Here is a 69,488-nt window from a genome sequence, read left to right as displayed (position 1 = left end):
GTTTGCTCAAGAACAATTTACCATAGATTCTATGATTCTATTTTATAATATTCTTTCTTTTCATTCTTTTTTTATTATTTATTTTTATATTATATAAGTTTATGTATTTTTGTTATAAAAAATTTAGTATTTATAAAAAAAACCCTTATATTTTTCATATTTATAAATTTCCCCACGTTTCCGTTTTCTATATTTTTTTAAAAATGCGTTTCCACGTTTCCGTTTTCGCGTTTCTACATTTCTCCGTTTCCGTTTCCGTGCTACATAGACTTAGGTTATAGCATTCCACCTCAAGAGTCTATATACTCTGAATCCCCAATGAATGAAGAACTGACAAATCTTGCAGAAACATCTCATGCTGATAATACTACTTTGGGGGATTTACAAACAGAGGATGTTTGTGGAATGACTGAAAACCCGGCAATATTTTATCTAAATTTTTATCTTTTAAGTTGCTTTCTTTGATAGATAAAATGCTTTGCCCAATTGTATTAACCTGGTCGAACACTTTTGTTCTTTATTTTGGCTTTCTTAGAGTTCTGCTGGCAGGGGAAGAAAAGCATCTACTGCATCAAATTTGTCTCAGAGATCAAATGAATCTTCTCTGGTTGGTGAGGAGCATAAAGGTGGCAAATCATCAATGAATCACAGAAAGCGAGAAGCTACTCCCCAACCGGTTGATGAGCCTGATGATGAGACTCATGACAGCTTTACTGCTGAACCTCTAAGTATCAATGTGGATGAAGATGTAGGTATTGACGAACAGAGAGTGGAAAGCAAAGCTCAGAAGAAAAGAGCACCAAGAAAGTCAAAGAAACCTGTGACTGAAAATGAAAAACCAGTTCGAAAGTGCAAGAAATCCAATGAAGCATCAGATCAGTCAACCAAAGAACCTGCCAAGAAGTTCTATCATTCAACTCGTCGAAACAGAAGATGTGGTGATTGCAATTTCTGTCTATCATAGATTATGTCTTTTGGTTATTTTTTAACCAATTTTTTTTATATTCTATTTTCTGGCTTGTAGTGAGTAAGGAATTGCTTGAAACCCCAGAGGATGAAATTGACCCTCGAAAGGTGCCTCTGAAGGATCTTATTCTATTGGCAGAGTATAGGGAGCGGTTAGAGGTATAAGTTATGATGTTCTAGTTTTTTGTGTTTTAGGAGTAGAAGTTATTATATTCTGTTTTCATTGTATGGCTTTTCCGAAGTTTGTCATATTGTATTTGCTTATTCATTTATCTCCATGCATCTCTTCTTTGTTTAATAGAGTCTGTCCATTTGCAGAGTAAAGAGGCCAAAACATCAACAAGATCCTCGACCAATCAAAGGTACATGACTTTTTAACAGAAGTTATATGTACCTCAATAAAGTTTTTAATGTAATTAGTTTCTCATGTTAGGTCGGTCTTGCCTTATTCTATAGTCAGTTTTTATTATTAGATTGAGGAACCATTTCCCTTATCACTTCCATGAATGTACAAATTTTTTTACTAATACCTTGGGCAACATTGAAATATACAGAAACAAGCTTTATGGTGATTTATAGAAAAGGCATCTGAAGAACAATTATATACTTTGAATGTTTTCCTTACTGCGATATTCTTTTGTTTCCATCTTCTTGACATTCTTTGCTTTAGTTAAATATTTACTTGTCTTCTCTCTGTGTGTGTATGTGTCTGTACACATGAATTCATGATTTTCCATACTTCCTGTTCTCTAGATGTAGCCTTTTTCAGATCCATGAGTCTTTTTTATAAACTGTGTAGTTTTTCTTTACAGAAAAAAAAGATAGAAGAACAAATAATATTTAATATAGGGCTTTTGTATCAGTAGTGAGGTTGATGTGAAAGTTTTAAGTATAACTCATCTTGTGCTTCGATGTAAAGGTGTTCACCTAGGGTGAGGGCCTTAAAAACCCAGGATTCACCTAAATTGGCCAAACTTTTAATCACAGAGTATTCAACTTAGGATTCCCTCGAAAACCCATTTTTTAAAAGGCCTTCCTACTTTAGAAGTCCAATCTGCTAGATCGTTAATACATGCCACTTGTAAGAATCTATTACTTTCAGCCACAAATATCTGGACAATTGCTGCAACATATTTTATGGCATTTCTTTTGGGAAAATACTGTTTAGGTCATGTCTGCTAGTTTCCAGTTTTAACTCCCAATTATATTGTCTTTAGCAGTTGGTTGATTTTTTTTCTTCTTTCTGGTTACAAATGTTTTCTGTTTAGTGCTGAAAATCCTTTTAATGAGGATAATCTTAATGGAGAGGAGACCTTTGCTTCAGAACAAGGCTCGCCCCTAGTGATCGGTTACCCAACGGTTCCGGTCTACCTGGTTCTTTTGCTCACCCCCTAGTGATCTGAGTGGAATGTGGTTCAAATCTTTGCCATGAATAAAATTCATCAGTCAACACCAGCCCTGACAACATTTTTTACAATAACCATTCGTATATATATATTTTTTATTTCTTATTAGTTGAATTTACTTCTAGAAAGGGCAATCATGCATCATTTTGTACACATGGTGACTTAAATGCCCCAGCAACATCACTCCATAAAGGTGAATCATTCTTTGGAAGGCAGCTCTTGCATCCCACAAACCATATTTGCAGGAACTGCCACATCCATCATTTTCGGATATGACAGTTTTAGATCTGTTGTGTGAAGAATGCAGTGAGTTAGTGCTTTGATAGGCCTAGCAAGAATTAAATTTTGATTTAAGAGAACAAACTGCATCACAAAAATTGACATATTATTACTTACTTGCCATAATGTCTTTAAAACCTTCCTGCAAAAACATAATGTAAGGTGTTGTTATGTAAATGAAATGTGTATAATGAAAATCAAGAGTGAAGCTCTCTCAAGGAAAGGGAAAGAAGATTTATCTTCAACCACATGCAATAAATGACATAAAGTTTCAAAAAAAATAAGTATTTCCATTCCATTATTTCTTTCAAATTCTCCAAAACTTGCTTAAGACGAAAACCAGTGGGTAACCAGTCTAGGAAACAACAGACCTCATCACATAATGATCTTGGCTGAATTTTACAGAAAGTTTAACTAAGGAAGTCATCGAATAGATGAAGAACAATAACTCAAATGTAAAGCTCCTATCTTCCGGTATATATGAAAGGAAATGAATTTTTTTGCAAGGAAAAGCCTTTTACTTCTATCATACAGAAGTCAACATAAAACAAATCAGAGAGAAAGAAGGTACCAGAGATAACATTAGTTGAATGGTCCACCAATTTGATTAAGGTATAGTCTTATGGGCAACCTATTCAGTTGTTTTTACTACAAATGAAAATCATCAATTGTTGTATTCTTAGAAAATCAATACATTCTGTTTATTTATTCCTTTATAATCTATGTATAATCATCTAACTGCCAACTTAATTCTGTAGCAGGCAAAGTGTTACCATGATTTTCACAGAACAAATTTTTGAATCCAGTTTAGACTTGTATCAGATGGAGCCAAACAAAATGGTTTTTATAGCCAACTGATAATAAAGACATGAACAGTGAACTAAGCCTTATAAATAAACAAAGCACCATTCAGCCAGTGACTCACCTCATCTTTTGTCAGGCGAGGATTGTATTGTGTCTCCTCTCCCACTGTGCTGACCTAAGAACAAATAAGTATCATTAAAACAACAATTTCAGATGTGTAAGATAAAAATATATTGAATGTTTCCTCACTGTGAATCCTTTGTAATCATGAGCTGGATAGATTAATGTGTCCTTTGGCAATGTAAAGATCTGAACCATGAGTAGGAAATAAAAGAAGCATTAGCAATATGAAAATTTCTGCCTTTTTTTCAATCCCTTCTTCACTGCATAATATTAACAAACATAATCTCATGTTCCTACCTGTGAATGCACTGACTTGTAGAGCTGTGTTGAATTTCCTCCCTGCAAAAAAATAGTTGTATCAAATCTTTGCAGCATATCATTATAAAAAGATAAAAGAAAACAATAATCCATGAAATTATGTAAATGAAATATAATTTGAAGTTCTCTTTCATCATAGGACGTTAAAGAATCAAAGAAAACACTCAGCACAATTTTTAGTAATTCTTTTCAATCTGTCCATATTAGATAAAATTGTCAATACAGAAGAATATCACAAGGAAAACGATCAAAAGATGATATTCTTCAAATGATAAGGTAGAATAGATTAGTAGACGAAAAACAAATCTAGAACTTGAACATGTTGGAGGTCCCATATAGTGGGTACTTCGTAATATGGTTTTAAAAACCAAACCAGATTGGCTGGTTAAACCAATCGAATTGTCACCCATTAAACAACAAAAATAGTTTGCAGAACAACCGTTTTAGAACAGCTCAAACTACCTGATTTTTGGTTTGACCAAATAAAAAGCCGGGTCAAACATGGTTGCTGACATCAGCAAAATAAATTCTTTTTTTTTTCTAAATTCATTGCTAAGACTTAAAATCAAGACATGTGCCTTCAAGCTAAGTTTATTTATATGTTTAAGTATTTCAGATTATATGTTTAATGATTAATTATACAAAATTGTTTTGAATATCATGTTCAATATTTATTTAAGCAGTTAACTGTTCCAACTATCGATTGGATCGAACCGTCCCTCACTAGGTTGACGTCTAGTCTGGCTTTAAAAACACTGCTTCGAATTTAAAAAATGTGAAGACAACAATGTAAAACCCCATATCAACATGAAAGCAAAAGATTAGATATTGCTATATCGAATCATCCCTTTTTATACAGTAGTGCAATTTTACAAAAACAAACTACCTTATTGACATTAATAGAAAATGCTGTAGACTCAATTTCAAATAGGTTCACGAAAAAAACACTACTTCAGTTTTCATTGGTAAGCTAAGCACCATCTTGAAATCAGCCCCTCATGAAATGTTAGAACGACCCAGAACTCAGATAATAGAGGAGTCAATTCAGATATTAAAAAAGGGAAAAAAAATCAGCATCACTTATCAGGAAATGGCTATTTTTCTGATCAATTGTAGAGCATAATTTAAGAACCCTGTACCTGAAAATCAGTCCTCCCACATCCGCGTATGAGTAGGGCATCTCCTGTGAATGCCATTCTTGGTTGAGGCTGATCTGGCCCTTCTCCCGTAACATAGGTAACACAACCCAACGTATGTCCAGGAGTTGCACAAACCTGCATGTTTTCAATTAATTAGGTAGGTAACCCAAAGTAAAACCTTGATCTGTCAGCCATGATATCATATCCAATGACCTATAAATTTACATGTGAAATCAGTGTTCATAGATGTATTTTTATCAGAAAGTAGACTTGAAATACACTCCATTGCATAGATCCCATTTGTTAAAGGTCCACAATAAATTGCGGATCACTCTTTAGGTAAACTATGCAATTAAATATCTATAAGACACAACAAAAAGAATCACTTTGCAAAATAATATTTAATTATCAGAAACATTCTGAAGCAGGAGGTAGTCTAATTGTCAAAAATAGCATTCAATGTTTTCCATAATGCAACTTTCAACCATGCAGCCTCCTATACTTTCTCTTAGATATCATCTCGGTCACATATTTTTTCATTCACTCTAATTTGATCCTATTGAAAAGATATATTACAAAATAAGCACAAGTTTACCACTTGCTAAGGGCTAACCAACCATACAACAGAATCTTAGGCCAGTGTACTTAGACATATATAATGGAGAAAAGGTTCAAAACTTCATAGTGCCTTTACTTATCCTCACATTATGAAACATAAATCTCAACCTCAAACACTGCATCATATACTGAGAAAAACTTTTAGTTTAAAAGCCACTGTTCTTGGAGTTCTTTACACCAAAAGCAAATAAAATGCAGTTTCAACCTATTGCAGAAGCTTATTGATCCCTACCTCCAGAAATAGATCACCAAAATGGATTTTTTCCCCTGGTTCAACCAGAATATCAGCCTTTGACCCACTTGCTTTTGAAATAATAGATCTTACTCCTGGAAGCTTACTCTGCCAGAATCAAATACATTCCCAATCACCAAATGAGTAACAAGCAAGACATCACAAACTTGGAATCAATGCCACAAATGGATAATCTGATGAGAAACAAACCTTAATTAGCCCAGTTCCAGTGATATGATCAGCATGTACATGAGTGTTCATGGCATAAACAAGATTCACACCCAATTCCTTAATAAGAGACAAGTCTCGATCAACCGTCCTGTCAACGGGGTCGATCAACTACCAGTACACACATTCCAACAGCATATCAAAAACCGGGTTATGTTATGATAAAAATAAGAGAAAATTAAAAAAAAAAGAAAAAAAAATTACATGATCGAGTTTCTTATAGCAAAAAGGCACAATTCAACACAACTTCCCAAAACAAAAAGGAGTAAAATCCCAGTTACATTACAATAATTATAACAGAAAAACATTAGGTTTAACATTCTGATTTCACCTAGTTATCATTTTCTTTCCTATTTTGCAACGCTACATTCAAATAGTACTAATAAATTAACATTTCAATTACTAAATGCAGAACAAAATACTTTGAAATCCATCCCCATTGCTAACTGTAATCTCATTCCAACTTTTCAAATCCAGTCGATTCAAAAACAATTTTAAATTCCAAATATATTTAACATCCAAAAACGTGTTCTTTATCATGTTTAAAATGATGGAAACAAAGAGAACGATCTATTTATGTTCCTGAATTTTCCAAAAAACTGTGCCTAAACTGAAAAATGGAGAAGTGGAATTAGAATTTACTAACAAGAGCGGGTTTATCAGGGTGGGAGACATCGGCAAGAAGGTAAGTATAAGTGCAAGATTCTTTCTCAAACAATTGACGAAACAACAGCTTTGAAGAAGAAGACGACGTCGTATAAGAAGAACCCATTAACAACTGCGCCTTGAACTTGACGACTGGAGGAGAAAAGGAGGTGGGTTTGGGAGAAAAATTGGATTTGGAGAGGAAGTTGGGTGAAAGCAAGGTGGATTTAACAAGTCTCAAAGGAGGCATAGCTTAGAAGAAGGAAAAAGAAAACGATCAAGAGAAGAGTTGTCGTGATGCAATTAGTAATTTAATTAAAAACAAAGTGGCATTGAAGAGTTCGTCAGAGAAAGAAGGATAGTTCTTTATCATCTCCATCAAAATCTCCACCACTCAATTAGCCTCTTGTGTTTCTGATTCATCGATGAAAACGTAAACATTCTTAATTTACCAATGAGCTTGCATTGTTAATGTTAATAATTATACTAGAACTAGACAAAAACAACTTCATCATTTCAACTCCACTTGTTTACCCAATAATGGACGTTGAGAAGGGTAAGATTAGGGTTCTTCATTTTAACAATAAAAATAGGCCGAAGGGTTATTTTCCACTCAAGTTTTAAAGTAAATATAAATAAATATTTGTTAAATTTTAAAAACTTCGATACTTATTTATAAATCAGATTTTATTAAAATTTTTTTGTTATAATTAAGAGTAAAATCATTATTGTAATAATATTATTAAAAAATATAATTTTTTTTTAATTTTAAAAATTGATAATTTCACATATATTTAAATATTTTCAATTTTAAAAAATGTTTATTTTCTCTCACCTTTGGTTTTTTTCTCCTTTTCCGATCATCACCCTTCTCCGTTGACTCCTCATTTTTCCTCTATTTGGCCGGTCATCTCTCATTGTCAAAATAATTGGGCGACACAAAGGGTGCGACAAAGACACACCCTAGAGATCTCTTTGACAAGACGAAAAGGTCATCTCCTCATCAAGACATTAATGTATAAAGTTGTATATATAATATTACTTTTTAATTAAATGCATTGAATATTGTTAAGTTGTATGAGATTGCTTACTGTGTCTGTGGATGTTTGGCCATTACTTGCTTGATTCAATTGCGTACATCATAAATTAAAATCAACTAAAGACATGTTTTCATTTCTTTTTCTGACTTTTAACGATAAAATGATCTACAAATTTTATAATATGCTAGACTTTTCATAGCATATAATGTGTTTCATTTCCTTCAACTTTAATAGATATTATGGGAGGGTATTAAATAAAAATAGACTCATCAACCAAAAGATAAAAGGTGACAAATGAATTACGATATTTTCAATCTATTAATTCAATTGCATAAAATCCACAATTTACACACTACATATGCCTGTGTTATCTAAAATCATCTTTTTCACTTGTTTTAATTGTTGTTTGAATTATTTTGAGTTATTAAGTTCATTTCATTAGTTTTTTTATTTCAATTCTCCTCAATTTCATTACTTAAATAGTTTTGTCTTATAATATTCTAACAGTGCACATGTTAATTAATTGACAACCCTACAGTTTGCTCGAATTTCTCCAGCATTCCCTGTTAAAACATCAACTTTGCCCATTTTCACCATTGCAGCTGCAAGTTTTTTCTTCCAAAGGAAAGGGCTCATGGCATTTTGATTCACTTGCTGGGCTGTTGCTGGATTCGTGAGCAAAGCTTGGTCCGATGTGAACAAGCCTCGGTTGTTTAGAATATCAACATAGTACCCGGAATCCATGTCGTTCGGACTCGAAGGGTTCATTGGAACAACCAGATTAGGATCTGTGCTTCCTTGTGGACACTGTCTCTTCAACTGAGCTGCGTACATGGAGTTCAAACTTGGGTCCTCACTATTTGTTCCATTGAAATTGTATAATCTGTTGCTGAATGAAGAGCAGTGAGAGCGTCCGATAGTGTGTGCTCCTGCATATATGCATGGTTCAAAATTAATTGGTATTAGTTAAAGTTTCTCTCCAAAACATATACATTATAACTTTATCGATTAAAAATTATCATTCACAAAAGTTTCAAAAACAGAAAACCAAACACTCCGATGCAGACAATCACAACATCAATCTCAACAGCATTATAGATTCACATATTATGACGTTCTTGACATTTTTATAATCCTAAAACTTTCAATTCATTTTTGTATAACTATGCATAAATCCTGGATTGAATAATTTTATATTTGTTCATGTGAATGAAATCTAACTGAATTAGCCTATGACATTTCAACGTCAATGTTAATCTCAACAGAAAGCTAGACGGAAACTAAATTACAGTTTTCCTGTAGTGTTCTTACCTGAGAGTGTAACCATTTCTTCCTGTGTGAAGCCCTTTTTGGCAAAGTTTTGAGTGAGTTGATTTACGTTGAAGGAAGGTGAAGGTAGATTGGTTAATGTCTCGGAAGCAAGAGAAACTCTGCCATCTCTTCTTCCTGCAGGAACATCATAGCTAAACCCTCCAGCCTGCATATATAAAAATATTCATTAGTTTATTATTTTATCAACTAAACTATCTCCTGAGAGACGCTGGCTAATCAATGGCGTCTTCCTCTTACCATCTCCACACTGTCCCTTGCAGCAAACGCAACTATATCCGCACAAGAAACAACTCCTTTACATTGAGCTTCCAGTCTTGCCTTGGCATTATCAATAACGTCGAATCCTCGTAGACTAGGGTTATTGACGACGGAGTCTTTCTCTGCTACGTTTGAGGGAGTAGAATCCAAGAGCACAGAAGCATCACAACCCTATATATGTACGTATCACGAAGCCATCAATTGATCATCAACATATATTATTGATACTATAAAACTATATATACCTATTTTTGTGTTAACAAATAAATATTTAAATATTTAAATTAAAGATAAAGTAATACTCAATGATATAATCATATATGTATACTCATTTGTATATTCAAAAGTGTATACACATAACATTATTATGATACGATTACTCTTTAAATTTACTTACCCTAACAAAGCAGTCATGAAAATGCATTCTCACAAGACCAGCAGCCACTCCTTTATCCCTAGAGACTGCTTTTCTGACTTCATCTTTAACAATAAACTCAGCAAAGCTACATGAACTTTTGTAAAACCCCACTTGAAGCTGAGAATTAACACTTGATATAAACAAAATTACAGCAAAAATTAAACTAACTTGAACTTTTAACCACACTGGACTCATTTCTCTGCAAGGTTATTGTGATTGTGCATGTTTAGAACATCCATCTATAGAGCAATTTATATATGTATTTAGTGGAATATGAGAAGGTAGTAGCTGTTAACTGATGTGACACGCAAAAACGAAAAAAGACAAGACAAGTGGTGCTTTCGGTGATTATATTTTGTTAAATACTGAAGAGGGCCATTTCCGGAGTTTATGCTTCAACTGAGCTGTAAAATCCAATGGGAGTGGTTAGAGATTGGTATTAATGATTAAATTTTTGTTTCTATGTATATTGTCTGGGAAGGAAAACCATATTCAAAAAAGAGATTAGAAAAACATCCACTAGTTAGACTTCGGAGAGATGATTTGAATGACAAAAAATGAGGTTCTATATACAAAAGAATATGAATTTAAGCCTCTTTTAAAGACATATCAAAATCAAACTCTTGACTTACATGATTTAATAATCATAGGATCAATCATTGAATCTTGATAAGACAGTCCAGCTTGGGTGAGTTTACTTATTACCAAAAAAGAATCCACTATCTAGCTAATAAGTTAGATTAGCATTAAACCTGGATTTTGTTATCCCTTGAGCAGGTGCATGTGGGTCTACTTTTGATGTCACAATATGCCATCTACCAAATTATATATTACAGTTTTCACGCACAAGTCTGAGAAAGTCTTTGCTAATGGAGGCATATTTATATGTATGTATATGGATGATGGCTGCACCAGTTGAATCATTTAAAACGCTGGGGTCACACACTAATGTGAATTGTGCGCCTTTGACGCTGGATAAATTAGTTATTGATAAACAGACTTACAAAGTAATTTACAGTCATAAAACAAACAAGGGTAGTGGTACGATCTTTATGATGTTTCAAAGAATGCAGGATGGTCAAAAGCAATTCACTCTTCAAGCGAGTGCCAACTCTTAGATAAAAAAAACACAGAAGAAAATTGGGGTAAAGAAAGAAACTAAATGAAAGAGAAAAGAGCGAACGACAACTTAGCATAACAACTTTCCACTAATTAAAGATGATAATTCCAAACAAAATTAGATGAAACTCACTAATAATATTTACTCTCATCATGACAAAATGAATCATCTTTGTCTAACGAAATTATTGAGCCACATGTGTGGCTCTCCTAGTCCTCTTTGGGCTTTTGTTCATCTGCATTTTTTGGATTTCTTCATGAACCTCAGTATTAGGCTGCTTATCACTGTTCAGCTTTAGTTGATCTTCACTTGCCCTTCATCTTTTAAAGTTTGTTGCTTCCCATCAATTTGCTCCTCCAAGTGCATAAGCTTAGCCGTATCAAATAGAGTATTTGATATGTTTGCGTTATGATAATTAATTAGATAGTATATTAGTTTAAAAAACTAAATTTGGAAGAACTCATGTTATTAGGATTAACAGTATATAAAAAATATAAATGTGAAAATAAGGTTAAAAAAAAAAAAGCATATGAACTTGCAAGTTGTTCTTCTATTAATATGTCCAATATTAAAAATAATAGTGGATCGATCTTTTCAAGTTATTCTTCCTTAATTGCAACTTTATACGTTTGCCAAAGCAAAACCAAGTATATCATTATTTTTCTTTTACTTTTTCTTTTTCTTTTTTTAATTTTTACAAGCTTTATGTTATAATTAAATTGCCCACCCAAGATTTAGTGAAAAGACAAATTTTCACCTATTAACTTTAAAAAACCCAAACATTCACCTATCTATTAAAATTTACTGTTAGAATTAGAGGTAAAATTGTTATTTAGTAAAAATATTCAAAAAACTAAAGTTTTAGCATATTTCTCCTCCTTAATTTTAAAATCTAAAAATTTCATTCTACCAAAGATTTGAAAAATAACCATTTCCTCTTAGGGTTTATAATTTTTTTCCTTGCCACTTCTTTGGTGATCAGAGCTGACCAATCGAAGGTCTCCCATCTCTCTAGAGAGAATGAATCATCATTCAACTAGAGGTCGATCAACGATTCGTCGACACAAATCTATTTGGTCAATTTGTGCATCAACCGATGCACAGATCAGTTAGACCAAGATTATAAGTCTTTATCCAATTGAAGCACAGGTTGGTTGAACAGATCTGAATTGATGAATCGTCAGCCAACGGAAGATAATAAATCATCCATTAATGTAGTTATAACGGATGTTCATGGCAATTTCCGTTATAACAGTACAGTAACGAATGTTTATCCAGTTATTGTTGTTTATGTTCATGGCAGTACTCATACGTTATAATAGAACAATAATTGAATGGAAATTGTAAACTGTAACTCTGAAATCCTGCTAACTTTACCAAGACTTAACCAAGCTTTTAACTCTCTTGTAAGGTTTCATCCTGAAAGAGAAGAGAAGTTGTTCTAACAGCTAATTAATCCAAACGAAAACTAACTTCAATCATGGAGCTTTTTGGTAATCAAGAGAAAAACAGAAACTCATAAGAGCAGTTCCACCTGAGTTATTTTCACTAGACTATTTTCAATGAGGAAGCACCAACAGCAAATCCATGCATTTATTCAATGACACCAAGTGAAACTGAAGGAAACACCCCCAACAAGTCTGCATTAGAGAAAGAAGAGCATCTTGTTCCAAGCAAGGTTGATTCAGGGCGGCTTCAGTTCAGTGGTAGACCCTGCCTAAGTTGTGGTATTTGGTGCTACTCATACCCCTAGAAAATATATATATATATATATTTTATAAGTTCATTAATATTTTAACCGACATATAGACAAATGTCATTAACTCGTCCATTATTATAAATTTTAACAAGAGTTATTTCCAATCTCAGATGATATTGTGACAAACTGACATTTAGAATTATCATAAAATTTAATTTATATTCCTTTTGTTACCTTTGTTAGGTATACTTGCTACACCACCAAGGGTTTTTATCCATTGTCCTTAGTACGTGTAAAGCGTTAATCAATACAAATTTATGTCAATTTAATACTTTAATAAAATTATACATATTTATTTTAAATATATAAATAAATATATATATATATTTATATATATTATTAAGTGATTAAGTAATTTTAAATTAAAAATAAATATATATTTTTTATTTATTATATCATACTTATATAATTTTTATATTTTTTTTTATTTGATAATTAGGTGTGACATTATCAAAGTTGACCGTGATGTGTATTCATTATAGTGTGTCCCCAAGTGAGTGAATCTTTGAAATTAAGAGGCGGCTGATTGGTCATTTGAATGCAAATCTTTGCAAGAAACTTATTATTATTATTCTTATAAAAAATATTTGAATTGAAAGTTTAAATGGGGACAGAAGAAATTGATTGGAAAATGACAGTTGACCAGATTGGGTCCTTTAACATTCATGGACTTTATTGCAATTGAAGTCGGCATGTTCAGAGCAATCGATATGGATGGGACCTCACCAGGATAAATTAGGAGAACACGAACTTATCGAAATGGGACCTCTTTATAATCTTATTATAGTTTAGGAGCAATACTAAATTTATTAATATTTAAGAAATTATCAGCAGATACAATAAATCAATAGAGGCCAGAGGGAGCCTATTTTTCTGCTGTGTAATATTATATATATTTATTTTTTTAGAAATAAATAAATATATAAATATAATTAAATATTATTTTATTTTAAATTTAAAATTATTTAATTATATAATAATATATAAATATATATCTATATATATATATTCAAAATACATATGCACAATTTTATTATATCTAATTTATATTTAATTTGTTAGACAACATTTTGTAGGTTCAAATACATACTTTAATCGTGAACGGGAAAGTCAAAAAGTTGAATTATTAGTCCAAGAGTAATTCACTTGCCACCCAAAAGTTTGGAGCAAACACCTTTACATCCTTAGATTACATAAATAATACATTTTCACCCAAAACAAATTTTGTCAATAAAAATTTCTTTAAAACAGTGTCAAAAACTGAAATTACTATTTTATTGTCAAAATTATAATATAACATCAAATTAACAAAATTAAAATAGAAAACTTTTTAAATATTCAAATGATATAAAACACTCTTATTTAATTTTTATTTCACTTGTACTCTTTCTTCCTTTGAACTAACTAACTTTAATTTTCATTTTTACTTCTGGCAACCATCTTCGATATATCCATTTCTAGTTGATTCTCTCATCAATTCTTATCAACAAAACCTCTAATTTCTCAAATTAAATTTGATAGCGATCTCCCTCCACAATGCAACTCGTTTTTTCTCTAGTCTCTAGTGTACCTCTCTATAACACGATCTTGTCTTTCTTGATAGCCTTGGCATTGTGGCTCAATCATTAGCCATGGCGGTGGTGGTGATGATATCCAGTGGTAGTTAGGGTTTAGAGGCGTAAATGCAAATTTTTAAACATGTTAAAAGACTAAATTGTCATATTTTTAACATATATGTTTGACTTGCAAAAGGGTTTATTTTTTTAATTTTTAGAAATTTATGAATGATGAAGTTACATATTTGCTCTTATGCCATTATTTTTTTAATCAAGTTTGATTTTAAATAAGAAAATATGTTATTTATGTAATCTGTGGATAGAAAATGTTTTAGACCAAACCTTGGGTAGGAATAGATAATTTACTCTTTGTCCAATGCCTCCACCACTAACAACTCTCCTCAACCAAACACACACACACATCTATATATGGTCAAATAATGGTATTCACAAATTACTACACTTAATCGTAAACAAATAATAATAAAATTATATGTATCTATTTTTTATATATAATTTATATACATAAATTATGTATAATTATATGATTGATTGATTTTAAATTAAAAATAAAATAATATTCAATCATATAATTATACATAATTATATATAAAAAATAAATACATATAACATAGGTCGTCAAATAATAGTAAAGACTTGTGAAAAGATATTGTCTTTAGCTAACCGATAGACAGGTACAACTAATAAAATTAAATTAGTTAATTTTTTGAAAGGGAAATCAATGCAAATTTAAAAAAATAATAATTGGGGTGTCATTTTATAAGGTAAAAAACTAAATCGGCTAAAATTTTTGAAGTACTTTTTAAATATTCAAATAAGGTAAAATATTTTACATTCTTTTTCCTTTTATATGCATCCCTTCTTTTTTTTTTTTTTTGAGTCAACGAACCCTAGTTGCCATTTTCATTTCTGACAATCATCTCTAGTTTTGATTCAACTTCAAGATTCACTCTTAGTGCCTATACATCCATTACCGATTGATTCTCTTAATGATTTCATCGATTCTTGTTAATAAAATCTTTGATTACTCAAATTAAAAACTAATAACAATCTCCCTCCACAATACAATTCAATATCTCTTTTGGTTTTTGTCACACCTCTTTGCCTTTTTTAATAGTTTTGGCATGATGATTCAATCACCAATAACAATGATTGGTAACCGGTTTTTAGGATATAAATGTAAGTTTTCAAATTTATTAAAAATGTTAAACTTTTGTATTTAATATGTATAGGTTTATGTAAAGAGTTTATTTTTTTATTTTGCAAAATTTATTAATAGTGAAAATACTTGCTTGTTCTTATCTCGGTAATTTAAAAAAAAAAAAAAAAGCAAGTTTGATTTTTCAATAAAAAAATATTATTAATGTAGTTAGTCTACGTCAGAACAACTCCACTAAAAACTCTCTTAAATAAAATATATATATTTGGTCACACAAAGTTAATCACAAATTACTGCCTTTAATCATAATTAAATATTAGTGGAAAGACGTCGCCTTTGGCCAATACCCACATGCAACTAATCAAATTAATTTTTTGAAGGAGAAATCAATGCAAATTTAATTAAAATAATACTGGGGATAGGACGGCCATTTTATTAAGGTTAAATTTAATGTTCCACCCAAACTATGATGAGATAACTTTTCCATCCTTTGAAGTTTGAAATTTCTTTGCCCATCCGATATCTACTTTTTGGTTTTAGAGTAAATTACCATTTTATCCTTCTTGAATGATTGTCATTTGATGATTGAATTATTCCAAACTAATATAATAAAAAAATTATCCTAATATGATAAGAAATCTTAATCAATGTATCATTTCAAACAAAACTAAATTACGTTACAAACAAAATATTGATCATCCAGCAAAATATATTGAATCATCCTAACTATAACAAAAGCAATAATATCGAATATAAACAAAAAACCAAAGCCACCATACTTGTTGGAGAAAGGCAACCACATGTGGGAACAACCACTAGCAACTCATCAAGCCATTGAAGCCCTCACACACAATCAACTGATAACGACAAAATATCTAAAACGATCACAACCTAACATCTTTGATTCAATAAACCAAGCATCACAAGATACAAATCAAGCAACAAAGATCATCAATCAATCATCAAATAGTAATAATCCACAAAGAAATTTTGAAATCTCCATGGGTAGTTCATGTATGTGTAAGGGTAGGATGGATGGAGGATTGGTAGGGATATTAATTAAAATAGGCAACTGCATTTCCGTCTAAACCTTTTTCAGTAACAATTTTTACATTTTACCTTTTTAAGCAAACCATTATTTTCATTCTAAAAATACCCTTCGTCTAATTTCTCACTTTACCGTAGCATTTTCCCGATTATTTACTTTCCTTTCACGAAAAGCATTAAGATTAAACTATCATAATATTTATAAATTAAAAAACAGATTAATATTTTATAAAATAATTTATTCTTATATAAAATATAACGTTTTTCTTTAAATTATTTGTAATGAATAAAATTTATAAATTAAAAAATAGATTAATATTTTATAAAATAATTGATTGTTATATATCGAAAATGTTAAGTTCTTTTCTAAATTATCTGTAATGAATAAAATTTATAAATTGAAAAACATATTAATTTTTATAAAATAATTGATTCTTTTATATAGGAAACAATGCATATATAGAAAACGGTATGTTTTCCTTGAAATGGTGTGTTTTCTTGTGGAAAGGGGTGTGGGTGCGGGAATATGGAAACAGGTGCGGGAATTTCGAAAAGGGTGCGGCAATTGCGAAAAGGGTGCGACATTTTTTGAAAGGGTGCGACAGTTTTTGAAAAGGTGCGACAATTACAGAAAGGGTGCGACAATTTCTGAAAGGGTGCTACAGCTTCTGTAAGGGTGCGACAATTTCTGAAAGGGTGTGGGAATTACTGAAAGGGTGCGGTAGTTTCTGAAAAGGTATGAGTTTCTGAAAGGGTGCAACAATTACGGAAAGGGAGCGGCAACTTTTGAAATGGTGCAAAAAGGGTGCGACAATTTTTGAAAGGTGCGATAATTATGGAAAGGGTGCGATAGTTTCTGAAAAGTGTGACAATTACAAAAAGGGTGCGACAGTTTCTAAAAGGGTTCAGAAAGGGTGTGGTAGCTTCTGTAAGGGTACAGAAAAAGGGTGTAGTAACTTCTGTAAGGGTGCGAAAAGGGTGTGGTAGTTTTTGAAAGAGTGCGGCAACTGCAGAAAGGGTGCAGCAACTTCTAAAAGGGTGCGACAGTTTCTGAAAGTGTGTCACAATTGTAGAAAAGGTGCGACAACTTCTGAAAGGGTGCGAAGCTTTTGAAAGGGTGTGGGATTTGCTGAAAGGGTGTGGCAAGCATGGCAGGTGCGTGAAAGGGTGTGGCATTTTCTGAAAGGGTGCAGAAATTTCTGAAAGGGTGTGGCATTTTCTTAAAGGGTGCGACATTTGCTGAAATGGTGCGTGGAACTGTGCGACAACTCACTGCGTGGAATATATATTAATATATTATATATTAACACATATTATATTATATTATATTAATATATAATATTTATATAATATAACAAAGGGTGCCGAAATCTTGTAAAGGGGTGCGGATGCGGGTGTAGGAATTTGGTAAGGGGTGCGTGTGAATACGAGTGGGCGCGCACGCGCTGCCACTGCGTGCGGGTACGGGTGCGCGGTGGTGCGTAGGTATGGGTGTGCGCGCGCTGGTGCCCCCACACCCACACGCAGGTAGTGCCAGCGTACGTGCGGGCCCACACCCATACGCACACAGTGCCAGTGCACGTGCGGGCCTACACCAATGCACCGTCACGCACCCATACCCGCATCCCCATTCCCGCACGCAGCGCCAGCGCTTGCACGCCCGCTTGCATGCACACGCACCCTTTACCAAAGTCCCGCACCCTTTACCAAATTCCCGCACCCGCATCCGCACCCCTTTACAAGATTTCCGCACCCTTTGTTATATTATATAAATATTATATATTAATATGATATAATATAATATGTGTTAATATATAATATATTAATATATATTCCACGCAGTGAGTTGCCGCACAGTTCCACGCACCATTTCAGCAACTGTCGCACCCTTTCAGAAACTATCGCACTCTTTCAAAAGTTGTCGCACCCGTTCCCGCACCCGCACTCACGCAGTGTCAGAGTGCACGCCTGCACGCAGGCAGTACCAGTGCGCGTGCGCCCGCACGTCGCACCAGAGAGCCCGCCCTCACCCACGCACCAGCGTGCGTGCGCGCGCCCTCACCCGCACCCCTTACCGAATTCCCACACCTGCAAGCACCAGCGCACGCACACCCGCTCGCATGCACCCTCACCCCTTGCCAAATTCCCGCACCCGCATCCGGACCCCTTTCCAAATTTTCGCACTTTTTTTCAAATTTCTGCATCTCTTAATACACCCATTCCCTTCATGCACCCCTTACCAAATTTTCGCACCCGCATCCGCACCCTTTTCCAAATTTTCGCACCATTTCCACACCGTTTTTCAAATTTTCGCATCTCGTAACGCACCCATTCCCTTCCTGCACCCGTTACCAAATTCTAGCACCCGCATCTACACCCCTTTTCAAATTTCTGCACCCTTTGTTATATTATATATTAATATAATATAATATGTATTAATATATAATATATTAATATATATTATAATTCTCCCACACCCCCATTCCTGCACTTGCATCCGCACCCCTTTACAAGATTTCCGCTCCCTTTTTCAAATTTTTGCATCTCTTAACGCACCCATTCCCTTCCCGCATCCCTTTCCAAATTCCCGCATCTCTTCACGCAACCTGTTTGAGAAGAAAACGCACCGTTTTAAGAAAAATGTATATATCTATTATTTTTTATATATATGAATCAATTATTTTATAAAAAAATTAATCTGTTTTTCAATTTATAAATTTTATTCATTACAGATAATTTAATCTTAATGTTTTTCGTGAAAGGAAATCAATTAATCGGCGAAAAGCAATCATTGCGTTTGAGAAATTAGACAAGGCGTATTTTTGGATTGAAAATAACAATTTGCTTAAAAAAGTAAAACGTCAAAATTATTACCGAAAAATGTTTAGGCGGGAATGTTGTTGCCTATTTTAATTAATATCCCGGATTGGTAAGAACAAAATGGAAAGGCAAAAAAAAAAAAAAATTTATGTGTTAATATGAAAGCTCTATGGACATAAACAATCTTACTTTATTTTGAGTAAGAGAGTTATATGTGAATGGTCATTCCAAGATCTATTACTCTTTACTAAAAAGATAATTGAAAATAGCGAAAGAAGAAAACGGGGAGAGGACAATATTGTTAAATTAGAAGATGAATAGAAATAGGGAGAGGACAAAACAAATACATTCAATTTTTATTAAAAATCTCTTTTATAAGAAAATTTGGAAGTTTAGTTCCTTAATAAAAAAATTTAAGAGTTCAATTACTTCCATATAAAAGAAAAAGTTTAGTTATTTCAATAAAATAAATGTGATAATATAATAACTCTATAATAGACTAAACATGATAGCATAATAACTCTAGATGTTATTATTTCTCTCTCTCTTTCTCTAAATTACTCTTTTCCTAAATTCCCACATTTATCTTTCAAAAACCTAAATACTCATTTTTTGGTTAAAATTCATTCTTAAGGTTAAGGGTAAAAATGTTATTTAGCTAAAAATATTAAAAAAACACAAACTTGTCACATTTCCCCCTTAGTTTAAAAATCTAACAATTTCCTCTTACCCAAGATTTGAAAAGTGACAAATTCTCTCTGGGGTTTTGAAATTGTCATCCCTCCCGATCTCTCTCTTTCCATGATCAGCCATCTTTATCAGAGACGAAGACGATTTGGGATGAAAGGAGAGAGACCAAGGATGAAATGACTAAAGATAGTGAAGTTTGTCGTCTCTGATAATGGGTTCAAAATTTTAGGGGGGAATTTGTCACTTTTCAACTTTGGGTGAGGAGAAATTATTAGATTTTTAAATTTAAAAGGAAGGGAATGTGATAAGTTTTTGTTTTTTTAATATTTTTAACTAAATAACAATTTTATTTTTAATCCAAACAGTGAATTTTAATAAAATGGTAGATATTTGAGTTTTTGAAAGATAAAAAAGTGAAAACTTGAAAAAAGAGTAATAGTAGATGGAAATAAGTCTTTTGGCCTTTATGAAATTAAAATTAATTTGTTATAGAAATGCAAAAAGGTGCCTCCCACAAAATGCACAAACATATAGACTTCCCCGTTTATCCCCTCTAATATAATTGTTTCTTTTGAGACCAAAGGTCTTATTTTAATCTAAGTTTGATGTAGTCCCAAAGTTTCATCTATGAGATTTAAAAAACTTAAAATTTCATTTATAAACCAACTACCATTAAATTTTTTTATTATAAATAAGGGTAAAATTGTTATTTTATCAATAATATTGAAATATATATAATTTTATCTCGTTTCTCTCCTAAGTTTTGAAAACTCACATTTCACCCCTAATCTCAAACTTTAAAAAGTAATTTTTCCCCTCCAAATCTCTAGGGTTTGCTGCAAACTTTCAACAATAGTGACAATGATAGCAAATTGGTTTTGATATTGATTGACCTTCGATGTGCCTCCCTTTGCTATTGTTGATGAAGCTAGGTGAAGGCCGATGAAGCCCAAATGGTGACCAAGTGCAAAGATGAAGAGGTTTTGTCAAATCATCTTTGAACGATGAGAATCTCTCAATTCATCTTCAAATCTAAACCACCGTTAATGAATACCTATTCTTCGACCATGAAAGTGAGTTTTCAAAACTTGAGAAAAAAATGAGATTAAATTTATACATATTTTAATATTATTAATAAAATAATAATTTTATCCTTAATTTTAATAAAAAAATTTAATAATAATTAGTTTATAAATGAGATTTTAGATTTTTTAAATTTTATGAGTGAAATTTTAAGGATGGGAACTTGGGTGGGAAAAAGTTCTTTGGCCTTATTCTGATTTAGAAATAGTAAAAATAATCTTTTCATTTCTTAATTTTCCGCATACTGCCAACAACACGTTTCATTCAACAAAAAGTGAGACGCCCGCCGGAAATTAATTAAATAATTGAAGCAAAATAAATCCCCAGTAACGTCCTGTCTGCGGTACCGTTTCAAGCAAGTTAGAAGATATAAAATACTAAACTGAAGTGGCAGCTAAAGGTCTTGTGAACCACTCAACACTCAACTCATTAATATCCAAACCCTCTCTCTCTTCCTTTCTTGGCCATGTCAACTTTATAACTGTCCGAGTGTCACAAACAGAAACAGAAATGAAACTCTTTTGAGTTTGGTTAGATTAAGTTATAATTATTTTCTTCAAGTTAAAGATTTTGTTTGGTTTGTACAGGGAAATTTGAAGTTTTTAAGAATCTAAAGATGACAACTTTGTTGGAGGTTTCTATAATTCATCATGTGGGCATTGTATTCTTGTTTCTTTGGTTGCTTTCTTTGTTTAATCGATGTGGCCCTATAGCTTTTTTAATGTCTATAGTTTATCTTTTCTGGGTAAGTTTATGATTTAGTTTGATCTATTTGGGGTTTAACATCTTAAGTTTATGGTGATTTTTGAGGTAATTGTTTGTTTATCTCTGTGTTGTCATAGGTTCATGAGGAATACGTTGAAAAATTGAGGAGAAAATTAAAGTTTGAGGAGAGGAAGCGGTCCTATATGAGAAGGGTAATTAAACTTTCTTTTTTTGGTTTCGTAAGTTTTTGGAAATATATTTTAATTGAGTTTAATGGGTATTTGATTTATTTGAGAATTTGTTATTAGATTTTTGAGAAATGAAAAGTGGGGAAGAAACTGTAACAAAGTTAAATAGTTTTGTTGAATTCGGTAGAAAGGTGGTTTTGTTTTCTCCGATATTCTGATTAACAAGAAGATGTTATAATTAAGGATAAAGGTTCTCTTTAATTTTGACAGAGTAAAGGTATATTTGCTTTGCACTTTTTTGGTCTTGTTTATTCTCTTCTCTGCATACATATTTGAAGATAAAGATGGTTGTATGCTTTTTTTTTTTTTCAGATTCCTGGAACAAAGACTTTAACTTTAATATTTTGATGCTTTAACGCTATATTGGTTTCTCTTTACCTTCAGGTGCTTTCGGATTCTGAAACGGTGAGATGGCTGAATCATGCTATTGAAAATATATGGCCCATATGCATGGAACAGATTGCTTCACAGAAGATTCTGCTCCCAATTATACCTTGGTTTCTGGAGAAGTACAAGCCCTGGACTGCTGTATGAATCTCTTTACTTTCTGAATTGACAGTATCAAATTCTTTTTAGTTATAGTTCAGCTGTTGACTTGGTATGGTGACTGTGTAATGATGCTTTTTGATGGTGGAACAATTGGCACTGTAGTTGACTCAAAATTGCAGAAGTAAAGAATTCTTTATTGCATATTTCAGTGTTATTGAGGGATATGACATAGTTGTATGAGTACCAAACTTTTGTTGTACCATGTCCAGTACTAGGTCTGGTTGTCCGCATGCATGAACGTGTGAGGAAATTTGTAGATTTTCTAGGCTGATTAAGTGTAGATCCAATATATGAGTATATTGCTAATAACATATCCTATATGTGCAGAAAGAAGCTGTGGTTCAGCACCTATATTTGGGCAGAAACCCACCTATGTTTAATGAAATGAGGGTTCTTCGCCATTCTAATGACGATGACCACTTGGTATGTTAAAATAAATACTAAACTAGACATCTTGGAGCATGCTTTGTTTCTGTTGCAGCTCTTGCATTTTTAATTTTAAAAACATCAGGGAGATATCACTTTGTAATAATCACAGGTATTAGAGTTGGGTATGAACTTTCTCACGGCAGATGATATGAGTGCGATCATTGCTGTAAAACTGAGAAAAAGACTAGGATTTGGAATGTGGGCAAAGTTGCATGTGACAGGCATGCATGTTGAAGGGAAGGTACAGAGATGTATATTAATTGGATGGCATGCATTTATCTTTAAAAATAAATATTGGTCAGTTGACATTGGATTTTTTTACTTTTTACTGAAGAAGGATAAAGTTGTTTTGACTTTAAGCTATACCGATAATTCTCTTGTAGGTTTTGGTTGGGGTGAAGTTTCTTCGCCACTGGCCTTTTCTTGGCCGGTTGAGGTTATGCTTTTCTGAGCCTCCATATTTTCAGATGACTGTAAAACCTATCTTCACTCATGGACTTGATGTTACAGAACTTCCAGGAATTGCTGGATGGCTAGTAAGTTTAATTTACATTTGTAGAATGAATTCATCTGTTCTAGTTCATGACTTTATTTTCCTCTCTTAATCTTATTTGTATTCTCTTCTCTTTGTTTAGGACAAGCTTCTATCTGTTGCATTTGAGGAGACGCTTGTTGAGGTTAATTTCCTTTACTCTCATTAGGCTGTCTTAAATTTCATGAACAAGTGTTATCTCTTGTTCTTTAATCTAACATTTTATTTTGGGATGCAGCTATATAGATCCCAAAATGAGCATCATTTCTCTCTGAATTTAATTTGGATCTCATAATGTATCTTTGTGCAGCCCAATATGCTGGTTGTAGATATGGAGAAGTTCGCTTCACCACAGCCAGGTAATTAATTTACTGCAGTGGTCTTCTTATAGGGTTTAATGCTATGTTTTTGAGTGGTCATTATTTTCCATTTTGTGAAGGGCAATTCGTGGTGTTGGTCTTTCTGTAGAATGAGCTACCTGAATTGGGAGAAGTTAATAGAGGGATTGCTTAGTGAGAGTGATTCCGTCTTGCTTATTAATTACAGAGGATGAGGATGATGGTTTGTTAAGACAAGATTCATGCATTTTGCAAAAAGCCTGTTGATTCTTTTTAGGATAAAGAGAGAACTATGAGTCATCAGACTTCTTAGTGCTGCCAGGCATAATAGTATGCGAGTGCTAAATTGAAATTACAATTTTTTTGTGTCAAATGCTTGACAAGGCATATAGATGTTTAAGTTGAATATGCATAACTATGGTATGTGGGAAGGACAAGGGAACAAGAACGTGGATGTGCCACTTGTCCTTAAAAAATTATTTGAGAGTAAATGAAGTAAAAAAAATTAAGAATTCCAGCATTTTTAACTTTTGTATTGCCTTTTGATTAGGTTAAATAAACAAAGGATTTAGATGGAAATCTTGATAATTGTACAAATGGAACACTAGAGGGCCCGTGACTTTGAATCACAGTTTGCTGTTTAAAAATTATTTGTAGTGACATACAATTGCTACATGGTTCTCATAAACTTGTTTCTTCAAATGATGTGGACATTAAGAATGTACAAAGAAGAAAAGCTGTTCAATTTCTTTTTTGGACTTTAGCCTTGGGCACTGGCTGAGCTCCGTAGGCAGAATGTGAAGGACTTAGTGATGGCAATCGCAGTGGCAGATAATTTTGTTTACTTATGGAGTTTTTGTTAGGTTCATTTGCATTGGAATGCGTTTGATGATCTATTGTAGAATTTATTGCCAGTGGTTCAACATTTTAAGTAGTTCCTTTCTCTATTTTCTCAGAGATAAGCTAAATTTTAACTCTTTGTTAATTGTGTGCTGTTCAGAACATTGGTTCTCCGTCAATGTGAAGGAACCTGTTGCACATGCAATTGTTGAAGTTGTTGAAGCATCAGATATGAAACCATCAGATTTCAATGGTAAGGCCTAACTATATTCATAAGTCATTTCCCATCACATGGTATTCCAAATCTTTGTGACGTGAGTGACTGGAATGAATTTCAGGTTTGGCTGATCCATATGTGAAGGGGCAACTTGGACAGTACAGATTCAGGACTAAGACACAAAAGAAAACTTTGACTCCAAAATGGCACGATGAATTTAAGATCCCCATTTGTTCGTGGGAATCACCTAATGTGCTATCTATTGAAGTTCGTGACAAAGACCATTTTAAGGATGATACCCTTGGGTAATTCTCTAAAATCAAGTGCAATGCAGTTATATATCCAGTTATCTGTTTATTAATAAGCCATAACTGTCTTAACAAAGTGAATAGCTAATATGAGCAATCATATGACCATTGCACTTAAAATTCAATTTCCACGTGCTGTAAGTGCCACTATTTAATAGTTACTCATCTTCTTTTTTGGTTGGAGCAAATACTCTCAGAAAATCTCTCCTAGATGACAAAGCATGGATGCTACTATGATACATGCATAGGAATGAAAGGAAGAGTTGTTAAGCCTTGCCCCTTTCGGAACAATTGACACATATTCTGTAGTATTCTTTGAGATTTTAGTTAGTCCTAAGCTTTAGAGATACAAATTTATAGTGTTGGCATGCCTTTACTTTTATGGTCTTAACTCCTTATTTTACTGGCTTCAGGATTACTTGCTTTCAATCATCCAATAATTTTCAGTTCCTGATAACAGATATTCTTATCTTCCGGTTGATTGACCTTTAGAATTGCAACAGTGAATTATTTAATGTTTTGGCTGTGGATGTTATATGCCTTTTTTAGTTTTGTATTTTGGCTTTGTTTTCATGCTTCTTCAGTCATTCGTGACACCTTTTGAATTCTAATTTACCATGATTCTTGATAATTTGCTTAATAAATGATTGATTCTTCTGCCATCTGCAGTGACTGTACCATAAATATCAGTGATCTTAGGGATGGCCAGAGACATGACATGTGGATACCTCTCAAGAACGTTAAAGTGGGCAGGCTGCATCTTGCAATAACAGTAATTGAAGAGGGTGCAAAGGTATTTTCCATAAGGTTTGATTGAACTGCAAGTGAAAATAAGATGTTGCACTACATTATGAAAGATCACTGACTTGTGCAGTAAGTTTGACATGAATTTCTGGCACAAATTTAAGCAGGGGAAAAGTCAGTGGAATGAGGAAGCATTAAACAAGGAAGGAGTTCAAGAGGAAGAGGAGCTAATGAGCAAGGAAGACATGCAGAACTCCTTTGCTGATGGTACTCAGGGAAGTTCCTTTTCATCTTTAATATCAGATAAGTCCCCAAAGATGGCTGATAAATTTGAACCTATAAACATTGAGGGGCAAAAGGAGTGTGGCATATGGATCCATCACCCAGGAAGTGTAGTATCACAGACTTGGGAGACTAGAAAAGGGAAGAGCAGGCGCGTTGATACCCAGATTCATAGTAATGATTCCTCTCACAGCACTAGTCCAGCAGTATCTGGATCATTGAACAATGACAGCAGCAGTGATGATGAAAATTCTGAGGGGAAAAATCCTATAAATTCTGTTAGGCGGGGCTTACGGAAGATTGGTTCTATGTTTCGAAGGAGTCCTAAAAGGGGGGATCATTCAGGCAGAATTTCAGAGCCTATTTCATCTCTGCAGGCTAACCTTAAAGCAATTAATTCTAGGAAGTTTAGTGTGAAGTTGATAGTAGATGACCTTCCAGTGCCCATTTCTGGTAGCACTCCAGAAGAAGTATGTGTTAATTCAGATGGAAGTAATCCAGAAAGCCCAGAAAAGAGAAGTAATCCAGAAAGCCCAGAAAAGAAGCATATGAAAGGTATAGCGAAGAGCCTTCTGAAAAAGGCAGAGAAGCGAGCTCACAACTTAAAGCAAGTTCTTTCCCGAAAAGGGTCTAGAAATTCTGTAGGCGATCCATCTACAGTTCCTGAACAAGAAATCTATCCAGAATCTGACTCTTCTCATGATGAATCTGTTACCTCACCCTCTATTGTTGAAAGAATACCTGAGTGTGAAAACAATGAGTCTTGTAAAACTGAGCAAATTTTTCAGACTGGTTCAGGCGATCCCCAAATGGATATTGAGGACCAAAGGGAGAAGACAAGTGTTGAAGCTGATGAGAAGAGAAGGGATAACGAGATAAACAAACCTGACAGGAGTGGTAATGTACTGATTGAGTCTGCAACTCCCAAGCGTTCGGAGGAGGATATGAAACCCAAAGAAAATGGAAAATCCAACCCAGATGAAAATATTATCTCATAGTAGTTAGTGTTGTCAAAAACTGAGTAAATTACAGAGTCAACATTAAGATCTTGCTCTATTCTGTTTATCTGTTGATTTCTTATTTCATTTAGCAAAGTTTGGTCCTAGCTTTCAAAAACCCTGGTGCAGCTTCAGGCATAATGTCTTCTTGTGTGTATGGTTGTATTTCATGTCAGCATTTTGTATAGCAGTACACAGAATACAAATAAAATTCAAGTTTTGGATTTTTTGCAACTTTTTGCAGAATGAATGCATATGTAGCAGGACTTTTGGTATCACCGCCACTGCCAGAGGTGATAAAAGACCGGTTTAAGCTCTACAAACTAGTAATACATATTCAAATTAGTGTTGAAACTAGCATATTAAAAGATCAATTGGCCAAAAAATCCATGAGCAGCTACAATACTTCAACCAGCTATGCCTCACATGTAAAATGGGTGTGAAGGCCAGAAGTTTGGCTTTAAATCTTTGCTGGATGAATAAACTTGAAGTTCGAAGCTGGCGGTGTAAACTTAAAGATTGAAACTGGAGCATCTTCTGCATTCTAATATAGTCCAATCCAGTTGACAAGTTTCAAACCTGTTACAGCATACAAAAACTCATTCCCTATCAACAACATTTCCTGTCCACTTTCAAGGACAATGGAAAGCAACGGACGTAACTTTCCACTCAACTCAATCACCTAACTAGCAAAAATTTCATCAATACAAATATTCTTACAAGCATTATTATCTGACAAAACACATCGAATAATCGCCCTCCACATCCCCATTCTTGGAACAAAACCTTGTTGCACCATCTGCTTTAAAACCGAATCCACATCCTCCAATAACTTCTCACTGCAAAGTCCATGAATCAGCCTCTTGTATGAAACAAAACTAGGACTCATATGCGCATTAATCATCTGACTCACAAATTTTTTGGCCTCCACAAACCTCTCCTGATCAAGCAATCCATACAAAACCTCTTGATAAGAGCCTGCATTTGGATAACACCCCTTAACCTTCATCCTCTCCAAAAGCTTCATCCCCTCTTCAACCTTGCCCTGCTTCCTAAGGCCTGAAATCAATATATTAAACGTGATTGTATCCGCATCAATTCCCTCTCTTTCCATTCTTTCAAGCAACCCAAATGCCTCCTCAAGCTTCCCCTTTCCACACAAACCATGCATCAAAGTTGAAAACGTCCTCACATTTGGCCTACAATTTTGCTTAGGAAATTCATCGAGCACATAAAAGGCGGCCTCCAAATTGCCATTTTCACACAACCCTTTTACAAGAATATTAAGACAGCATTCATCAATCTCAACACCAAGCTTATTTGCACTCAAATAAATTTCATGAATTTCATCAAACAGTTTGTTTGCAACAAGCAAATTCAACACAAAATTAAAGGTTTTAACACTCGGCCAACATTTATACCCATTTGGCATGTCAAAAAGAGTGTCAATAGCTTTCCTTATTCTCCCAGCTTGATTCCCATAAATCTTGATGACATTGTAGAAAAACTCCTCGGATAAACGACAGCTGCGTTCATGTTTGATTCTTTGCATTATCTGTTCAATAGCATCAAAACTTTTGGCTTGAGCGAGTTGGTTGATGACGAGAGTGAAGAGAGCTTCATTGGGTTTGTAGTCTCTTCTCTGAGAGTACTGGTTTAGGACTGAGATTATGGAGGTGGGTTCCTTGAGACTAGAGAAAATTTCCAAGACTTCGTTTGGTGATAGCCAGTCTTTGTGGTTGAGTTTATAGAGATTGTGAGAATCTTGATGGGCCGATGAAGAGAAAGAAGAAAGAAGATGAACAGTTGGTTTTAGAAAGATAAATTGATGAAGCTTCAAAGAACTGGCAAAAAGTGAACGTGAAATCATAGTTTTGGTAGGTCAAAACACAAGAATGGGGGCTCGGATTGGAGGATTAGGAAAATACATAGGGTATCGTTTAATTTATTCTAAGTCCCAGAATCATCAGATTTCTGAGAAGGGAACCAAGAAAATCATGCGAACTTCCATATTCTCTGTAAGTCTTGTATTTATATATACATTGGCATGGGAAGTTCAGCTATACACTATATATATATATATTTTACAGATTTCTTGGTTTTTTGGGTTTACATTCCTGACTGAAAATTTGTTATAAACAGGCTATAACTTATGAGAAGCAAAATATCATCTGATCCTTTTCCCAGAAAGAATTGGTTGACTGCAAGTGCCGGTTGAAGGCCTCCTTGCAAGAATGGCTTTTGGTGCAAACAGAACAACCCCCTGCCATCCAACTTTCTCTGCATTTGGCTTCGTGGCTTGCGCGACCTTAGAGAAAGCAAAAGATAGTAGTCGAGGGAAATGAATAAGAGAAGTTCTGTAACAAGAAAGAGTGTAGATGCTTTAACTCTTACCAGCATTACACCCCATCCGGTTGCCAAAAATGCTAGACAACGTACAAACATGTCTTTGAAAGAATCTTGACAGATGACAGAAAGTAAAATTTTAACTGTTAGAGAACCCCAGGAACAGAAATGCTCAGAAAAACCTTAACACAAGGTGCTACTTTGCACTGAACATATGTCTTCCAATGATCACATGTAAATAAGTGACTAGTTGATGGAAACGTCCAATCAATAGTCCGTCGTGCCTTGAGATGGCCAGATGTAAGAAGTGTTGAACTGATAACCTGATACGTGAGAGGAGATCGATCCTTTGGATTATAACACATTCTTTAGGAAAGCTAGCATGGAACACTATGATCGAACGTCCAATAGGCCTTCCACTTAGCTATAAAAAAAAAAGATAAGTGAGAATAAGATGATTGAAATGTTTACCCCCATAGTGTTGCTACTGAGTAGGTGCAGTAAAACAATGATACAACATAGATGGTAATAGTGTCTACTCTGGTTGTTTGTTGAATCTTCAAAATTCTGAAAATCAATCTCATATCATTCACAATCAAGTAAAATTTCATGTATTTTTAATAATCTCCTCGAGGTTTAAGATAATCAAAATGTTTACTTCTATCACATTGCCACTGTATGAGCGTAGTACAAAAATAATACAACTTAGCAAAGATATATTAAAAGTTAAACTTATGAAAATTTTTATTGGATCTTAGAACAACAGTCCTTACTAAAATAACAAAAAAATAAGGGCACCAAACTGAGAAAACACTACTCAAGTAGGCAATTAAGAAAAGTTATTACCCAAGTGAGGAGTAGTTGAGAAGTTTTAGAAAGTCAGGGAGTTTTGTGAAATCGGGATACCAAACGGGGGAGGTGAGCATGCCTTGAAAACATCAATATAAGGCCAAGTTTTGATCCGTTTTCAAAGTCATATCAATGAAATTTGAAAACCCAAAATCATATCTATGAGTCAATTTTCGTTTAAAATCTCAATTAAGGTTAAGAATAAAATTATCATTTAATAAAAAAAAAAATTTTTAAAACTAAAATTTTATTACTTTGCATCATTTAGTTTGAAAATCTTATAATTCTTCTAACTTAAAATTTGAAAAATCAATATTTCTCTCATAAGGTTTGTAAATAGTAATCAGAGATGGTGAAGTTTATCGTCTCTAACCACGTTAGCTTTTTCTCCTGACTTATCTCTTTTTATCGATCAAATCTCAACCACTGACAAAATTGATTTTCTTCGATAAAAACGAAATCATCTTCGTTGAAATGTCTTTATCTCAAACGAAGATGATTTCGTCTTCGTCTAAGACAAAGATGATAGTCGAAGGTCTTAGATAAAGACGATGTGGCTGTCTGAGACATCCGACAATCATCTTTTTTCAAGATGAAACACTTCAATGAAGACGATTTTGTTTTTGTTGGAAGAAATCGATTTTGTCAATAGTTGGAATTTGATTAGTAAGAAGAGATAAATTGGGAGAGAGAGCCAACACAATCAGAGACAACGAACTTCACTGTCTCAGACGACAATTTACAAGTTTTAGAGGAAAATATTGATTTTTTAAACTTTGGTTGAAGGAAATCATGAAATTTTTAAACTGAAGGGGGTAAATGAATAAAACTTTAGTTTAAAAATTTTTCTTGTTAAATAATTGTTTTATCCTTAAAACTAAAAAAGGTTTCAAACGAAAATTGGCTCATGGGTATGGCTTTAGGTTTTTTAAACCCTGTAGATCTGACTTTGAGATAGCATCAAAATTTGGGGGGAAAATACTTCGGCCCTCAATTTTATAATCCCAGAACCATTCATAGGGTTTATTTTACGAGAACCCTCGATTGTGGATAATTTTCCTTTTTGCTCACTATATATAAAACCCATCAGGTAAGGACCGTCTTGGCGGGCATTCTCCTGACTTGAGTGTGAATTTCACAGAGCCCAGTGCCGAAACCAATGTAAGCCAAAAGCTTTTTCTTTTATAATCTTTTATCCCTTCGTGGATTATTCTCCACTTCTTAGTTTATCTTTTTACTATGAATCTCACTATCTCCATTTAATGAGGAAGAAATTCAATGTTTTGATAGTCCAGTGGAACGCGAAATTTTTGCCGATTCAAAGCTCGATACAGTTATTTAACTTATTATGAGATGGGTTTGTAGTTATTTAGCCTTTTTTTTTTTTTAAATTTGTTTTCGTGCAGTTTCTAGGCTATCAAATGTCGGGCTGTTGTTAAAATTTGAAATTGTCATTTAATATTAATGAGTAATGGAGACTTATTAGTGTGCGGCATTATGTTTTTCAGTTTAAAATTTTGTTTACAATAGAATTATCACGCTTTTATGTTAATTGTTTACAGTAGAATCTTGGAAGTAAGAAAAAATGGCACTTTTTTTTTAAATTTTTTGTCAGGATTGAGACATGGCAAAGTGGTTAATATTCTAGATTGGGCCTTTTCAATTTTGAAGATTTTAATTTTACTAGAGTGTGATTGCATCTCTTTGTTTCTTTTATGATGGTTTCGATTGTGATGATGGACTTGTAGCTCTAAACTCGGTATAAAAAACTGATTGAGCTATTTGATTTCGTTAGTCATCCACCTGCGCTTAAAATTTCAATAATTGGTTGACTTTGTTCTGGAACTAAAAAGGTAGTAAAAGCTGATTTATGCAGTTCTTGTTTATTTTTTCCTTTGTTTTGGTAGGAGGGTAAGCATTTATTTTTATTCCTTTCTTCAATTTATCTTGATGCGATAGTTAGCATAATATTTTTTTTGTATTTTTCCTTATCATTTGAGGATTGTCTTTGGATTTCAGGTCATTGCAGACCTTTAAGGCTCTTTCTCCATTCTATGTCATAGTCTAGTTGCAATAAATTTATGGCATATTTTCAGTCCTTGCATTTTCAAGTCCATTCCTTTTGGAGAAGTTTTAATTGCTTTGGTAAAGACTTCACAAGGTGTCATAGAGTCGGAAACAACTTGTCTACTATCAAGAGACTTGATCTAGTTCATCTTTCATCCTTTCTATTCAAAAAGGTAATTCTTTGCACATTATATGAGACAAAATTTATAAACATTGGAAAAGAACTTTCTAATTTCTTAGACTACTGCTTGTTTTTTAGGAAATTTTAATTTTCCACCTGCTTTTTGACTACTCATTCATAACACAAAACTTCACTAACATTTTGATGTGGTGTTGCTTCACTTACTACAATATTCTTTGCCATGTTTTTGAATGCATCAATTTCATGGGAGGACAAATATCCAGACTCTCTATATAGGTCTGGATTATCTTCTGGCAAGATACTATAGTTTTCTCCTTTGATGAATCATCATGAAGAATGCATATAATTTTTTTGTGCATATTGAGGTAATTAGCATGCAACTGTCTAATTAATTTGACTCTTAATGGTTTTTACAGGAATACTGTAGTCTATCTACAGATTCAAATTCAACTTTTCATGGAGTTGTTCATGCAAATGTTAACAGTGATGTAGCTACTTCGCAAAGTGAGCAATCGTTGCACCAAGAGGCACTCCTTCATTCTTTGAAGTTTAAAGAACAACCACCAAGTGGCAGAGTAATGTTTATTGATGGCACATCAGTCATTTATAGAGCTTACTACAAGCTATTGGGTATGTTACAACTTAATTTTGATTTATATTGAATTATATTATTGAGATTGGAATTAAAATGTCTTGATATATATATATATGTTATTGTTGAATTGTTGTCATTGTTGCTATTTGCTGCTGGGTTTATCGTATTACAAATTCTTTAATTCTTTGTAGTATGCTGTGTGGAAGGATGCGTATCCTCACTGACCTAACATTTTAACTTTATAGATTGGATTCTGTTACTTGGTTATTTAAAAGATTGAATATCTTGTTGGAGTAACTTTCATATTTCTTTTCTTAACTTTGGAAAATTACTGTTTTGATGCTTCTTTTTTTAATTGTTAACTTGGCAATGTAAATAGATTATTCTTTATTGAAAGGAAGGTATTAATTTCTTATAGATTAGTGTTTGGTTCCTTGCATCACTTTTGGGGCTTTGAGAAAGAAATCAATATTCTTCTTTCTTCTTCGTTCACTTTTGTTGAGGAGGCATATTTATTGTCTATTGTGCCTTATTTGACTCTCTAATGCAGGGCTTTCTTCTTTTATGGCATTTATATTATGTATGAAAGTTACATGAAAATGTGGGAAAGTTATTTTCTTTAATCATTGTTTTATTCTCTTCTGATTGACAACAGCAAAGTTGCATCATGGTCATCTATCACATGCTGATGGCAATGGAGATTGGGTTTTAACAATATTTTCAGCTCTCTCTCTTGTGAGTGATTTTTATTTTCAGTGTCATGTAACTTAGTATATATATTTCTATTGTACTATTGATATTATCATTTAATTTTATCTTTGATAAAAATTTTGCTGCAAAATGATTAATATTTATTTTGTATGAGACACTTCTATCTGTAGCATCTTTAGTTTTATGAGGACAGATGGAGAAGCGTAGCAGATGTCATGTTATTAGATAGACCTTTCCTTCTCCTCATGGAAAATACTGTGAACTTTCTGGATTGGGCCTTTATTTGTAACTTTCTGGATTTACTTCAATTCTATTTCTAGTCCAAGGCTTTCCTGATCCTTCTTTCTCTTGCAGATCATTGATGTGCTGGAGTTCATCCCATCTCATGTAGCGGTATAATTTGGCCATTGCTTGTGTTCCATGATTCTTATGAAAATCTAAAGTTACATTGTCAATAATGTGTTCATTATCTCCTATAAGCTTTTAGGTATCTGTATATATATAGTAGATTTTATTTACTAGAAAGTGGTTGAACAACCCTTTTCAGAATGATTTTTCACTGCCCAATGCTTGTGTTGCATGTTAAATGTAGCAAGAATTTTTTCCATAGGATATCTTTCTTGAAGTTTTTAATTTATTACTTTTTTTCCATTTCTCTCTTTTAAATTAGATTTTGCAGAATGAACAACCCTTTTCAGAATGATTTTTCACTGCCCAATGCTTATATATTGATTGTGTCCTTCTTTCCTTTGTGCAGGTGGTGTTTGACCATGATGGTGAGATATGATATTTCTGGGCAGTTTATACTTTGTACTATATTTCTTTGATTGTTTATTGGCTAGTTTCTTTTCTCTTAAAGACTTTGTAAATGGAGCTTATGTTAATTCTTTCAATAGGTGGTTTGATTCCATTTGTCCATGGAATATATTTTCTGAAGGAATAGTAGTATACTTCCCTAGTATGTATCCTAACTTTTTTGTATCCTAAGTTATGTGGCATTAATCTAAGACTGTTAAGTTGACAAAAAAGTAATATAATAAATGGTAGGGCAACCGTTAGTTAGTGCTACCTATCATGAGATGAGTAAGTTCAGAAATCAACTTGGAAGTATAGTATTATTCTTATCCAGGTCTCATCTATCTGTTGTTAGATTAACTACGTCCTAATTATTCAATTACTCTGTTTCTGTGATTTTGTTTCATGGAGAACGATAAAATTGTTTGGCCATTGTGAGAATACCTTTTGATGTTGAGGGAATCATATAGACGGAGATTCAAAAGTTGATTAATCTAATTCAGGCCTTGATGTACATGAGATTTGGGATTCAACGATGAAGGGTTTATATAATACCCTAGTGATAATAGTTGTCTTTATACTCTCATATCCTCCTTTCTTTGTCTCATATACCAACTTTGTAATATCCTTTGATGTTGAGGAAATTTTATGAATAGTGATTCATAAAACTATCTATTTATTGCGGCCATAATCAACATTTGTATATTTTACTTAGTGGTGAATGGTATCTATAGGGCCCCTATAGAAAATAGTTTGCCTCCCTTTGACTCTCATAATCTTCTCTCTTTGTCTCCGTTGTTCCTTCGTGTTTTTACAGTGAAATAAGCAATTCTTTTCTCTTTCCTTAATTGATGTGTCAGAATTATAGGACATTTTATCATTGTCCTTTATCATTCTTTTACTTGCTAAAGGTTGGTTTTCTAGTCTGATGTTCCCTTTAGTAGTTGGAGATAACACAAAACTTGTGAGGTAATTGGTTAGTGAATCTGTTTAAAATTTTGATAAAACAAACATTTTCCTTTCAGGATCTCCATTTGGTCATGCTTCTATTTCTTCAAAAGAAAATTTCATGGCAAAAGGTAAGTTGGTTGTTTGTTTTTATTTCTTTTAGCATTATGATGAAGTTGAGGAAGTTGTGGATGAACCTTAGAATATGAAGCATGTTTGTAGCGTAAAAAGTGAATGGACATGGTTGAGTGTCATTGGCTCATAAAGTGTATTTTTTCTTATAATAAATACATTATTGATATGTGACTATATGGAATTGGGTGTGCATGTCTTGAAATGTTAAACAATCACATATGTTCTATATCAAGACATTAACATTATAATGTGATATCTCAAACTAAAAGTAAATGGTTAATGCTATAAGTATCGTAGATTGTTCCAACATATTACACTGACTGACGTGGCAGATGCCGCCTCATCTGCCTCATCACAGACTTGCCATGTTAGTCTAAATATTTTTTAGATTGCATTTACTGATAAAATCAATCTCTCCCTAGGGCTTCCTCTTCAACTTCCTTTCATTCAAGAAGAAATTTTGTGGTAGAAATTTTGTAACCAGACTATGAAGATAAGTTTTCTGGTCTGCCTTGAGAGATAGCACTGATGATTGCTGATTGAAAAATTACAGAAGACGATAATAATTATAGCACATAAGTGGCCACAATTGCCCACATGATTCAAGTTGGCCATTGCTATCTTTTGGGGCAACTCCAAAATTAGTTAGAAGAGCCTCAAGCTCTGAAAATTCCTTCTTCTTCCTCTCCTTTTTTGAAAGTTGCTACTCCGTCTCTTTATTAGATGTGCCAAAACTTTCAGAAGTGTCTTCACCATTGATTCATGGTGTACCAGAGCCTTGGGTTCGTTGTAACAATGGTGGTGGTGGTGGTGGGAGAAGAAGACATTTGGCAGTAGTATTGGAAGAGGAAGAGTTCTATGACAGAAAAGTTCTTCGCAAATGAAAGGTGGAAGAGGAAGCCATAGGGGGGAGATTGATTTTTTAGTAAACGCAATTTAAAAAACATTGAGACTGACGTGGCAAGTCTATGATGAGGCAGATCAGGTGGCATCTATCTTATCAGTCAGTGTAATCTGTTGGTACAATCTACCAGTGCTTATAGCATTACTTTTGAATTTTATATGATGTTATGGTTTGATACTACAATGCGTCTTGGTTTCTTCCTCTATAACCCATTCTCCTTAATCTCATGATACTTTTAAATGCTTTGATCCCTTAGAGAATTGGTAGGCTACTCAATGCAAGTCCTTTGAATAATGACATTTTTTTAAATGTAACACTAGAGGGTTCAAAAACTGTTCTGCAAGGGATTTTACTCTTGATGTGAATTCTAGTTGTGATATAGTGGAACTTGTAGAGAATTTTGTGAACCAAAAAATGGTTAATTAATTTGAGACATTTGATAAGTACATGCAACAAGTGTTTCTGTTTGAATGAACTAAACTATATTTTTTCATTATACAAACAGGAAATTTATATAAAGAATTTAGGGCCTAGAACTAGTAAGAATTTGTACAAAATAAAAAAAGGGACACATAAAGAAAAACAAAATAAATACAATCACTACAATCCAAAAAACTATATCTACTTTTTAACACTTGCTCTTCAGTTGTTGTATAGATGTCAGTCAATCCAAGCTTGCTTATTAGTGATTCAAAGCTTGACTTTAGCATGACTTTGGTTAAAATATGTGTTTCTTGTTGTAAGGGTGAAATGTAGACTAGATTAATCCCTATTTTAATTTCTTCTTTAATGAAATTTCGGTCTATTCTTACATGTTTCATCTAATCATGTTGAATAGGGTTGTGAACAATATTGATAGCAGATTTGCTATTATTATAGAAAATATCAGGGTGAGTCACATGCAATTGTAAATTTTCAATAATTTTTTTACCCAAATCAACCTATAAATTCTTTGAGCAATTGTCCAATACTAAGCCCGACACTACTTTTGGCAACTACTGATTGCTTTCTGCTCCTCCAAATCAATAAGTTATTCCACAATTTTGTACTAAAACTTGATGTGGGCCTATTATCTTCTAGATATTTGGCCCATTCTACATCAACGAAGCCAACTCTACCTCTATCATTAATCTTCCGAAACAACCCTTTTCCAATATTTCCTTTAGGTATCTCAAAATTTATGGGGTTATGGTGAGATGTGTCTGAGTTGGTGAATGCATAAACTAACTCACCATACTAATGACATAGGTAAGGTCGGGTCAAGTGAGAGATAGATAAATCAACCATCTATCAATGTCTAGTATCTTCCCTTGTCCATTGGAGGGTCCTCATCGCTACTTTCCTCTTCCAGTTTCTCTCCAAAGGTGTATTAGCAAGTTTACATCCTAACATTTTTGTCTCCTTTAGAAGATCATGTGTATACTTTTTTTGAGAAATCAAAATCTCTTCTTTGCTTCTTGCTACCTCCATACCAAGAAAGTAATTCATTGAACCTAGATCTTTAACCTCAAACTTTGCCCCTAATTTTCGCTTCAACATTTTTGTATTATCATCTTTAGTAATTATGATGTCATCAATATAGACAATCAAAACAAATTTCTTACCCCTGAGAGTGTTCTTTATGAACAAAGTGATAAGTTTGGCTTTGTTGATAACCCATCCAACCAAGAGTTGTACAAAATCTTGTGAACCAGGCCTTTGGTGATTGTTTCAAACCAAACTATGACTTCTTCATTTTACAAACTTTGTCAACTCTACCTTTCTCCTTAAACTCGAGCGGTATCCTCATATATATCTCCTCCTTAAGTTTTCCATTTTAGAAGATATTATTTATGTCCAATTGGATAAGGTCCCAATCAAGATTAGCTGCAATAGCTAATAATATCCTGATAGAATTCAACTTTGCTACTAGTGCAAACGTCTGTTCATAGTCAATCACATAGGTTTGTGTAAAGCCTTAGGTTACCAACCTTTCTTTCTACCATTTATACTATCATCAGATTTGTACTTAACAGTGGACACCCATTTGCACCTCTCAATTTTCTTATTCTCAGGCAAACCTACCACATCCCATGTGTCATTGTCAATCAACCCTCTCATTTCTTTATGAACTACTTTGCTTCGCTTTGGATCTTTCAAGGCTTTTTGAACATTTCTCGATATATTCATTCCAACTGCTATAGTAAATGTTCTAAAACTAGGAGGCAATCTAGAATATGTCAATTAATTTAGAAAGTGGATGTTTAATACAAGATTTCATCCCTTTCTGAAAGCTATGGGAAGATCTAAATCATTTGCTGGAATTGATCCCTCTTCAAGACTACTATTTGGTTTAGACGTTTGGCAGTGCTAAGTTACTAGCTTTGGTTTTCTGGAGTAAATTAAAATCAATTTCTTAGGATTCGAATTTTCTTTTTGAATAGTCACTAGTTTGGGTTCAAGTATGGCTTTGGGTGACTCAAGAAAAGGTTCAATCTTTGTGGTTACTAGTTGGCTTGGGACGGAAGAGTGTTGTTCAGTTACAACTTGACTTGGGACGGAAGAGTCTTGTTCATACCCAGCGGTTACAGGCTGACTTGGAACAATAGGGTCTTAAGGATGACTTGAGAGTTCATAGCTTGGAATGGGAAGGGAAACTGGTTGTGATATTGTAGGGTTCCAATGTTTTTCTTCAGTTATTTTCTTCCCTTGAAAAGGAGTATGGGAATGGTAGGGTGTATATCTAAGAAATGAGACATTTGAGGTTACAAAATTCTTTTGTGTAGAATGGTAATAGTATGTGTCCTTTTTGTGTTGGTGAATACATAATAACAAAACATTTGAATGCATTAGGTTAGAGTTTATGACGGTGGGGATCGCGGTTATGGACATAGGCAATGCATCTAAATAATTTAGGTGGAAGAGAGTTTATTATTTGAACATGAGGGTAGTGGTACAAAAAAGCACTTAATGGGGTTCGAAATTGGAGGACTGTTGAAGGTAATCAATTAATTAGACATGAAATGCTGATAATAGCTTTGCCTGAATAACAATTAGGAACAAAACTAGAAAACATTATAGATCAGACAACTTCAAAAAGATGGTGGTTTTTTCTTTCAACGACTATATTTTGTTGGGTTGTATAAGCGTAAGTGCTTATATGTACGATGTCATGGGAATTCAGGTATTCACTAAGGTCATGTGAGAGATACTCGACTATGTTAGTACGGAGAATATGGATGAGTGTTTAAAAAACATTCAGGATCAATTTAATTTATCCTCCAATTATTATAATTATAATTTATTATTTTCTTTTTCTAAAAAAATAATTTTTTCCTTTTTTATTCCTTCTTCTTTTGTCATCTTCACTGTCAATTGTTTTGTCATCCTCACCACCACTTTTTCATTTTTCAATTTCTTACAAAAATCTCTTAATAATCATATACTTATATTTATTTGAATTCAAATTAAATAAATGAGAAAGAGATAAATTGACATTTATTTAAAAGAAATAAGTGGAAGAAGAATAGGAAAAATACAATAATGGGAAATGAGTGCAAGAAAAAATGGAAAAAGGAGATTGACATTTATCAAAATGATAAAGCTATGTGCACAAACAATGAATACAAACTTGAGTACAAACGATGACATGTCACTTTATGATTAGGTGATTTTGAATTAAAGATAAAATAATATCTAATCATATGGTTATATATCCATGTTTGTACTCATGTTTGTATCCATTGCTTATGTATATAATACTACTCTTATTAAAAATAAATGAGAGGGAGAAGGAGAGAAAATGGGAATGAGTGGGAGAAAGAAGAGGAAGAGAGAGATAATAATTTATTATAAATAAATGAGTAGGAGAAGAAGAGGAAGAGACAATATTGGTAAAAGGAGAAGGCAATGTGTAAATATTGTGGATAAAAGAAAATTATTCATTTTAAATATTTTCTATTGTGGTTTTCTTCGTTTATATTAAAATGTCCTACCATTTCACCTAACAAATTTACTAACAAAAGTGGATGATGAATTCTGAGCTATGGCTCCAGGCATTTGTCAATTAATTGGGTTAGAGAGGTTGATGGAAGATTTGCATGTGTCTTTGTCTCATCCAGCAAGGCTATACAATGACAACAATTCAACAATTAGCATTGTCAACAATCTCATGCAACATGATCGGATGAAGTACATAAGAATTGATCAAAGTTTTATAAAGATGAAGACAGAAAATAGAGGAATTAATTTGTCTTACATATCTAGAAAGAGTCAACTGGCTGATGTTCTTTCTAAAGCCATATCTAGGCTAGGATCAATCATTAGCAAGTTGTGAAAGGTAGATATCTATTTACTAGCATCAGATGGAATGTTGGAAAGTTAGAGGAAAAATCCACAAATCAGTCAGGCTTATTAACTTTTTAATTTAGGAATTAGTTATTGCTTGATTTACTTCCCAGTTTAGTCCTATTGTTTAGTATCTAACCATGTATTTATACCCTAACAAATTTGATAAAGAAGTTAAGCGAGTCTTTTCTAAACACTATTCTTTTTCATAACATCATCTTATTAATGGTCATTCACATCTCTTTATACCTTGACCTTTGCTTATTCATCTATGTGTTGTCATCACCCTTCTGTTTCTGTATTAGTGCTGCAATTGGGGTGATTAATTTACTTCTTGTTTTTAGTTTTAAATCATATATGAAGTAAATTTATGGTTTTTCCTCTTTATTTTATGGCTAGGTACTAGCAATATTTTAAATATATGATCACTCTCTTCAAAAGTGAATGTCTGATTATACATGCTTAAATTTTTTGAAGGTATGAATTTTCGTCATACTCTATATCCATCTTACAAGAACAACCGCCCCCCTACACCTGATACCGTTGTTCAGGGGCTTCAATATTTGAAAGCATCCATCAAGGCTATGTCCATTAAAGTAATTGAGGTAAAAATCTAGTACCATGTATTCATATGATCATCAGTTATCTGATGTTTTGAGGCAACAAATCATGAAACTTTATTCCAAGTCAGGTACCTGGTGTAGAAGCTGATGATGTGATTGGAACATTGGCTGTGAGAAGTGTTGATGATGGGTACAAGGTAAGTATCTTAAACCATTTAAATTTTCATATGGGAATAATCCATGCTTTTATATCAGTTTCAATTGTATACACTCATCCTTGAGCATTACGTTGCACAATGCAGAAAGATACTAGATTTATGTTAATAATTTTCTATACTCCATGTGAAAGCAAGACACTATTATCGATTGAAAGAAATGCATATAATAAACTACACTTGGAATCAATAAAAACAAAGTGCCAGTGTATCACTTTTTACTCATTTTGTACTGTTATTGCATACCACTCTTTATTATTTTCTTTTGCTTTGCTATGTTGTTTTTTTTCCCTTACAGGTGCGAGTTGTTTCCCCAGACAAAGATTTCTTTCAGATTCTCTCCCCCTCTTTACGTCTTCTACGAATAGCACCACGGGGATTTGAGTTAGTATACATTAATTTTTCAATTTTTCATTCTTCTTTCTCTTCTTAAATTTGAATTATGGAAATGAAGAAATCTTTTGATTTCTCGAACATGTTTTACTCTTTAACCGTGTTTGTAGCATGCCGAAGAAGATTTAACTAATTCTCACTTAATCAGAAACAAAAATCAAAGTATCTATTAACATCAGCATACACAGTTCTCAACTAACTTTGCTCTTTGAACCATTGGATATAATTTAATAGATGCTTTGCAGTTTATTTTTTGTTTTAAGTGAATTGTTTTATTTACGATATGCATGTAGTTTTTTATTTGATTTTATGACCGTGGGCTTTTGGTTATTTAGTATGGTTTCATTTGGAATGGAAGATTTTGCTAAAAAGTATGGAGAACTGAAACCTTCACAATTCGTGGATGTGATAGCCCTTATTGGTGATTCTGCTGATAATATTCCAGGTTATTTTTGTGATTCTCTTTTGTAAAAGATTGAATATGGTTAAAAAGCAATTTGTTATGTAACCTAGCTTTGGACATAATAATTTATTTGCCTGCCATCATGTGTGGCATAGGAGGCACTCCATTGTTATATCATTACAGTTTGCAATTTGGAAAACTTATTTGGTGCTGAAGTTTGATATTTTGCTTGCAATACTTGAGCATATTTTTATTCCATACCGATTTGTGTTAGTTTTATAGCTGTGAAACCTTTTCTTATTATGCAAAGCTACAAAACTTGAGCCTCACATCATTAGAATGCTAAACAATAGCATTCGACCTCTACAGCAGGATACTTTCATATGTGAGAGAACCATGGTTTGTGGGCATGTATTATTTTTTGGCAATTCGGTGATTGTAAAATCTTGAAATGAGTTGGATATGGGAATGAATGAAGGTTAGGACAGGATGCTTCAGATTAGTCTGTAAAGAAATGGATTTTAAATTCTTAGTAACCCCTTTATCTTATCTACATATTTCTTGGGACATCTTAAATTCCAATGATGATGCATCATTACTCTATGAATCCAGGAGTTGAAGGAATTGGAAATGTTCGTGCTGTGCAACTCATCTCTAAATTTGGTACGTAAATTCATCATTTAGGATGTTTTCTTCTTCAAAATTTGAACCAAGGTATGCTTGCTTTATGTTATGAAATTCATGAAATTTTCGGTATATGGAAATTTGAAGATGAATACACCCTTATGACATGTTTTGATTGTAAAATCTTGTTGTCTGTTTGTCTAACTAAAATATTGTAAACATAGGGATATGCTAAAAGTGAATTTGTTGTTTGAGGAAAATCTGAATATATATATATATATATATATATATATATATATATATATATTGTGTGATATTTGCAAAGGTTTAAACCTGAATCCATAAAAGTTGTCGGTGCTTAGCTTGTCATCTATTACAAATTGGTTAATCTTGCTGACTCAAGGTTTATACTTCTATTGTTTACCAGAGCATCAGCCCCTATTACTTGTCCAATTTATTCTTAACTCTTCCCAATCCCTATAAACTTATTATTCTTGATATCTGACATGTTATATCCTCACTTGAATGGGAAGGCTCATTGGAGAACTTGTTGCAACATGTTGATCAAGTTGAAGAACAACGTATTAGAGAGGTTAGATTTACCAATGACAACATCAATCAATTTTTCCTTTTTAATTCTCTTCCCTGGTTGGTTAGCCAGTGTAAAATAGGTTATTATATGGAGCTTGGTGGTCTAATCTGGTTTGGATCATATGCCCCCAGTTTAGGCCTCTGTAATGTGACTGAAATTAAATCAATTTACAAAGGTTATCCACAATATGTTAATTAATTTTAAGTAATAAAATGTGTTTCTTGTCATTCTATAAATCTCAACTGGCAGAAAACTTTTTTACAGTTCTTTCTTTCTTTATAATAAGATGGTTTGTAGATGTTTTTTCTGCAATCTTTGCTCTCCATGTGCACTTGCAGTGTTGTGGAGCGCAGTTGACTCTAAAATAATGCTCCTTCGAATTCTCTTTTATGTCTTGCAGGCCTTGATAACTCATGCTGATCAAGCTATCCTAAGCAAGAACTTGGTATTGTTGTCTGCCCTTTGTCATTACTTGTTAGAATCATTTTCTTCTCAATGATTATTTTGAATTTCTGACCATCTAATTCTAAGTTTCATAATTCAAGTTATTGTTGTGCACCCTTTTTGTTTTCTTGCTTGCAATAAGCATTCTCTTATATATATCCACAAAGTCTGATCAAAATGCCACCTGGGAAATTTCCATTTTCCATCATTCAACTCTACTTGACGATATCTATTGATTTATTTGATAGTGGAATTTCTCATCAGCTATTTACTCCCATTCATATATAATCACTCACTTAATAACAGTTAACTTTACGTTTTTGTTGACACTTAATGCAATGAACATTCTGATATTGGAATCTTTTATGTTGTGGCAGGCATTGCTGCGTACTGATCTTCCATTCTACATGGTACCGTTTACTACCAGGGATCTCACTTTTAAGAAACCAGAGGTTTGTGTAATCATAATTGGTTCTTTATGAATCTGTGACTTTTTCTGTTATTCAAGTGCGTTACATTATACTCGGAAACTTTTTGCTATGTTTACCAGCACTTATACCTGTTTCTAATGCTGTAAGCTACAAAGTGAATCAACTGAACATCTGTTTACAGCTATAAAGTGAATTATCTAAACATTTGTCACTTCATATAATACTTAACGGAAAGAAATTTTTTAGTTTAGACTATCATCACAGATCTCATTAGGGCCGTTTTCTGGCCATTTCAAGTGATAGCCACTTAAATTCCATCCTGAAGGTTCACTCAACAAAGTTAAATTTACTCTCATTTGCCAAATCAAATTCTGTGTGTCAAAATTTCACCACTTTTATTGAGATTGGAACTCTGATGCCCTTTATGAGGATTTGCATTTCTTCTTGGAGGGACTTCTGGTTTTACCATTATTTCTTTCTGGCCTATTTTTAAGTTTTCCATGTTTCTTTTTCTTAGCTCAATGATTTCAACATTTCTCTTCTTTCACCATTTAAGTAATTCATCGAAGCACCTTTGCCTAACTGATGCACATGAGCATGGATTGGGAAACCTTTGCACTCTATTGATAACCAGTCATGGAAGTGTTTCTTCATATGTCAATGTGATACTTTTAGCTGAAACCGAATCATGATACAGGACAATGGGGAGAAATTCCGAAGCCTCTTGACTGCTATTGCGGCTTATGCAGAAGGGTTTTCAGCTGAGCCAATGATAAGAAGAGCCATCTATTTGTGGAAGAAACTTCAAGCGCCGCAATGAATACTTGGTTTCAGGCTCTCCGCACTGTGAAGGTTGTTTGGAAACCAGATATCATCGAAGTCGAAACCATAACATGTATATCAAATGATTTTGACACTGCTGAGTATAGTTCTGACACAAGCTACCATTTCTTTAACTTTTGTTAACTTCTCATACAAAAGTTTAATTGTATGATTCTATGATATTGATCATGTATCATATGGACACAGTTAATACCGCTGATCCTGTGGTATTTGCATTTTTTGGTTTTGAAAGAAACAGAATTCGCCCATGTTTCTCAAAATTCCCTTAATCTATGTAACTAATTGCTCTACAGAAATGACAAAAAATGGGCATCTGGGATCAGTAAGAAAATGCGCACAGCTGAGGCATGATTATTATGCATTCATAAAGCCATGGTTCTCAATACGAGTAATGTTATTTGTATTCAATTTTCGTATATAATTTATGTACATAGATAATGTGTTATCATATGATTGAATATTATTTTATTTTTAATTCAAAATTACTCAATCATATAATGATATATTATATGTGTACATAAATTATCTATTAAAAGTAGATATATATAATTTTATTGTATCAGTATTATACGATATATAATATGTATTTAATGATAGAATACAAGTGAAAAACAATATATATTTTGAGGTATATCAAATTAATACAATTCAATAAATATATCATACAGTATGATATATATTACTGATATAAATTGATTTATTTAAAAAAAATGGTAATATAATATAAGTATATATGAGAAATTTTAAATTTTTTGAGATATTTATGATATTTTTTAAAATAATGTGTTAATTAAAATTTTTTATTTTTTAAAGACATTTTACGATATGACATATAATATAAAAAATTAAATTTTGATATACGATATAATACGTAATTTGACTATAATGCCTGGAACAACTGACACTTACTATGATGCTAATTAAAACAACTCAGTCAGTATGCAAAACTTTGCCCAGGAGATGGAAAAACAGTAAATTACAGACAAATATTAGACCTCTATTGCACCAATTGCATTACCTGCATGAATGAAATGACATAATTAACTACTGGCCAAAAAAATTGGTAAGCTCTTATACAACATAAACATCATCATTTTACACTTTGAAGGAGCTTGAACTTGATATTTCAATATCTGGTTATTCGTCTGCTTCTGGTTTTTCTTCAGCTTCTGGATTTTCAAGTTCCATTATAGCATTAAATCCAAACTCATATCCTGGAGTGAAAAGCTTTTTGAGTTCTGCAGCAGACTGGGTTGTGGTAACTTTTTTCTCCTTCACGTTCAAATTTTCCTGCATTGAATTGAAACATTTTTGAGTGACAACTGAGGTTGGATCTTACGATGCACGAAACAAAGAAATAGTGATGACTTGCCTTCTTTGCATAATCGGTCATGGTTGAGCTAACAATTTCTTGTACCACAAACTTTGTTACACGATCTTCACCAAGGATTTGTAAGAGGAAGTCCTTTGGGACCTGGGAAAATTAAACTATCAATCACAATGTATCTAGATATAAACATAATAAATATGTTTTATATAATTTATCCCAAAGTGAATCACTGATCCACTGAACATTTCATCTGAAAGTCCAAATTACAAGCAAGGGAGAGTATTTCATTGCTTCAGGACTTGCACCGTATCTTCAATTCTAACAAATTAATCCCAATTTCTAGTGCTCAACATGTTAAATCAATTCTATTTTTTGAAAATGTCAAGAAAGATGTGCATTCGTGGCAAAAAAATATACAGCAGATAATTGGTTGGCTAAATATACAATAAAGCATACTGCACTAACCCTTGTAGTTTTTCCTGCATTCCTCCCCGTGTACATGCAAAATGTAAGATGGATAGAATTCATGAAGTGACAAGTTCACAGGCTGCACAAAACACAAATATATGAACCAAAATAAATGGACTTGAAAAACAAAACGAGTGAGAGAGAAAGAGAGAGAGAGAGAGAGAGAAGAGATTTCCTGCATCCAAACATATTGTAGGTTCAAAAAATTGGTTCAGGTTTCAAGGAAAAGCACTCGAATTGCATGAGCAAAACACAAAGCCCAGTGATCAAACCCTTGACCAGTGGACCATGGTCTACTGACCCTGTAGTAGCACACCATTGAGTTTATCTTGGAAAGGATAAAGTTCTTTCCGCCCTCAATGGCGAGATCTATGAACACTTGCAGGAAAAAATTCATAATGTCTGATACTACAGTACGTAACATGGCTGAAGAAATTTGATTTGGAGTGCAGAATGGACTACTTGATTCACATACGGTAAATAAAATCCTAATTGGGTTGTAGAAACACTTAATTGCTTAGGTAAGACAAAAGACAATTATATTTGAGACGTTCAGGAGGAAACAATAATATGAAAATGCATGAGCACATATTGGCATTTGTGCATAAAGCCAGTACGATATATTCAAGCAAATTAAAAGTTTGGTGCATCAACAGTAGAACTTGAGAAATATATATATTAGGAAATTGACATTGCTCCTAACAAGAAGAAACATAAAGCAAGCTTTGAACTTAAATGACCTAATCCTGTTAAAATGCATAACATGAATGCATTACCTCCTTTTTCTCGGCGAAATCCAGGTATCGGTGGTGCTGAACGAGCCAAATTTACTAAAACCCTATCAAATACTTTTTGTGTCGTATCACCAGTCAAATCCACTCTCATCTGACAGTGAAACAGCAAAAGTATAACAGATGGCGGTTGCAACAACACCAAGTAGATAGAATAGAGCTTGAACTCCTAAGTATGCCTAAAAGCACTCGGATAATGTTTTCATCCACTTTTATGAACTCATATGCAATCTTTGAACACTATAGTGACAGGTAACTGGCCAAATGAAACCATTGATTGATATTTATTAACTTACAACAGGAATTATAAAAAGCAGTCAATCCACTTGTGGACTTATATACCTCATCTGAATTGCTAAGGCAACATAACTCCAATAACATTATATTTTGAGAATAGTACATACTACATGAAGTGGAAATATTAGGAACTAAGCTGCATATCATCAATATGCATTGAAATAAATAGGACAACGTACGTGAGATAGAGACTCCTTAGCAGCATAAGTAGCATAATAGTCACATTTAGTTAAAGAACATCTTGTCAGTTGGCATAAAACAAGCTAATGTGCAAAGAGAATCCTAGTGTTACATCAATTTGCAGCTGAGGATGATTACATAAATGACTGCACTAGTAAATTATCTAAGTTAATCATGAAGGCAAACCTGTATCTTATTTTCATCTTGAGAGTCTACAACTATCTTGGCATCTTTGACGCTTATCAAGTCCTCTGGATCCGTAATAGACACCTCTAAACCTACAACACTCTTGTAGCAAATAACTTCAGTAACTCACACCAAAAGCAGGAAAAGGTAAACAAAAGGCATAGCATACAAATATCATAACATTGCATATTATATCCATTTATAGTTCACCTGAGTCAACTGCAGCTATAGGCTTCAACACTTCTTGATGTCTTCTCATGTGGAAATTAGAAGATAATGACAACCTTAAACCACAGCCATATGTAAGGCAGTGCTCACAGAATCTCATTAACAGGTAAATAAGCACATATAAAAAACATTGAAAAATAACAAAGTAAAAGTTATCAAAGCTAAATTTATGGCAAGTGATGCTACTCTCATCAAATTATAACAGTATTTTACTAAATTTTACATCCTTGTGTTACACTTTCAAAAAATACAAACGTTTATGCATACAAAGGGTGTATGTACAACAAAACAATCAAAGGACAAGTGTATGTCATATGAGATAACATTACATGATTGGTTGGTTGTGAGTTATTGATGCTAGGCATCAGGCTGTAACAATTTTTTCATTTAATATTACAAGGACGACCTTGAATGTAGAATATTACTTCCCAAAGACATCAATAAGCTAGTCAAAGAAATTGAAACAATGATTATAACTCTATAGTAGATTAATTATATCAAAGAAAATTAAAAAAAAAATAATACAATTGTAAGTTCCATTCACCTAATGTTTTGCTGTTTAAATACATTAACACTTGTGGCGCTTTGGTGGAAATGAATTTGCTTGTTATTGCAGCTCAGAGAGACCAACTGTAAAGAAAAAAAAAAAAGAATAAACTTTGATCTCCAAAATGAACTTTTTTTCTTCTGGACATTGTTTATTTACGAAGAAGATTAAAAAAGAGTTTTCTTACTTCAGATTGTTGAAAGTTTGATGGCATTATCGTCATTGTGAATGAAGTCGAGGCCATAGCTGCGTCGCTCCTTGGTTCTCTTCTGTTCTTTATCAACAGTTCAGTCGGCTGCGTTTCGTTTTTCAACTTTGGGGAATTTAATATCGTGCAAAGGGAAATTAAACAAAAAAAAAAATCTAATTTTAGATGCCCTAATACTAATTCTATCTAAATTAATATCGGTTTAAAATATATAAAAATATAAGGGTTTTAATATTTTCTAAATATATATTTTAATCAAGTGAAATTCATGAAATATTATTATATATTTATATGTTATAACAAATATTGATTATATTATATGTATAATTTTATATAAATTAATAATATATTATCATATTATTAGGTAATTAAAAATTAAAAATAAAATAATATTTAATTATATAATAATATATTATTATTTTATATAAAATTAAACATACAAATTATATATATAATATTATTAATTTTGTTTAACTATTGCAATAATTTCCTTTTTTCTCTTTAAATGATTAAAGTACTATTTTACTATTTGTGCCCCACCATAAATTTTGTCCTTGAAAGGTGAGATTTTGGTGGCTAGAGTATACGTGTCTTTACGGCCTTGTAAATGGGGTTGGATTTGGGTTAAGGTAAGTGTGAACACTATTTAATTTGAATTCAATTTAAATAAAAAATAATTAATTTTAAATTTAATTTAAATTTATCAAGTTAAAATTAAACCTAGTTTAAGTTTAATTTAGATAAAAAATAACTTAATTTGATTCAATTTAAGTTTAGTTTGATTTTATAACTTGAATTAATTGTTCAAATTTATAACTCAGTTTGGTTTAAATTAATAGTTCAAATTGTTGACTCAGATTTATAGCTTGAATTCATAGTTTATTAACAAAACGACATCACTTTATTCAAATAATATTTAAAATTTCTAATTAGGGCCACGGATTCGAGCCAAACTAAACCATAAATTCAAACTGATTCGAGTCAGAAATATAAACTACTAATTTGAGTTATGAATTTGAGTTAAATTTGAGTCGAACTGAGTCAAACACATCTTGGCTTACATTCAGCTCGAATTAGAAAATGAATCAAATCTTCTATCTTAAATTCGATTCAAATTTTAATCAAACAAATTTAAACTGAGTTAAATCAAACTAAATTGACTTTCGAGATCTAATAAGCTTGGATCATATCCAGGCCTACTCGTAGATTTGGTTGTTGACTGGGCGTCACATTCTGTTGATGACTCGGCGTGTTTAGATAAGCAATTGTTGACAGTTTAGTGAAGTGAAACAAGCAGTAGTGGATTTCACGGCGAATCAACTTCCACGACAGACTCCAAAACTAACAAACTTGAGAAAGAACATTTCAAGGTTCTGACTATGAAGGTAGATAGATTTTCATTGCTTGCATTATTAGAAAATTATAAGAGAAATACAGAACCCATAGAAAAATATATATATATATATATATATATATATATATATATATATATATATATATATATATATATATATATTTCGTTTGATTCTTAGTTCTTTGCCTAGAGAGACCACTTTATCAATAGGCATGATCCTACGCTCTTCCTCTCTATTTCTGTCTCTTGGCGAATCTAGAAGTCCTGGCTAACAGCTACTTAAGCTACTCTTCTCAAGGCTCACATGGCTGCACTAAAGAAGACGGAGAGGAAGGACAGGAAAAAGGCTGCAGAGGGAGATAACAAGGTTGGAGGTTCAAAACAAAGCCAAAGATACTATGAACAAGTCTCTTGCTACTGACACGTCCGTATAAACTGGGAAGCTTTTAATTTTCCTCTCATATTTGTTGCCTAGGATCTTTAGGCAAAATTGAAAGAAAAGATCCTACAGAAGTTTTACTATTTTGAACGGTTAAGAAGGTATTCTATACTTGTTCTTAGCATACAAAATCATTCATACAACTAGGCACACAGATGATAGTTGAATTTTATTCATAATTCAAAATTATCTAATAACAAACTAACTTATTATTTATATACCCAATTGTGTGTACATGGTTTTGTTGATATAAATTAGGGCAAATTCCTTAAGCTAGAAACATATTCGATTGCCTGCATTCTACTTTCAGTCCATTAATCAATATTATAGATACAGATATACACAGAGAAGTTATGATGTTACTTCTATTGATATCTCTTCCACTTTAGCTAAAAATCTATGAGCAATCCATTGTAGTTTCAGGTGGGAATGATTGATATGATGTGCCTCAAAATGCAGAATAACAGTGAATGTACACTTTACAATAACATTATTCACAACTGTGCATTAAGAAAACAAAAATAAGTGGAAATCTCTTGTGGCCTCTGTACTAGAACAAATACCTAATGTAAAAGGAATAATTGTCTATAAAATTAAAGGAAACTTACTTTTGGTTTCTGTCAAAGGAAGCAAACAAGAGTTGCCATGTCTAACGCCTTGGGAAACATGGAAAGCTTTGGATTGTTTTCATGTTTCATCATGTCGTGCTTAACCTGTATTCAACTTTGGATAAGAATATCGGGGAAATAAGCTTTCCATTGCTGCCAGGACTTGAAAGAAAGAAAAATTTCCGAAGTCTATTGGCAACTTAAACTTTAAGTCTTGAAACTTGAATAACCTTAAGTAGAATCAAGTTTCAATTGCTATTCAACAACAAAAAAGATCTTCATCATCTTGGGAAACAAAAGAGTATTAATGCTAGTTTCACCTTAAAAGTTGCACACACAAGTTTGTAAGATGTGCAGGAAGAAAAATAAGGGAAAGATGATTGCAGCAAAATATGGGATTATAAATCATCATTATTATCACCATCATCATTATCATCATCTTCTTCTTCTTCTTCTTGTTGTGATTCCATGTAAGCTTCAAGCAAACGTCTGTATTTCTCTGGACTGTCATAACATGTTGGGGTATTAATGATTACCTTCTCCAACCAATTCTCATCATCGATAGATTCCTCTTCTTTGAAAAGCTCGAGGAAATCTTCCCACCATTCCATTGCATTTGTTAAACGAACACTCTTGTAACCTTTTCCAAATAGATACTTCAGGTAGTCTCTTGCTAATAGAGTCAACTCCTCACCATGAAGTATATAAATATACTGCAATCAATGAATTAAGATTGCAATTATGTGAAAGATACACCGTTTTGAACTTTGGAAAATTGAAAACTAAATGTCTTTTCTCAGGACATTACAATAAAGATTTAATATGCTCAATGTAACAAAGATGAAGGGAAAAAGACATTTTACCACAAATATTATGCCAAGTGTTGCTAATATGACTTGCGCGGTTTCATCTATGATCCCACCCCAGCCTTCATCCTCTGATTCTCCACCACTACCACCACTGCCACCAGTGCCACTTGGCACTTTTGCCACCACTTCCATCATGGCGGACTTTCCACCACTTCCGTCTGCTGCCTTCTCCACATGCCTCTACAGATCCTCCCCTTAGACTGCCCCTAAGTTTCTCAAATTTCCCATAGCTTTCCCAAATGCATCCCATGGAGATTTCTAATGAAAAATAAGGAGATCAGATGTACATAACTTTATGGACAGCAAAGTTACTTTTAGGAAAAATTGAGCATCTCATACTCCAGTCTCTCAGCTCTAGCAAAATGGTGAAGGTCTCCATACCGTGAGCTTCGGATAATAAAATGACCTCTTTATTTTCAAATTAATATATTTAACAAAAGATTAAATCCCCCATTATTCATCAGCAGATACTGGATGTCTTCATAATTGATATCAAATTAAATATAATTTAAGAAAAAGCTGATAATATCGCAATGACTCACAAGGGATAAACTGTGCATAAAGGAGCAAAATAGACAACCTGAAAAAATGAAGTCTAAGCTGAATGCATCAGTGAGATGAAATTGACCATTTGGAAATAACAAAACATATTAGAATCAAGAACAAAGTTAATGTACTGAAAGACTTAAGCTTGTTCCAAAACTTAATAGCATGGAGCTTCTGCTAATAAAGAGACAAGCTTAAACTCTATTTTATGATACTTTATCCTTTCTATTTTAACAAAAAAAGGTACTTTATCGTGGACTTTTTGGGTGCAGTTAATTCCAATCATCAATAAACCAGGTCATATGCAGGCCACTCAAAATATCAGAACTTTTTGGTTGCAAGAATGGAAACACAAGCAGAAAACCGATTATTTAGATATTTTCTTCTTTTCTTTCTTTGAGATAAAACATAGAAATCCCTTGAATCTATTCAGCAAACTCTAGCTTGAAAACACACCCCCAGTGTGCCCTATAATAATCTCTAAGTGAGGCAGAGGAAATTTGTGGCATGTGGTCCAGTAAGTAGTAGCCTAGAGAATACCTTAGGAAAGGAAACTACAAGCATGACCCCTTGACTAGCTTATCAGAATTGCTAATTCAACTAGTTGAAGTACATTCCTATGCCATCATGAGCTTATATCAAACAAATTATCAGCACTCACCAATCAGCTACTAACACACACTTACGAAGGCTTAGATTAAAGAGGGCTTCTTTCATACCGTATCTTTAGACTTGTCTTTATCACCAAACAAGCAAACAATTGGGCTTCGTTGCTGAGATTTCAACTGGGGTGCACCCTGCTTATATGTTAGTTTCAACAATGTACAATGTGTCGTACCAGGTGGATGCTGTAATTGGGCTCCATTTGGGAGAGTTGCACAAGGCTTGCCAACACTAGTAGCCTGAATACAACTCATTCTCCACCAAACCTAATCCCAAACAAAAAGAACCTAAACAAAGGAAAAAAAAAAAAATCAAAATTTCAAAAACCGCAAGCATAACAATATTATGAATGCTAAAAGATAACACTAGAACTTTATTTTGACGTTTTGAGGCCATGGGCAAAATCCCAATAAAGCCTTCAAAATCTCATATTCAACAACATAATCACAAACATTAATAAATAAATGAAAATAAAACTATCTGAAAACCAGAACACATTAAACCAAAGCCCTCTCCTCACCAATTCTTGTCATTGTTTCACAAAAAAATTATTTTCAAATAGGCTTATTTTAGTGTAATATATTCGAAATTCATCAAATAAAAAGCAAGAAATAGTGTTGAGCAGATTAAAAATCTCATCTTTAATCCACATTTCTTAATTTTAACATAGCCAATGCAATACACATAAATTGCAAACATCTATAAATTAATATAAACAAACTCTAAATATCTAAATCCACAAACCATTAAACCCAACCCCTCTCTTCATGAATTATTTTTCATACAACATTTAGTTTTTCATTAGATTTTAAAAAAAAAATAATTATGTTAGGGCTTGAGTGAAAAATGAAAGGTAGGAAGCTCAAAAATCTGAATAAAAAGAAGAGCTAAAACGTAAAGTATCGAAAGCCCACGTACCAGAAGAAAGGAAGGAAGGGAGAGTGTGAAGTGAAGAGGAGTCGAAATGATAACGAGAATTTCTCGAATGCGCTTGCGGTGCGGATGTGAAAGAAGATAGATTTTAATTTCTAACCAAAGTATAGCGAACTGACTAAAATGCCCTCATGTTTGAAAACAATTGCTTGACTGAAGCCCCAAATTATAGTGCTGCTTACTCCATTTGACTTTGGGAACGTTCAGGTCACGAATCAAGGGTTCACAACACAATGTTGGATTAGTGTAAGGTTAATTAAAAATGACACGTGAGAAAATTAGGAATGACAATTCAACATTCTAAATCAAGTTTCTAGCCTACCTTTCTCTAAATGGGGAGATGATTATCTATTAGAAATCTAAATAACTTAAATTTTGTAATCAAGAATGAGAATAAATATATCTTTTATTTGTTATCTCTCTAGTTTGTTTTTCTTTTACGTATCTCTTAAACTCTTAAATATTGATTATCGTTAAAGTTTTAATTATTACAATACGTTTTGGCATTTAATAATTATTCAGTTATTTTTTAAGTAATGATGAAAAAGGAAAAGAGAATGGATTTTTCTGCAAGAACAAGGAGGGGAAGGAAAATTTTTTTTTTCTTGCGTCGAAAGGATAGAGATTCTCTATTATTCTCATATTGGGGATAAGAGTTTTCCCTACCTCCTTTACCGGCCCCATTATCATCTCTAAAAATAAGGCTAAAAAACATATTCCAACCCAAGGTTTGGTCAATTATAAATTTTTATCTGTTAAGTTTTAAAAATTTAATTATCTATTTATTATCCAATTCTGTTAAAATTCTCTATTTTCGTCAAACGAAGATGTTTTTACCTTTGTACTAATAGAGAATTTTTAACAAAAATTAGATAATAAGTGGGTATTTAAGTTTTTAAAACTTAGCAGACGAGAGTTTTGAAACAGACCAAACCTTGGGTGGGAATAAGTCTTTTGGCCCCAAAAATAATTGACAACTCAATAAAAAAGGACTACACGGATGGCATCATATTCATACAATCTTTGTAACAACAATTGGAGTATAGACTATTAGTTTTTGTTACATAATAAGATAAACAACATTATCCCTGTAACAACAATAAACTCTTTAATCTACTCAATAAATAAGTTAATATTACATCCATTGATAAGTTTCCCGTGTTGGTCTAGCAGTAGTTGGTGTGATAATCAGGGTTTGAATATGTTGGCATCGAGTTTTGTTTGTCACAGTCGTCCTAAACTCATCAAAATTGATGTGCACCTTGTTAGGGAATAACAAGTAGCTACAAAACTGTATCAATTTATTATGTGCCTATTAAGCATCAGGTGGATGATCTATTCACAAAACCTTTATCTGTGAATAGGTTTGTATGGCTGAGGCTAATATTAAATGTAACTGCTTTAGTTCAAGTAACTAATTACACAAGAAAAGGTCATGAAATAGTTGATGAAACTGGAGAAATAAATCAGTGACATTGTTTTATTATGAGTGCTGGAAAATGTGTAGTGGTTCAAATATATCTTGCTGTTGTGTGAGTTGTTGTTGGCAACATTATTTCTGCAAATGTTTTGTGGTTGCTCGGTGTAAGCAATTTAAACTTGTGTTGTGTATGGAAACACCCTAATGGCTAATGTGATCCTAGAGGAGGCTTAATAGGATCTTCTAAAAATTTAATCACAATTTAAATTTTCAACACAAACAATTGTAAGAGCAAAAATTAAAGAGAAGAGTTAGAAAAAGCTCAGTGTTTATAGCGGTTTAAAATTTTCTCTACCAAGCCTCCTATATCAATTTTTTTAAGTAATCGACTTGAAATTCCACTAATATAACTTGAAACTTGCACAAGTTTATTACACAAATTAATTAAGCACAAATATTTCTCTTAAGAGTATGAAAATAAGTTTAGTGAGAGAAGAATAGAACGCTTTGTGAGAAGAAGATGCTTATAGATTGATACAATAAAGTTCTTAACATTTTGCAACTTGAATTCACTCCAATTTATAAGCAAAATATGTTGAAAAAGTTGTTGGGGTGAGATTTGTAACCGTTGACACTTGTAAGGTACAGATTTCTCTTGAAATTCAATGATCACAAGCGCGCATGACCTAAAAATCTTCTTTTTAAATGAAAACCTTGGTTAGACCTCCAATGATCAATTTTTGTTCTCACCAAATGTCTACATAGGTGTGCATTTCTTATGCACGATTGTACATCACTTTATATGCATGAGCCTTTCAGAATTTCAAAGCTGTGAATGATGAGCATGAACGGTTGAAATTTGGCCAAAATACAAGCATACATGACCTTTGAACGGGCATGCATTTGACTTTGCTTTGACTTCTTCATAATACATGGTTGTTCCATGCACAGGATCCTCCTCATGACTCCTTTTATTGAGGACACACGGGGTGTGCATTTAAGCTTGACTTTGACCTTGACCTTGCACAACCACGATAAACATGAGACTTTGCTTGTGAGTCTTCATATTTGATCATGAATAGGCATGTGAAGTTCTTATGCACAGGTGTGCATGAGTCTTTGGCTTTTTCCTGCATTGACTCTAGCTTGAATTGAATGAGGAAGAATTCATAGGAGACTCTTCCTCGAGAATGACCTAAAATTGGGCATGCACGAGTGTACTTGACCTATTTGAAGGAGGGCAGAATTACAAAGTCGTGTACAGGGATGTACACAATCTTGTTTATCCTTGTGCATGGTTGAATTTGTATTATATATGGGTGTGCTCAAGCATGGTTGTATTAGAGTTTGATTCTGTATTTTTCAAAATTTATCCATTTAGTAATGTTTTATGACATTACTTAGACAATGTTAAACATTTTAACTTTATTTTTATTATCATTAAAACACCTAATGGTCCAACAGTGTAGTTGTTATATTGTTCTTTAGAATAAAATCTCTTGGTGAAAGGTTGCATAAATTGTCATTTGTGTGATTGTTCATAAGAAGGGAAGATGTAATGGTGTTGTAGTTTCTCGTTGGCATTTCACTCATTAATATGCACTAATGAGATTCAGGGAGGATAAAAACACTATAAGGATGGTATGCAATATTTTTGTGCTTTTTGTTTTGCTAGTGGGAAATGATGTAATGAAAAGAGATCATGCTGGAGAAGTGCAGTGGTTTTGTTACATCTGATTTTTGCCTTCACTTCATTCTCTTCGCAAACCATATTATTTTTCAAACAATATGATTTGAGGGAGGATGTTGAGAATGAGGCTATAGGAGATTGCACCTTGAAGCCAATTAATGGTCTTAAACAACACAAGTTCACACAGTCTAAAGGATAATGGAAGAGTTAATTAAAAGTGTGTTAGCATAAAATCAAAATGATGTCATTTTTTAGTTAATGGTTGAGATTTTGTAGTTTTGTATTTTCTTAACAGGAGATCAATGACTATGGTTTGGCTTTACATGGATTGCCAAATTAGAGCCACTTTTTTGCAAAATTTGGAACAATAAAATTATGTACATAATTTTTATATATAATTTTATACACAAACAATAGTGTGTTATTAAGTGATTGAATTTTTTTTAAAATTTTTAACTATCCAATCACATTATAATACGTCATTATTTATACACAGAGTTGCACATATAATAATACTCAATTTAAAAATAATTATATTGTAATGCTTTTGATTTCATTTTTTATAAAAATTCAAGGCAATATTCAAACACATCTCTCTCTTTCTTCCCAACAAGTCCACTTGTAGGGTTTATCTTTTTCTTCAAATTCCTGTTCAATTGATTAGGCAGTGTAAATTTGAAGTGTTTCTTCATTGTTTCATGGTATAAAGAAGTGTCATGCCAATAATTTAACAAATATATGAGATTAAACAACACTATACTTCCTTCTAAGAAAAACTAAAACTAGGATTATATTATTACTAATATATAAGATGTGACCGTAAAGGTTAGTAAAATTTGTGGAGCATAAACTTTTAAAGTGAATGAAGGTTTGGGTTCAAGTTTTTGTTATACTTGTGAAATCTTAACTTACTTGGTGTAGTGATTATGAATTTAATTATTGTGCTTTACATTATATAATGTGATATAATAGTTATGGATCCAATCATTGTGTCTTGAGTTACATAATGTGAATATAGTAACTTATTATTGGAGCATTTCCATCAAGACAATGCAATAACACACAAACTCAATTCTGAAAATTACTATTCATTTGACACAACAACAATTTGTCTCTTAATTTTAACCAATCAAATGACCTCCAAATATTACAAATTATATATCATTGGAAAAAGCATTCAAAGAGCTTTCTAACAGTATATAATGTCAACCATAACTCAATCAATAAAACATTCAAAACTAGCTTCAAAGTCTTTTGACAAAAACTGGAAATTGCAAAAAACACACATTATAAACAGTAATCTGAGGCATACAACACACATTCAAGTCTTCACACTTTAGATTTCAAGGGAAACATAAAGTGTAACTAAGGCATAAAGGAAAGTTCCACCAACCTTGGGGTATTCAACCAAGAATGATTGGATAAAGGAAATGAGATAAAAACCAACAAAACTTTCTTCAAATTTTCATTCAAATGCTAACCAACCTATTACAAATGAAGATTCACCCCTTTATATAAGAGGCATGGATGACAATGATACAATATTTCCCACAAAAGTCAACTAAAATGATATGAATTAAGTTAAGTCATTCATTATAAACCAAAACCATATATAGTAATTAACTAAAGACAAAAATTAGTTGTTTTTTCCTTAATTTTAGGAATGATATTTCCTAACTAAAATAACAAAATTCTAATTTAGTTCTAATATAACTAAAAACCAATTTTGGGCTCTTTGAGTTTCTCAAAATGATGCGTGGACGTTTCGGCCATTGATGGACTTCCGAAATCACACTTTTGGATCATTTGGAGCTAGCTATTCACTTGGACCTTGGGTTTATGCAATGAGACTATACCCAAAAGTGGTTTTGGGCCAAAATTGAATGTGTAATGCTTCCTTTGACTTGAGATTCGCTAGAACTTTATTCTTCTTGGCTTCAAAGGCTGCATGGAGACTTCAGAATGACTTAGAATCCAAAAATGACAATGGAGTCGCGTATACATCAATTATATCACTGAATTTTGAGATGTTAATAAAACTATATATACACATTTTTGAGTAAATAATAACACATTAATTATATATTTAATTGTGTATTGAATATATATATATATATATATATATATATATATATATATATATATATATATATATATATATATATATATATATAATAAAATTAGAAGACTATAGCAGCTTTGATTGTGTGTCACAAGTTATGAAGTGCCTAGCTATTTAGGATATGGAAGTTTGTCTCATACCGGAAAGATCAAGCATCATTTTGTCTTGAATGAACACAAAAATCCAAAACCCTAATTATCCCATCTTTTCTTCTAGTTGTTTTTATTGACAACTCACTCAATCTTTCTTTTATTTCAACTCCGTAATTTACACGCACAAGAAGATTCATGTCAACCTGTTCAAATTAATTGATTTGAGCTAATAAAAAAAAGTAATTTAAAAATATTATTATTGAGACTTGAACTGAAAATTTCATTTACCAATTTTAAACATATATATCTCATTAAATTGAGTTTTTTTTTTTTTAAATAAAATAATTAAGATTATATGTTTAAGATACTTTATATTGATGCATTACAATGGTTAAAATTGCATATATATGTATTTGGAGGTTAAGAGTATCTTTAATTATAAATCTTTCATCAAGGAGAAATCAACATTTTTGCTCCATTTTAATAAGACTTGACAAGTCTAAAGGCACGCTCAATGAAAAACATTAGTGCAAAAAATGTTTTTCATTTGAAACGAAGAAGAAAAAATATGTAAAATGAGTGGAATTAGCATATTTTATTTTTATCATTTCTTTGAAGCAAAATGTATCTTTACCTTTGCTCCTATTTAAAAAGAAATTATTAATTAGTCATTTTTCCGTTACTAAAGGTGTTAAATGGGTTAGGCCTAGGCATTTTGGCACAACCTAATATTGAAAAAAGCAAGTCATGTTAAGCTTGTGCGCTTAGTGGCTTGTGTCCCTGACCATGAGATAAAGCTTGCAGGTTGGCCTGATCGTACTCAGTATTATTGGACTAATTTTTTTATTAATTTTTTTGGATGGATTAATCAATCCAATACGGCTGAATACTATAGTAGTCCAAAAAAATTAAAAGTTAATTTTACTTTATTAAAAAATAAAAATTATTTTTTAAACCAACTTACAAAAGTTTGTAGCCTGGTCTATTAAGTTTATGAGGGCACAACCCAGTCTTTGCATCGTATCTCAAGTCTTAAGTTTTTGTCAAGTGAGTTCAATGCAAAAGTCTATCAAATAATAAGTCTTGTCATGACCCAAACATGGGTCTTGTCGATAGTGCTGAAATTAACGCGGTATAGCGGCATACTATCATCTCTACCCCTCATTGATAAAAAGTATGAAGAATATTTGTTAGGATATGCTCAAGATATCCTTTATTATTTTAATATCCACTAATTAATACCATGTCCAAAATTGCATATATATATATATATGGAGGTTAAGATTATTTTTAATTATGAATCTTTCATCAAGGCAAAATCAATGTTTTAGCTCCATTTTTATAAGAGGTGACAAGTCTAAAGGTATGCTTAATGAAAAACATTAATGCCAAAAATGTTCCTCACTTGAAAAAAAGAAGAAAAAATATGTGAAACGAGTGTAATTAGCATATTTTATTTTTATCATTTCTTTGAAGTAAAAAATATATGTTTCCCTTTGCTCCTATTTCAAAAAAAAATATTAATTAATCATTTTTCCCTCACTAAAGGTGTCAAATGGGTCGGATTGAGCATTTTGGCACAGCCCAATATTAAAAAAACAAAATAGGTCGTGTTAAGCTTGTAGGCTTAGTGGGTCATGTTCCTAACCATGAGATAAAACTTACACGGTGGCTTAATCATACTCAATACTATTAGACTAATTTTTTTGGATGGATTAACCAATCTGATATGACTTGATATTGTAGTGGTCCAAAAAAATTATAAATTAATTTTACTTAATTGAAAAATAAAAATTCATTTTTTAAAACCAACCTATAAGAGTTTGCAATCTGATCTATTAACTCAAGAGGGCATGGCCTAGCCTTTGCATCATACCTCGAGCCTTGAGTTTTTATCAAGTTAGTCCAATGCAAAAGCCTATCAAATGACAAACCTTGTCATGACCTATAATGGGTCTTGTTGGTTACATCAAAATTAACTCAATATAGTGATCTACTATCATCTCTACCCCCTCATTGATAAAAAGTATGAAGAATATTTATTAGTATATGCTCAAAATATCTATCCCTTATTATTTTTAATATCCACGAATAATATTATTGATCAATCACATTTTTCACACGAAACATAGTTAATTTGGCACCTCCCAAAAGACAGAAGAAATTAAAACTAGAATTGGCCGACGAAGACTTGACTGAAATTTCTTACAAGAATGGTTCCCTAATTAAAGCCACATTTTTCAAGGAATCAAAGTTACATACGGATATTGCTTGTTACAGATTAGAGACAATTGTCGACTCTGATCTCATAGTCTTAAACTTTTTGATCGAATGGCCATTTAAGAAAGTCAAAATCCATATGTTTATTTCAATTTCATAATGAAGTTCAGGTATTCCGTTAGACTTTCTAAAGTACTTTGAATATGTATATGATTTTTAGAGTTCCAGAAACAATTCAAGACTCTGACCACACAAAGATTGAATGGTTATTCAAAAAAATAATTATTATATTTTAAATTTAGTTATCTAATAAATATGAATACGATCTTCAATTATTAAAAAAAATAATGAGACACTATATATTTATAATATAATTTCTCCATAAAAGAGTTAAATTTTCTGGCAAGTGAATATAATTAACGGGGAGTGTATTTAATTATGTTAGAGCGTATTCGATGTATGTAGAATTGTTGACTATCTTGGTACCAATTTCTTAAATAAAACGTTCAGGGAGTCTGCGTATTGACTTTTCTACTCTACTCTTCCAGTAGCTCTGAAATCTTCCTCTTGACTTGCACGTATTAACTTAGTTTAATTTTAAACAATAATTTATTATTTGTGAGTTTTGTATTTAAGAATGTAAATACAAACTTATTTTTGTTGAAAATTAGATTTTACATTCATGTTATTATCGGATTACATTTATATTATATTTGTTTGAGTTTTATGTTAGAAATTCTCAACTTTCACTCTATTTAAATTAAAATCATATAAAATTTTCAACTCTAACTCAAATCTTAACGCAATTTAACACAATCTGACATGAATTTAAATAAATAAAAGAGCATAGAGCTTATCTATAGGATCTTTGATGGCTGTGCAGCAGTTTTACGCCACTAATCGAGGACGAATCGTGGATATTCATCAAGACTTTTCAACATGATTATATCGAAGATCAACATCCATGACAACGCATCCCTAATCTTTAATGTTTTCTTGACAAGTCTATCGCCATTTCTGACCCGCAAACTCCCTCCGGAACTCTATAAATAGCCACCTATCTCTGCTAAGTTTTCACCCATCAACAATCCTTTCTCTCCTTCTCAATCATCACTCATACCTCATGGCTCTCAACATGAGAAAAGATTTGCTTACACTTGCTCTGCTGGGCATATTTGCCTTGGCCATTATTCCCAAAAATGTGATGTCTCAAAACTGTGGCTGTGCTGCAAACCTGTGTTGCAGTGAGTTTGGTTACTGTGGCACTGGCGAGGCCTACTGTGGCAAGGGGTGTAGAGAGGGTCCTTGTAGCACAACGCCATCTCCCACACCAAGCGGTGGTGGTAGTGTTGCCAGTATTGTTACAGCTGATTTCTTTGATGGGATAAAGAATCAAGCTGATGCAAGCTGTGTTGGAAAGACCTTCTATACAAGAGATGGATTTCTCAATGCTGCCAATTCGTTTCCCCAGTTTGGATCAGGCTCTGCTGATGAATCCAAACGAGAGATTGCTGCCTTTTTTGCTCATGTTACTCATGAAACTGGACGTAAGTTGATTTTATCTCTCTTTTACTTGCATCAATCTATTTTCAGCGTAACATGTCGATATTAATAATAACATTAGCTAAGCGAACAAGTTTGTAGCCATGGAAAAGGGAAGGTTGTAAGATTTATATTTATGCATAGGTTATAAAATACTTATTTAAAACTTTTAAGATTATATGATCACTTGGAATATCACACAATTTGAATTCATAACATTGTGAATCTGTAATGGTGCTAAAATTATTTGCATAAGAGTGACGGCTCTTCTGTTCCTAAATTCTCAGTGAATGACAACTTTTAATTATAAAAACTATACTATATTTGTTTTTAAGTGATGACCGGTCAATGTATAATAAGTTACTAGGCCTTAATAAACTTTACAATTTATTATCTCCTGAAATCATCACCTCTTAAATATATCAGGTTTGTCTTTATTTGATATCTCAATCACATTTTTAAATTATCATTAAAATATTCAATTGTAAGTAATGTTACCCTCGACAGGAAATCTTCTAAGAAAGGTCGCTAATAAGAGAAAAAACATTGCTTCATTTTGCAGATTTATGCTACACTGAAGAGATCGACAAGTCAAACGCCTATTGTGACCCATCATACACCCAATACCCCTGTGTCGCCGGAAAGAAGTACTATGGCCGAGGACCTCTGCAGCTAACCTGGAACTACAACTATGGAGCCTGTGGAAAAGACGAGGGGTTCGACGGACTTAATGCCCCAGAAACAGTGTCCAACGACCCTGCTGTCTCCTTCAAGGCTTCCTTGTGGTTCTGGATGAACAATGTTCACTCAGTTGTGAACCAAGGCTTTGGGGCAACCATTCAGAAAATTAATGGTGCTCTTGAATGTGGTGGCAAGCAGCCTGATAAAGTTAACGCTCGTATTGGATATTACAAAGATTATTGCAGCAAATTTGGCGTGGATCCTGGCCAGAATCTATCATGCTAGATTCTTAATATTCTTCGGAGCCTTTGGAGTGAATTGTTCTAAGCTTGGTGATGAAATAATGTCATAAAAAGTTGTTTTATTAAACAACTTGTTTGAGTAATAATCTGAGGGAATTTTATGTTACTCCAATGAAATAAATGAAAGAACGATGAATAATACAATAAAATTTGTTTCTTCATTATATATGTTTAGTTTATTTTTTTTTTAATTATAATAATATATTACCATTAATATTTAAATTAATACTCCATCGCAAATATACATTATTATTATTTATTGAGTTTCGGTCCGTCACTGGCAATAGGCAGTTGAGGAAGTAATTGTTCGATAGTTAGACACATATTTGATGTTCTAAAATTATCGCATTTTCTTCGGGATATTAATTAAAATAGACAGTCACTTTCCCGCTTAAACGTTTTTTGGCAGCAATTCATACGTTTTACCTTTTTAAGCAAATTGAATTTTTCATTCCAAAAATACCCTCATTTAATTTCTCAACGTTTACCGTAGTATTTCGTTGATTAATTACTTACATTTAACTATACACATTAAGATTAATTTATCTGTAATGAATAAAATCTATAGATTGAAAAACAGATATACTACAGATTGAATAAAATCTACAGATTGAAAATTTTAATCTATGAATAAAATTGAAAAACACATTGAAAATCTATAGATTGAATAAAATTTATGAATAAAATCTACAAATTTTATAAAATTTATTTTATAAAATCTATAAATTTATAAAATAATTAAATTTAAAATTGATTGATATATATGAAAAATAATGGATATATCGAAAATGGTATGTTTTTTCTCAAAATGGTGCATTTTCTCAAAGGGGTGCAGGAAAGTGTTAAGGGGTGCGGGAAGGGAATGAAAATACAAACGAGTGTGTAAAAATACAAATGAGTGCATAAAAATGTAAAGGGGTGCATGAAAATATAAACGGGTGCATGAAAATACAAAACAAGTGCGTAAAAATATAAACAAGTGCGTGAAAATGTGAAAGGTTGCGTAAAAATACAAACGGGTGCGTGAAAATATGAAGGGGTGCGTGAAAATACAAACGGGTGCGTGAAAATGTAAAGGGGTGCGTAAAAATACAAACGGGTGAGTGAAAATGTGAAAGGGTGCGGGAATTGACCAAAGGGTACGGGTACGGGTACGTGAAAGGGTGCGGGAATTGATACATGTGCGTGAAAGAGTGCAAAAATTTACTAAAAAGTGCGTGAAATTGCATCCCTTTATATTATATAAAGGGGTGCGGGAAATGCATTTCCCGCACCCTCCACTCACCCCTTTATATATAAAGGGTGCAGTAAATGTATATATATATATATATATATATATATATATATATATATTATATTATTAATATAATATAATAATATATATTATATTAATAATATATATAATATAATATATATATTATTTATATTATATTAATAATATCTATATATATATATATATATATTATTAATATAATATATATTTTTTATATTCTATGCACCCCCACCCATTCCCGTACCTCTTCACACACTCGCACCCTTTCATAGACTAGCACCTCTTCCCGCACCCTTTAGTCAATTTTCACACCTTTTCAGAAATTGTCGCACCCGTTAAGCAATTATCAAAAGAGTGCAGTAATTACTGAAAGGGTACGACAATTTCTGAAAGAGTACAAGAATTGACTAAAGGGTGCGGGAAGGGGTGCGAGAAGGGGTGCGGGAATGGATGCAGGTGCATGAAATATAAAAAATATATATTATTAATATAATATATATATATATTATTAATATATAATATATATATATATATATATATATATATATATATATATATATATATATATATATATATATATATATACACATTTACTGCACCCCTTTATATAATATAAAGGGGTGCGTGGAGGGGTGCAATTTCCCTCACCCCTTACACATTTCCCGCACCCTTTAGTAAATTCCCGCACCCTTTAATAAATTTCCGCACCCTTTAGTCAATTCCCACACTCCTTCACATTTTCACGCATCCATTTGTATTTTTACGCACCCCTTCACATTTTCACACATCCGTTTATATTTTCATGCATCCTTTCACATTTTTACACACCCGTTTGTATTTTCACGCACTCTTTCACATTTTCAAGTATCCGTTTATATTTTTATGCACTTGTTTTGTATTTTCATGCACCCATTTGTATTTTCACGCACCTTTTACATTTTCACGCACCCATTTGTATTTTCATACACTCGTTTGTATTTTCATTCCCTTCCCGCACCCCTTAACACTTTCCTGCACCCCTTTTGAGAAAACGCACCGTTTTAAGAAAAATGTACCGTTTTCGATATATCCATTATTTTTCATATATATCAATCAATTTTAAATTTAATTATTTTATAAATTTATAGATTTTATAAAATAAATTTTATAAAATTTGTAGATTTTATTCATAAATTTTATTCAATCTATAGATTTTCAGTGTGTTTTTCAATTTTATTCATAGATTAACATTTTCAATCTATAGATTTTATTCAATTTGTAGTATATATGTTTTTCAATCTATAGATTTTATTCATTACACATAAATCTTAATGTGTATAGTTAAACGTAAGTAATTAATCCGCGAAATACTACGGTAAACGTTAAAAAATTAAATGAGGGTATTTTTGGAATGAAAAATTCAATTTGCTTAAAAAGATAAAACGTATGAATTGCTGCCGAAAAACGTTTAAGCGAAAAAGTGAGTGCCTATTTTAATTAATATCCCCATTTTCTTCTCTATACCTATAATACATAACGCAAAAAATTACAGAGAAAAAGTGCTCTCTGAAATACGCTAAGATTTCACAGAGAATCCACACTAAGTACGTATGGCAAATCGTGTTGTGAAAAATAATTAATTAAAACTTCATTTCGGATTGCATCTTGAACACAAAATCACAATATGGGTATGTTTATTTACAATATTTGGAATTTACAGAATAAACATGTTTTTTCAACATTATTATTATTATATATATTTAATTAAACTAAATTACATCTCAACTAAAAGAGAAACTTGTGTGATAAAGTGGTATCACATCATTATTGTTCTCATCCAATTAATTAGTATCAAATGTTGACACTGGACAAAAAATGTAACCCTAATCTTAATAAATTAAATTATTTTTAAATCTTTTAAGCATCTTAAAAAGGTTTTTAACCAGGATTCATTATGATTTACCTGCTGACCAAAATGGGTCAATGGTGGTCAACCATGATCAAATGTGATTAATACCAAAAAAATGTCAATGTTTTCCAACAGTTGATCAACATCGATCAATAATTAGTCAAGGTTGGGTACATATTTTTCACTCATAGGTTAAGTACATAGATGAAGTGTTACTATATAATTAGATGATTTTGAATTAAAGATAAAGTAATATCTAATCACATGATGACACATAATTTGTATACTCAAATTGTATACCAAAAATATATACACATAACATTGTTCTTTACAAAATCCTATTTTAATAATCACTAAATTATATAATAATTAACCATTGAAGTAAAGAAAAATTTAAATAAAAAAAAATAATCAAAATAGGGTCAATGAAGTAATTTCATTTAATTCCCTACCCCATGAATTAGTGTTTCATTAAAAAAAAAAAAATCTATGTGGATAAACAATGAATACAAATCTATGCACAAATGATGAAATACCACTATACGATTTTAAATTAGAGAAAAAAATAATATTCAGTTATATGATGATATGTAATATTTTGTACACATTGTTTATGCAAACAATGTTACTAAAAAAAATTGAGAAATTCTTTATCCATGTTTTCATGAAATTGATTATCCAGAAAACTCTAATTCTTTATTCATTTTCAATAAGTAAACAAGAGAATTAATAATCTCATTTCTATTTTCTTGTCAATTCTTATAAGTAAGAATAGTGATATGCATACAAATAATATATATAATTTTATTTATAAATAATAATATATTATTATGTGACTGAATATTTTTAAATTAAAAACAAAATAATAATAAATTATATAGTGATATGTTATTATTTGTACACAAAATTTTACAAATTATTTGTATGTATAGTTTTATTTCATAAGTAAATATGACTTATATTCATTTTTTTTCTCTCTCGTCTCTATCACACCCATCGTTCTCCCCTAGATGATCGTTATCTAACATTTATAA

General features: G+C 32.5%; 9 protein-coding genes and 1 long non-coding RNA gene across 18 annotated transcripts in view; 4 read left to right on the top strand and 6 right to left on the bottom strand.

Moving 5' to 3' along the window:
* LOC123201306 overlaps nt 1-2,373 on the top strand; it is a 5,923-nt gene extending 3,550 nt beyond the window's left edge. The window contains exons 9-12 of one of the 2 annotated variants that reach the window (XM_044616753.1): nt 275-938; nt 1,025-1,125; nt 1,285-1,328; nt 2,235-2,373. In XM_044616753.1, coding sequence (XP_044472688.1) covers nt 641-938; nt 1,025-1,125; nt 1,285-1,328; nt 2,235-2,361 — 570 coding nt within the window. In that variant the 5' untranslated portion in view covers nt 275-640 and the 3' untranslated portion in view covers nt 2,362-2,373. The remainder of the gene's footprint in view (nt 1-274; nt 939-1,024; nt 1,126-1,284; nt 1,329-2,234) is intronic. The other variant, XM_044616752.1, reaches the window with a different exon arrangement.
* Nucleotides 2,367-7,298, bottom strand: LOC123201305 (persulfide dioxygenase ETHE1 homolog, mitochondrial-like). The gene is made up of 9 exons (XM_044616751.1): nt 6,760-7,298; nt 6,096-6,224; nt 5,886-5,993; nt 5,036-5,170; nt 3,876-3,917; nt 3,705-3,764; nt 3,577-3,630; nt 2,769-2,793; nt 2,367-2,659 (listed from the first exon to the last, which is right to left on the bottom strand). The coding sequence occupies exons 1-9, from the start codon at nt 7,006-7,008 to the stop codon at nt 2,571-2,573; spliced, it is 891 nt and encodes a 296-aa protein (XP_044472686.1). The 5' UTR covers nt 7,009-7,298; the 3' UTR covers nt 2,367-2,570.
* Nucleotides 7,299-8,312: 1,014 nt separating this feature from the next.
* LOC123202454 (peroxidase 5-like) lies at nt 8,313-10,012 on the bottom strand. The gene is made up of 4 exons (XM_044618410.1): nt 9,786-10,012; nt 9,368-9,559; nt 9,110-9,275; nt 8,313-8,727 (listed from the first exon to the last, which is right to left on the bottom strand). The coding sequence occupies exons 1-4, from the start codon at nt 9,999-10,001 to the stop codon at nt 8,318-8,320; spliced, it is 984 nt and encodes a 327-aa protein (XP_044474345.1). The 5' UTR covers nt 10,002-10,012; the 3' UTR covers nt 8,313-8,317.
* An 11,454-nt stretch (nt 10,013-21,466) lies between these two features.
* Nucleotides 21,467-27,485, top strand: LOC123201927 (C2 domain-containing protein At1g53590-like). Of its 3 annotated transcripts, none has more exons than XM_044617540.1 (12): nt 21,467-21,806; nt 21,904-21,978; nt 22,399-22,542; nt 22,891-22,986; nt 23,102-23,233; nt 23,376-23,528; nt 23,628-23,669; nt 23,835-23,883; nt 24,863-24,955; nt 25,041-25,224; nt 25,897-26,020; nt 26,136-27,485. In XM_044617540.1, the coding sequence occupies exons 1-12, from the start codon at nt 21,678-21,680 to the stop codon at nt 27,249-27,251; spliced, it is 2,337 nt and encodes a 778-aa protein (XP_044473475.1). In that variant the 5' UTR covers nt 21,467-21,677; the 3' UTR covers nt 27,252-27,485. The 3 variants fall into 3 exon arrangements, with proteins under 3 accessions (XP_044473475.1, XP_044473477.1, XP_044473476.1); XM_044617541.1 differs by having other exon boundaries at nt 21,469-21,806; nt 26,139-27,485; XM_044617542.1 differs by lacking the exon at nt 23,102-23,233.
* Nucleotides 27,486-27,758: 273 nt separating this feature from the next.
* LOC123201929 (pentatricopeptide repeat-containing protein At3g14580, mitochondrial) lies at nt 27,759-29,812 on the bottom strand. The gene has a single exon (XM_044617543.1). The coding sequence runs from the start codon at nt 29,119-29,121 to the stop codon at nt 27,934-27,936; it is 1,188 nt and encodes a 395-aa protein (XP_044473478.1). The 5' UTR covers nt 29,122-29,812; the 3' UTR covers nt 27,759-27,933.
* A 1,642-nt stretch (nt 29,813-31,454) lies between these two features.
* Nucleotides 31,455-45,825, top strand: LOC123202166 (flap endonuclease Xni). Of its 5 annotated transcripts, none has more exons than XM_044617966.1 (16): nt 31,456-31,607; nt 32,466-32,686; nt 33,072-33,285; nt 33,906-33,985; nt 34,316-34,354; nt 34,719-34,737; nt 35,782-35,835; nt 41,547-41,674; nt 41,761-41,829; nt 42,146-42,231; nt 42,576-42,685; nt 43,256-43,306; nt 43,801-43,859; nt 44,260-44,304; nt 44,681-44,755; nt 45,432-45,825. In XM_044617966.1, the coding sequence occupies exons 2-16, from the start codon at nt 32,528-32,530 to the stop codon at nt 45,552-45,554; spliced, it is 1,311 nt and encodes a 436-aa protein (XP_044473901.1). In that variant the 5' UTR covers nt 31,456-31,607; nt 32,466-32,527; the 3' UTR covers nt 45,555-45,825. The 5 variants fall into 5 exon arrangements, with proteins under 5 accessions (XP_044473904.1, XP_044473901.1, XP_044473905.1 ...); XM_044617967.1 differs by lacking the exon at nt 31,456-31,607 and adding an exon at nt 31,632-31,803; XM_044617968.1 differs by lacking the exon at nt 31,456-31,607 and adding an exon at nt 31,992-32,299.
* A 627-nt stretch (nt 45,826-46,452) lies between these two features.
* On the bottom strand, nt 46,453-49,958 carry LOC123201436. Of its 2 annotated transcripts, XM_044616946.1 has the most exons (9): nt 49,792-49,958; nt 49,602-49,687; nt 49,040-49,113; nt 48,830-48,921; nt 48,152-48,260; nt 47,373-47,386; nt 46,950-47,051; nt 46,677-46,867; nt 46,453-46,595 (listed from the first exon to the last, which is right to left on the bottom strand). In XM_044616946.1, exons 1-8 carry the CDS (start codon nt 49,846-49,848, stop codon nt 46,715-46,717), a joined length of 687 nt encoding a protein of 228 aa, XP_044472881.1. In that variant the 5' UTR covers nt 49,849-49,958; the 3' UTR covers nt 46,453-46,595; nt 46,677-46,714. The 2 variants fall into 2 exon arrangements, with proteins under 2 accessions (XP_044472881.1, XP_044472880.1); XM_044616945.1 differs by having other exon boundaries at nt 46,453-46,867.
* A 2,418-nt stretch (nt 49,959-52,376) lies between these two features.
* On the bottom strand, nt 52,377-53,217 carry LOC123201670. The gene is made up of 2 exons (XM_044617257.1): nt 53,077-53,217; nt 52,377-52,926 (listed from the first exon to the last, which is right to left on the bottom strand). Exons 1-2 carry the CDS (start codon nt 53,215-53,217, stop codon nt 52,612-52,614), a joined length of 456 nt encoding a protein of 151 aa, XP_044473192.1. The 3' UTR covers nt 52,377-52,611.
* A 62-nt stretch (nt 53,218-53,279) lies between these two features.
* LOC123201397 lies at nt 53,280-55,320 on the bottom strand. Its single transcript, XR_006498815.1, has 3 exons — nt 55,210-55,320; nt 54,348-54,578; nt 53,280-53,340 (listed from the first exon to the last, which is right to left on the bottom strand). It is a non-coding gene; the product is annotated as an uncharacterized LOC123201397 (long non-coding RNA).
* Nucleotides 55,321-63,833: 8,513 nt separating this feature from the next.
* LOC123201354 (endochitinase B-like) lies at nt 63,834-65,454 on the top strand. Its single transcript, XM_044616824.1, has 2 exons — nt 63,834-64,315; nt 64,873-65,454. Exons 1-2 carry the CDS (start codon nt 63,892-63,894, stop codon nt 65,274-65,276), a joined length of 828 nt encoding a protein of 275 aa, XP_044472759.1. The 5' UTR covers nt 63,834-63,891; the 3' UTR covers nt 65,277-65,454.
* Nucleotides 65,455-69,488: the final 4,034 nt, after the last annotated feature.

Source organism: Mangifera indica, chromosome 18, assembly GCF_011075055.1.
Source record: "Mangifera indica cultivar Alphonso chromosome 18, CATAS_Mindica_2.1, whole genome shotgun sequence".
In the NCBI taxonomy this organism is placed as follows: domain Eukaryota; kingdom Viridiplantae; phylum Streptophyta; class Magnoliopsida; order Sapindales; family Anacardiaceae; genus Mangifera; species Mangifera indica.
This window is presented reverse-complemented; position numbering and strand designations above follow the sequence as displayed.

Excerpts from the sequence above, each read along its gene's own strand:
- LOC123202454 (XM_044618410.1), bottom strand. The coding sequence starts at position 10,001 with ATGAGTCCAGTGTGGTTAAAAGTTCAAGTTAGTTTAATTTTTGCTGTA. Across the intron at positions 9,560-9,785 it reads TTCATGACTGCTTTGTTAGG|GGTTGTGATGCTTCTGTGCT; the intron begins GTAAGTAAATTT and ends GTACATATATAG. Across the intron at positions 8,728-9,109 it reads AGAAATGGTTACACTCTCAG|GAGCACACACTATCGGACGC; the intron begins GTAAGAACACTA and ends GCATATATGCAG.
- LOC123201354 (XM_044616824.1), top strand. The coding sequence starts at position 63,892 with ATGGCTCTCAACATGAGAAAAGATTTGCTTACACTTGCTCTGCTGGGC. Across the intron at positions 64,316-64,872 it reads TGTTACTCATGAAACTGGAC|ATTTATGCTACACTGAAGAG; the intron begins GTAAGTTGATTT and ends TTCATTTTGCAG.
- LOC123201670 (XM_044617257.1), bottom strand. The coding sequence starts at position 53,217 with ATGATGGAAGTGGTGGCAAAAGTGCCAAGTGGCACTGGTGGCAGTGGT. Across the intron at positions 52,927-53,076 it reads CACTTGGCATAATATTTGTG|TATATTTATATACTTCATGG; the intron begins GTAAAATGTCTT and ends CATTGATTGCAG.
- LOC123201436 (XM_044616945.1), bottom strand. The coding sequence starts at position 49,848 with ATGGCCTCGACTTCATTCACAATGACGATAATGCCATCAAACTTTCAA. Across the intron at positions 48,922-49,039 it reads TATAGCTGCAGTTGACTCAG|GTTTAGAGGTGTCTATTACG; the intron begins GTGAACTATAAA and ends AGAGTGTTGTAG. Across the intron at positions 46,868-46,949 it reads TGACCGATTATGCAAAGAAG|GAAAATTTGAACGTGAAGGA; the intron begins GCAAGTCATCAC and ends AATTCAATGCAG.
- LOC123201929 (XM_044617543.1), bottom strand. The coding sequence starts at position 29,121 with ATGATTTCACGTTCACTTTTTGCCAGTTCTTTGAAGCTTCATCAATTT.
- LOC123202166 (XM_044617966.1), top strand. The coding sequence starts at position 32,528 with ATGGCATATTTTCAGTCCTTGCATTTTCAAGTCCATTCCTTTTGGAGA. Across the intron at positions 42,686-43,255 it reads TTCTGCTGATAATATTCCAG|GAGTTGAAGGAATTGGAAAT; the intron begins GTTATTTTTGTG and ends CTATGAATCCAG. Across the intron at positions 44,305-44,680 it reads CTATCCTAAGCAAGAACTTG|GCATTGCTGCGTACTGATCT; the intron begins GTATTGTTGTCT and ends ATGTTGTGGCAG.
- LOC123201927 (XM_044617540.1), top strand. The coding sequence starts at position 21,678 with ATGACAACTTTGTTGGAGGTTTCTATAATTCATCATGTGGGCATTGTA. Across the intron at positions 23,670-23,834 it reads TTGAGGAGACGCTTGTTGAG|CCCAATATGCTGGTTGTAGA; the intron begins GTTAATTTCCTT and ends ATCTTTGTGCAG. Across the intron at positions 26,021-26,135 it reads TAATTGAAGAGGGTGCAAAG|CAGGGGAAAAGTCAGTGGAA; the intron begins GTATTTTCCATA and ends CACAAATTTAAG.
- LOC123201305 (XM_044616751.1), bottom strand. The coding sequence starts at position 7,008 with ATGCCTCCTTTGAGACTTGTTAAATCCACCTTGCTTTCACCCAACTTC. Across the intron at positions 5,171-5,885 it reads TTGGTGATCTATTTCTGGAG|GTTTGTGCAACTCCTGGACA; the intron begins GTAGGGATCAAT and ends GAAAACATGCAG. Across the intron at positions 3,631-3,704 it reads ATGATTACAAAGGATTCACA|GTCAGCACAGTGGGAGAGGA; the intron begins GTGAGGAAACAT and ends ATTTGTTCTTAG.